A 72,089-nucleotide genomic window follows, 5' to 3' on the forward strand; every position below is an offset into this window, starting at 1 on the left:
TACAGATCATGTGATATCACTGGCGCTGCCTTCTCCTGTTCTCATGATGGGCCTGGTTTATTGTCACCCTGTACACTGTGAGGGGATTTTCTTGTGTATTTCTTATGTATGGGAGTAACTGATACTGCCATGCATTGGTTCTCTGGTTCAGCTGCAGCGCCCATCCTCGGGCTTGTAGTGGCTGCAGTCTCTGTTACTTGGTTACCAGATCCAGAGCCCTTCTCTTCCTCTTGAGGGTGCTGAACAGTGTTTAATAGCACTTGGTAAGCGTGGGCTATACCCCAGCATATTGCAGTGAGCTGTGCCTCTCTGGAATTACCCAGGTGACAACATACTTTTTCCAAATATTTTACTAGTTCTTCAGGATTCTGCACCTGTTCAGGAGTGAAGTTCCAATACACTGGAGGTGCCCACTGTTCTAGGTACCTGCCCAGTGTACTCCATACACCCAGCCACTCATAATTCTCCAACCCTGGGGTAGGTTTCCAAGTGAACTCTTAAATAGTTGCTTAACCCTGAACAAAACCTGAACCACATGCAGGAACACACTAGCTCCTAACAGCACAGCAACGATGTTAATGTCAACATTCCAAAGAGATTTGAAATTCCCAGATTTCTCAAACACAATTATAAATAGCCCCAGGGCCAATGACTGCACACTATCATAGACGACCATCACATAGTACAACAGAAACAAAATCTTAACCCAACTTTCATGGACTGTGAGCAACAGCTTGGGAAACACATATTGCAAATGCGGTGGTAAGATCTTAAGGATCCAAGCAATCAACATTTTTACCCACTTTGTTGTTTTCTCAAAAACCTCAGAGCCCCCAAAACTGTTGTGATTTGAACTCAGCTGGCAGCCAATCGCCACGTGGCCAGCCATTAACCTCATCCCTCCCTGGTGAAATAGGGAATGGACAAAAATAAGATAATTTATAGGTTGGAAAAAAAAATAAATTACTAAATATAACAAGTAACAACAGTAACAATAGTGAGTCCAAAAACGGGTAAAATGCAGCAGTGGCTTACCAAGTGTGGCAACAGGTACTCAGCCCAGCCCCCCAGCAGTGATCCACCCGCCCCAGAAAATGCTGCCATGCCAACCTGGAAAACCGAAAATGGTGCGTGCAAGAGCCTGCATCTGCCTATATACACTGACATGATGTCGCATGGTATGGAATACTCCATTGATCGATCCAGACCTGGACCTCCAGCTGTGTTACCTCTCAGCCCAAGGAAAGTTAACTCTATCCTGGCCAAAACCAGGACAGGTGTCTTGTGAAAATAGACTCCTTCACAGATTTTTATGCTTCTGGATTTTAAGAGGAAAGGGTCCAATGTGCCTGTTGCTCCTCTGTTGTTCAGTATGGATGATTAAGTAGAGGAAAAAAAAGTTTCACATATTCTTATGGTGGGAAACCTCTTCCCCCTCTCTCTGGAGATGTAATAATGCACCATCTTATTGGACATAAGAAACTCATGGTAGCTTGAATCTTTTCATTAATAAATCCTAACAAAAAATTTAGGATTTGGTTCTGTAAACCACAGCATGAGGGTCACTCTGATGGCAGCCATGCTGCCCTGACAGCTGAAGAATGTGCCTAATGATAAAGTTTGGTAAAGCTACTAGGGATTATGAAGCTTGGTCTTACTGACAGCACTGTAGAATGTCTTATGTATGGAGTAAAATTGTGATTCAGGGTAGTAGAAGTGTGAGCACTGGTAATAGCTTGAGTATGTTATTTGCAACATAGTAGTTTTATGTCACTGTTAACTTAGAATGGTATGGACCTGAATTCTTAGCAGTCTTATTTAACTTTGATATAATGTATACTAACGCTTTCTAATTCTCTTCATATAATTCGAGGTTGAGGAAACAAATTCCATGAGAGAACAAGAGGGTATTTAGCAGCCAGTCAGAAACATGACCAGAATATTATTTGAATTTAAATATTATAAAGCATACACAACTGGACTACAAGAGAATTCTTGAATTAGAGATTTAAACTCTGCAGGCTCTTAGGCTCATTTCTGCTAACCCTGAAATAAGGTGCCAGGAAACTTATCAATGGCCATAGTCTTCATTTGTCTTCAATTTTAACACTTGGAAGCACATGTTGGAACAATGTGTCATTTAGAGCTGGGTGAAATACTCTGTGCTCCCTCTCCCAGGAGCCAGACATGGAAACAGCAACCTGCTTTGTGCCCGATTTTGAACAGGGATTTCAAGAGAGACCTCCCACTTTCGATGAACTGAGATGAACTCCCAGCAGTCTTTGGGCTGGGTGAGGTGGGGCTCTTTCAATACTTTCTTAGGGGTCTGTGCCATTTGCACTGAAAGTAAAGAGTCATTAAACGACTCTAAAAAGTGACTCCCTGGGGTGTCTCTAAAATGCTGATTAGGACACTCGCCTCCAACTGCTGAGGTAATTCTTTATGCAAGGGCAAAAGTGTTGACTCAGACATCTTTCACCGGGCAGAGAACAGACAGGGACCTGAGGCTCACATAGCCTGGTGTGGCAGACAGAGGTTTACAGAGGGAATTATGGAGAGGAAACATACGTGTTTGACCCTCAAGGGATCTGTGTGCTTCAGTACAGTGTGCCGTGGCTGGAGGTAGCAGCAGCCTGTCCTGTTGCTGGGACTGCTGTGCAAGCACACCCTAGGACACCCAATTGAACATCGGGTGGGAGCGGAAGCATGAGCCGCTGCCTCTTACTTGAGTGACTCCTGCTTTTCCTCTCTGCTGCCCAGGGTGGAATGTTTCAGTCAGAGTCCGGCAGGATGTTTCAGGCTGAATGAAATGTTTCCTGCCTCTGTTTTCTTTCATTAAGACAAGAAAAACGAGAAAATTTAAACTCATCCTAGATCGACTTTTTTTTTTTTTTCTTTATTCTTTCTCTTCATCTGTTCAGCTGAGAAATCAATTATTTGCATAGCCTCAGTATCAGTAGAGAGATCTTCTATTACCATTTCCTATGCTGAAGAGTTTATTATGACTACATAGGGGTTATTGTATTCAAAAGCAAAGGGATTACAAATATCTCAATGTCTTCTATAGCCGCTAGTAATTATTTTTGCTTCCAGCTATGTTACAACCATTAAAGTTCATGCTTAGGTTACAAGATTCCTTGCATGAATGTTTGCTTTTAATTAATAGAAGGATATGCTGGGCTTGTCTTTCCACAGTGTAGACCCTAAACATACCAGAAATAGCTTACAGTAATGGAAGAGCTCTGAAAAGCTCTTTCCTGTGAGAAATGTGGCCAGAATTCCTTGACTTTCATACTACTAGCCAAAGATAAGAATGCTTGGGGTTTGTCGTCCTGCAGGCTGTATTAGGTAACTTTGTTTTACTCTGCATGAAATGGAGCCCCTGACTTTTGTCAGCTGTCTGTATTTTTTCCAAGCTGGCAAAGAAATAGCTGCTAACAAGCAAGCAGTGGCATAGTTAAAATTCAGTGTAGATGCTAGCTGGAAACATGCTGAGGGTAAAAGGGCTGCAGCCACTTCAGCTCCCTGTTCCATAACAAACTACAGATCTTCTAACAGGACCAAATGTCCTGTCTCTTCTCCCCCACTGTGGAAATGCTCTCCCCCTCCCCTTTTGTAAGGGTAAGAAAAACTCAGTACAATATAAGCATTTGTTGATATAATCTGTCAGAAATGATCCCTAAAAAAATATTAAGAGAGAGGGGAGAAGAGCAAACCTCAAACCAGTTTTCAGGCCACAAAGGCCAAAGGCATTTGTGTTTGTTTCAGGATAGTTGAGACCAGAGTGAAGGTCTGGCATTTTGCTGGTGACCACTGAAGAAGAGGGATTTGGCTGCTGGCAGAACATAAAGCAAATCTGACAACAAAGCTTTCCTTTCATGCTATCCAAATGAACACATTTCTAATCTGAAATTCAAATACTTGACAACAGAGAGCCTGTGAACTGGGCTTTGAATAGGAAATTGCTTCACGGTTTTAGCATAATGAATTAGGCAGTTAGAGTAAATCCATTTAGAAGGCATAGAATGCTTTCACATGCCTTGTAAAAGCTAAAAACCCCTACTAATTTCCTAAATTTCTCATGACTTGCAGAAATGTCTAAATGTTCTCTGCAAATGTGGTTGTACATATTACGTTTGGCTTATTGCAGCTATGTAGTTTGACTCTTCTATTTTGCAACACACTGATTATTTAGATAAGATGGTACCTTAATTAAATGCCATAAATAACAGCTAGGACATTCTCTGAAAACCGGCACTCTCACCAATAATGAGAGTACATTAATTAGTCCTGACACTCTGTTCTGGTCAATTACTATTACACATTCTGGAGATGCAGCATTAGGCTGAGAAAACAGCCGGGGTGGAGTCACACCAAGAAAATCAATAGAGGGATTCTCTCAACTGTTAGGTGTGGACTGAACACTGCAGCTTCAGTTTCATGTTTTGGATGCTACCAGACTCATTCTACATGGCAACCTTCATAACCTTCAAGGAGACCAGGCAGAAGCAGTGTCACAGGTAGCATAAGGAGAGATGCTATTACAGGACATAAGAGTGAGGAGCTGTTGTTTCTTTTGTGCATGTGCCTGACCTTGGAAATCGTTTGTCAGGCCTCCTGGGAATGCAATGTTCCTTTCTTCTGTGGTTTGCTTAAGCAAACAATTGCAAATAGTACAACTTTGAAAGCCAAGGTTAAATGCATTCCAATCATGTTTGTGAAAAGGAGTTGGAGGGGAGGGGGTGGGGGTGGTGTTTCTGTTTGTTTGTTTTGTGATAATCCTTAGCATTTTATTAATATTTTGGAGAAAATCTCCAAAGTTCTTTTTTTTTTTTTTTTTTTTAAATTCTGTTCTGCTGCAATGGTTAAGAACGAGAAGACACACTGAATGTATAGGCAACTGCATAATGGCTTTTCAACAAAGGCATACAAACAGATAATAAGGCATGACATTCTCGTACTGAGAAACTTACTAGGTATCACAGCAAACCACTTTTTTCCCATGAAAACAAACTGAGTTGAATAAATGGATATTATTTTAACACATCGTTTTTAACTTTGCCATCAGAGATACCACAGTACAATTAAATAGTTCTTTGGGTTGGCATAGTGATAAAAGAATTATGATGGATTCTTTTACAAAGAGTTTTTTAATCATTAATGAGTGTCAAGCACCTAATTAATGTTTACAGTTAGGAATGTAAAGGAAATCTGTCCTCACTTTCTCACAGCTGCTAAAATATGAATAGGTCTTTTTAGGTCCTTGGAGATGCATACTGAATATATGTATACAAGCATCTCAACGTATGCATGATGAATTAAACTGAGAAACACTGACATTTAAATGCATTAAAACTATACTGTGTTGGAATAATAATTATCACCAGGAGCACAATATAAATATTTAAAACTACTTGTATCTATGCAGTAGTCACAGGGGCACCAAGCTGAATTTATCAAAAATCAATTCTGCAAAATAATGGAATATGGAAAGAAGGCATCATCAAATCATTAATATGGAGAAAAATTTAAGCCTGCACTATAGGCTCGTTCTTAGGTGCCCACACAAACAATAGGTTTCCATATTGAGACTTTCCATACACAAGGATGGCATATCAACATTAAGCAATGCAGCTAAGATCTGCCCTGCTCCAAGATATTCTACTGCTTGAATTACTCCACTGTATCAGAGAGAGATACTCAGATTTTTCCATTTAAGAATTGGCTGAGAGGAAAACAGTGTATTTTTTATTTTTAACTTGTCCAAGAGCATGTTTTTTCACACAGTATTTTATACTATGTAGGAAACAAAAACAATATTCTGTGAAAGAATTAAAGACATATATATATATATATATATATACTCTTGAATTAGAGCTAGATGTCCAAACTAGTTATTGGTGAATTATAAAGATACTTATGTTGTGTCAGGGCAAAAAAAGTTTTTCACTGATTTTCACCAAGTGTCATTCTTTATGATTGTATGCTTATGCTAAAATATCTGAAATTTATGAAATTATTTAATGGGAAAGGACCATAGACTTTGGGATTGAGTCTGGACTCTTACACCTTGACGCAGTATAAAGTTCCCTTAGGAGTGAGGGAGTTATTTCAAGGGGAAATAAAAGGTGATAAAATACTAAAAACTTAGGTTGAAAGAATAGCATAATTTTGTTGGATGGCTGTATTCTGCTTAGAAATAACTCTCTGGGTGAGAACTGATGGCTAAATACTATTTCAGCATGAAATAACAAGACAAACCAACCATTATCAAAAAATAATGACTGATTTCGGACATATTAATTCTAGATTCTTGGTCATCTTTTAATTAGCTAACCATATCAAAACACTGTATGCTTTCCTTTGTTTCTTGCTTGCACAGTGTGAAAAGTGAAGGAAGGAAACAGATTACAGTCTTCCTCTTCTATCTGAAAGAATTCTCTCATTCACTCTAATTTATAAATGATTTGTATAAAAATTGCTGTGTAAAACAATGCCAGTAACACCACCTAAAGTGCATGACTACTCCTACGCTGCCTAAATCATAGTACCATATTTTGGAGATGCCTAAGAAGCACGAGATTTGTACATGGTATAATCCTGTAGTTCTATGTGGTATAACCCTGTAGCTCTTCTTACTGGAAGACCTGGGTTTGCACTGTCTAGAGCTACAGTGTAAAATTCAAAGTTCTGCAAAAGCTTTGAGCCAAATTTCTGTCACTTTGATCCTGCCCCCCTCTGAAGCACAAATTACATCCCTTCTTTCTTTGCGATGACATTGGATAACATTGGGAAGGGGAGAAGTTATTAAAATTATGACAGATAGTCAGATTAATTGAAGGTTATCAGTGATGAGCAGGAATGCACAGGATTTGGACTGCAGTCTAGAGTGAAATGTGGGTCCTGCCTCGAGTGTATTTTGCTTCTTGTGTTAAGGTTTATGAGGAACTGTGATGGTGCAACTCTTTCACACAGCACCTGCCCTGGGAGAAACTTCTCCCACCTGAATGTGGTTCCTTAGGCCCCTTTCACAATTATGTGGTCCATTTATGCAGGAATAGATAAGATGTTACCTTCCACGAATGTGAGCTTCAGGATTTTGTCTCAGGTCATTTCACAGGTAAGACAGAATTGCACCATAATCTTTCACAAATGTGAAACATGCAAAACTTTTCATTATCAAATTTTCACTGCTAAATTCTCTCTCTGAAGAAATGTCTCCAAATCAAAGAGGTGTGTTTTCCAGAAGTTGACTTTTAATGTTGCCATGTGGAGACTTTTGGCAGAAATATGTACTAGAATAAGTTGTGAATAACAGTTTAAAAATATCATAAAGTGATTTAACAAACACAATATATTAAAAACAAATTCTCAGAAACTGTGTCTCAAACAGGATATAAAAATCTGTCTTATCAAAGATTCAAAATAAAAGGTGAATTTATATTGCAGTGACCAGCTTTCATCTTTTCTTTTACCCTATATGTATTAGAAAACATTTTATCTCATTTCTTCTGCAGATCCCCACAAATGCAACCAGCTGTTAACCTTAAGTGTAAATTCTCTTACACTACATTTAGGTTTCAGAATTATTATTCAGGAAAGGAAGCTCCTTAAATGCAATCTATCCTGTGGGCGAAATATTAACAGAATTGAAATGCACTTTGATTACACTAAAGTACTGAAGCAGGTTGAAATGAGATTCAATAAAACAACTTTTTCAGCAAATTCAGTGCAATGATGAACCAGTGCTTTCCCAAACTGATTAATTTGTTGAAGGGAACACTCTTGTTGTCTGGTAATTGCCAGATATGTCTAATTGCTTGGAAATCAAATACTTTCTGTAGCAGAGAAAGATTTAGGAAATACTATTAGATAATTAAAAGCATAAAGGTTATGCACAAATGTCAAATCAATAAGGACAGTAAACATGGTTTATCAACCATGCCAAGTACATTTTTTCAATTGCAGAATGTAAATAGGTTTAGAATAGAGTGGTCTGGTGGAATGATGGATAGGATACCCGTAACAGTTTAATTAACTTCAGTTTCCTACATGTTAAAGGTTTCTTCAGTCCACTGGCTTATGTAACAAACCCTCTTAGGATTTCATTAGCTGTTGCTCAATATGAAGCATGGGATGCTGTCTTAAGGGGTTATAATTTGCTCTGCCCTTATGTTGAGCTAAAACTTATCAAAATACTATCTCTGTTTTCTCTGCAAATATCCAAGTATTTTAAAGTATCAGCTGAGGGTGTTAATTTGGTATTTTGTTTTAAATTATCAAAAAATAAATGGTGACAACCTCTAACAATGAAACATAAATACTTTAACTGCTCATAATCAAATTTATACTGAGAGACTACTGCTGGCCAAAGTTTCTTTGATGTAAGTTTTGTCCCTAAAATCTGGGCTTAAATTTAACTCAATTCTTCCAGTTTTCTTTGTTTTTTCAGGGATTTGGATGTTTTATGGTCCATAGCAGGAAGAAAAACTGCTTCTGTTTTTTTGACACAGAATATGTGATTAAAAGAGAATCCACACTTGGAGTTGCTATAAAATTAAACCTCTTTTTTAAATTTTTTTTTTCATAGCACATAGGTTTTTTCTTATACCTTTTAGTCTGTTAAAGAATACTCACATGTTCTATTTTAAATGAATAAATTATTCCATTCTGAAAGCAAGGATTCTGAAGCTGGGACAACCTTTTCTAGCAATGTCTACTAAGGATGCTTTATCCCTATAGAAATGAAAACATAAATCAGCTTGTATTCAATTTGGCTTTGGGCAATTAAATTTATCATTAGCAAATAAAAGGGTTCTTTAACCTTTAACCCTAACAGAATCGCTTTATTTTAAGTTTAGAACAGAGAAAAGCTTTTTATTTAAAACAAAATACAATCTAGTTTTTCATGCTGCCCCTTTAGAGCTATGACACAGGAAAACATCACATCCAACATCAGTTAATAAAGATCTATTTGCTTACAGAAGCAGGCTTTAATAATGCTCATTAACACAATTTTCTAATGTTCCTATGGGAAATGTTATCAAGCTCTCTGTTAAGGATTTATTTAATTTAAATAAACAACTGCTGACCTATCTTGTACATAGGATACTATGAGCAAGTGTTAATGACATTTTGGTTTAAGATTAATGTATGACAACTTATGTTGTGTATGCCTTGGAAATTACTTTCAAAAACATTCACTGTCAGTGCATTTTAAAATCACTATTTTAAGATGCTTCTTAGTGTCTCCAGACGGAGTCAGACATGCATGACTATCCTTATAAACAATGATTTAGAGAAAGAAATACAACACTTAAGATTTTCTGCTTCCATTTCTCAATAATTTTGTGCTTTCCTTGCCCTCTGCTGTGCTATCAGTCATCCATGTCCCAGGGGAAATACTACAGGCTTGAGGTTAAATTAAGGTTCTATCTCCAGTGATTGTCTTCAGCAAACCCTGTACATTCCCAAACAAACCTTATCTGCATTGAATGCAGCCTTAAATGCCAAGGGACAACAGGGACAGCTTTCTTCCATGTTGACATGAGTGCAAAGATTAATGTTGGAAGGGGAGGAAAAGTAACTGAGCTTAAAAATAAATTGTACATATATTAACCTATTAATCAGAACTGTGCTCTGAGGTAGAGATTAGTTCGGGAAAAACATTACCAGCCCTCGTCTGTTACCTAAGAGAAAAATAATGGTGGAAGTGTTGTTAGTACATCTCTCTTACTTAGTTTTGCTAATTAAAAAATAAAGCCTTTTTGTGTGCTACATGTGGAGCACTGACAATTATTTCTGGATATAAGTCAAGGAGGTCCCTGGCTCAAAAGATGGCATTATGTGAGCTTATCAAATAAAAGCAGCACAAAATAATAAAGTAATTAAATAGAAGACTTTTCCCAGCTTCTCTGAGGTAAGGTGATAGAAAATTAGGCTCTTAGCAATTGTATAGTTTTGTATGTGCTGAATGGCATGGGGTAAGTGTCAGGTCATTACTGGGGTGAAGAAGCTTTTAAAGAATGGACTTGCATCATGTTTTAATAGGAAATGTTTTTAAAGAGCTGTAGGTAAGTGTTAACCATAGACTAGTAGAAGTGCCCTTCAGAGTTGCTGCTCCACACGTCCATAAGGACGGGGTTGTGGTGGCAGGAATCCTCCCAGGGAGAAGCTGCAGCAGCAGTCTGACTTTTTCCTCTGTCTTGTGGAGGTGCTGCCACATTTGTTTCTTCTGGCTGGAAAATGGGCATGGGGCAGCCTCTGCCCAGCTATCACTCTGGGTTAAGGATGAACGTCAGGGATGAGCCCTGAGGGATAAATAGAATATATTTTAATAGAGGATTTACTTGTTTAGTTAAAATTAAGAACAAAATTACAAGGTTTCAGGTGCAAGAATTAAATCCAAAATCTACTGTTGCAGACCTACAAGATGAGTTTGAAACTGGGCTTGATACAATGCCACATTTTGACTTAGTGCAAATACCATTTAGTTTTAAAACAAAAATTTACCTCTTCCACAAACTAGAAGATATCACAGAATCACAGAATGATTGAGGTTGGAAGGGACCTGAGGAGGTCATCTGATCCAAACCCCAAGCTCAAGTGTCCATCAAAACCTTTTTCCCAAGATCATGTCCTAACAGCTTTTGAATTATCTTCAAGAACAGAGACTTCATCACCTTTCTGAACAGCCAGTGCCACTACTCGATCACCCTCACAGAGGAAGTGTGTTTCTTGATGTTCAGATGGAGCCTTCTGTGTTTCAGTCGATACTCGTTGCCTCTGGTCCTGTCACTGGGCACCACTGAAAAGAGCCTGGCTCCATCCTCCTTGCACCCTCCCTGCATGTACTTATATACATTGATAAGATCCCCCTGAGCCTTTTCTGCTCCAGGCTGAACAGTAACAGCTCTCAGCCTTTCTGCATAGGAAAGATATTCCTGTCCCTTCATAATCTTCATGTTCCTTTGCTGTAGTCTTTCCAGTATGTCTATGGGTCTCTTGTAGTGGGGAGCCCAAGCACTCCAGGTGTGGCCTCACCAGTACTGAGTAGAAGGGAAGGATCACCTCCCTTGACCTGCTGGTAACAATCCTACTAATGAAACTCAGGATGCCATTTGCCTTCTTTGCAATAAGGTCACATTGCTCGCTCACGTTCAACTTGGTGTCCACCAGAACATCCAGGTCCTTTTCTGCCAATCTGCTTTTCAGCTAGGTGGCCCCAAACATACACCTGTGCATTGGGTTTTTCCTCCCCAGGTGCAGGACTTTGCACTTCTAGTTGAACTCTGTGATGTTCCTGTCTTCCTAGTTCTCCAGGCTGTTGCCATTCCTCTGGTTGGCAGCATGACCCTCTGGCATATTGGGCATTCTGCCAAGTTTTGTGTCATCAAGAAACTTGTTGAGGGTGCACTCTGCCTAATCTTCCAGACTGTTAATGACAATGGTAAGTAGGATCAGACTCTGATTTGACACCTTGGGTACACTTTGAATTACTGACCTCCAACTAGACTTCATGCCACTGATCACCACCCTCTGGGCCCAGTTGTGCAGTCAGTTTTTCATCTACCTCACTGCTCATCCAGCCCATACTTCAGCAGCTTCTCTATGAGGACATTAAGGAGACGAAGGCCTCACTGTGATCTGGGTAAACAGTATCCACTGCTCTCCTTTTGTCTATCAATCCAGCCATTTCACTGTAGAAGTTCACTGAGTTGGTCAAGCATGACTTCCACTTGGTGAAGGCAAGCTACTACTGATGTTTTTCTTGTCCTTTATGTGCCTGGAAATGGTTTCCAGGGTTAGCTGCTCCACCAGCTTCTCAGGTATCTAGGTGAGGCTGGCCTGTAGTTCCTTGGCTCCTCCTTCTTGCCCTCCTTGAAGATAGAAGTGACATCTGCTTTCCTACAGTCTTTGGGTACTTGTTCCACATGCCACAATCGATCAAAGATTATGGAGAATAGCCTCACCATGACATCTGCCATCTCCCTCAGCACTTGTGGCTGTATCTCATCAAGGCCAATGGACTTCAGCAAACATGTCCAGTTTGCTGTAAGTATTCTCTGACCTGATCCTTTTCTACCAAGGGTACATCTTCCTTAGCTTGTAAACAGTAAATTTTGAAAATTTGGAATAAACAACTGTTTTGTTTTGTTTTGTTTTGTTTTAAATGGAAAGGAACTGTTATTCCCCTCAATGATTTTTTATTGCAATATTGCTGTGTTATGGCATCTAAATGTTAGATGTGTGATTATTTCAAAAATAGCATTAATTATTCATTTTTGTCCAGCTGAAAGCTTACTTTGAGAGCAAATTTTGAAGAATGGCTTGGGTTTCTTTCAGTCATCTTAATGACATAGTTTTTAGGGGTGGGAGAAAAAGGTGTGTGAGCATATGGATCTGAAAAAGAAGCTTCCAAAAAGTTACTGTATTTGTATTTGTTACTTTATGTCCTCATCTGTCCTGTACTTGTGTAGATTACAGGTGTCTTTATCAGTGCAAATGATATTACTTTCCCACTTACCACCTTTTTCTCACGCTTTAATTTTGGACATATAACTCATACTAGCAACCTTGTCTGTGAAGAATTTAGTGTGTAGAGAGAGCTACATTCACACCAGATCTGAGATTTTTTTTTTTCTTGTGGGTGGGAAGCCATAGCTTTTTTTTTTCTCCCAGCTAAATAATCAAAATGATCTGTGCTGCTGTATTTGCATACAGTCTCAGATCAATGCCCACGTTTAACAGGAAAAAAAAAAAAAGCAGCATATTTGAATAGAAATTACATATGAATACTTAACATATGTTATACACATTTTCTTTTTATGATCATACTGTCACCCTCCAGTAAATGATAGCAGAAGCTGGGGCATGGCAAGCTATGCTTTTGCTGGATAAATTAATGTTGCTGAGCCAGGATGCTATCTTCCTGGAATTAGCTTGTGTAGTGTGTGTGCTTGTCCTTTAGCAGAGGTGATCACAAATTTGACTGCCCAATTCCAACATAACACTTGGGGGAGAATAGGCTTAGCCAGGAGACTAAAATGCACAGGAAACTACCATGCTCTTCCCAAGAAATGTGAATTGAAAAAATAACAATGGCTTGATGTTTTTGTGTAAGCCAAAGACTGCTCACTTGTCTAGAAAACAAACTTGAAACACAATGTGTGACAGTGCCACCAGGTGCCCCTGCAATAGCAACATATTCAGACAGATGTATCTTAATTGAAGTAATCCATCTCAATCAACTGAGCTGAACAACTCAAAGATGTGTCATGAAATGATGTGGTGAAAATTCCTCAACTTTTTCCTCCTGTCTGCTTGCATTTTTTTCACTGCTATGCAAACTAGAATGTACTTTTTATTCTATCAGTAAAGAATTTGTCCATTCCTGGGACCAAAACAAAGGAGTTCTTGTCAGCATAATGGGTATTATTAGAAAAATTAGCACATTTTTCTCATGATAAATTTGTTCTGATATATGCAACTACCTAAACACATTAAACTACATTAAATGAATTCCTATTGTTCTTATCATCTCTGCCGTGTTTCAGATTGCTGTCTGTATTATAACAATAGGAGTAAACAGTGATAAAATACATTTAATACACAATAACAACTTGTTAATAAAACTAAACATTTTCTCACTCTGACTTTTGCCACATCCATGTGCAGCCACCTAGTTCTTTACAATTTTCTGAAGTTCTCACAGGTCTTCTGGCTGATCACATTATGCTGGAAGAAGGATGGTCTTTGCATGGTTTTCAGTTCTGTTGTTCTCCATGAACAGAAAAACCTTTGCCATCTCTCTGTCCAACTCCTCTGTTTAAAACACTTGTTGCTTTTGCAACTACAAAGGTTACTGACTTGCTCACAACAGTAAAACAAACCGCAGTGTGATCATCTGAGCCATGCTGTTTGTTAAGCTCTAAATGCCAGAGAGTGAATGCAGCCGTTCTGTTGCCTAATGTTCTGTGCATTATATTGCCTCACTTCTACTTGTTGTTGGAAATTTTATCTCAGTAGTGTTGATTTGAGGAAAAGATGAGGTTTAGCATAATAAGAATGATGTTTGTGTAGCCTCAGTATATGTCAGATCATAATTCAAAACACAGTAGTCAGATTTTGGTTAGGAATAATTTGTAATGGACAGGTGCATTGTGTTCTGTGCCTCCCTGTGGGGTTTGTTAACAGAGACAAAAACAGTGTGTAACAGGTCAGTTTTCCTCCATCATCTCAATGGGTTTTAAAATTAAATAATCCAACTATCCCTTTTAAGATTTTTGGAAGACTGGAAATGTGTTTTATGATCCAGTTCCAGAACTGAAAGTCTCCAGTAATTACTGGCTTTGGCTAGCAGAACTACTCTGAGATCTGAGCTGAGATTTTTCATGCAGGAACAATGCCTTTGGCTTGCTGGTTAAAAAAGCATATGCAACTATGACATGCCTCAATCTCCAATGTAATTCTCATCAAAGTTTTTTAATTTTTCTTTCAATTTACTAAGGAAATTATTTTTAAAAACCAAAATATTTTGTATAAGGCCTTCTATGTTTAACATCTGATGTGATTTTTTTCTGCTACTTGTTTTTACTGCAGTATACACTAAAATAATATTTTCAACACCAGACTCAGGTAGCTTCTCCCTACTTGCAAATATTTGAAAAATCAATGACAATTGAAGAAAAAAATTCTGGGTTTTGGTGATTTTACATTGTTTTCTGTAAAACTGTCATAAAATTTTGTATCCAAGACAGGTAGTATATCTATTTTACCTTAACTATTATGACTGATAGTGGACATATAGATATTATTATGCCTGGCAGAAAAGATTCCTGGGACTAGAAAATGTATTTCAAATAAGAATTTTTGTTAATTAGTGGCCTATTGAAGTTCATTTGTTGATGATCCTAAAATTTACCCTCATGAGAAGTAGAAATCTGTCTGATTTTTAGAAATGTGGGAGACCAGCATTGACCCACCAACTAGCTGTGATGCGTGTTGGGCATAATTGCAGTAATGTACAAAAATATTAACTGTCAAACTTGAATGAAGTTGTGACTGTGAAGTAATTTAAAAAGACACAGGGTTATTTCCAAGTCACCTCACACACTTAGAAAAGGAAAGGTTAACAAATCATAATAATTAGTGTCTTCTTTTTATCATATTTTCATTTTTCAGCTATGAATAGTTTTCTAATTCCACATAAGTTGCAACTTCAAAGCAATTGCTGCATGAATAATTTCTGTCCCCGAAGAAACTGAAACTAGGCTCTCTCTCAGGGATTTTAGTGACATGAAGTCACTTCTATATAATGTCAGGGCTACTATAACTGACTATCTCAAGCTGAAGGTCAATAGTTTAAGAATAATTTTACCAGATACATTCTAGCAAAAGTTATTAGCAAGTGCTATGCACATTGATTTTTAAGCCATGCTTTCCAAGTATTGATAGAAATGTATCCAAGAAGATACTGCATGACTCATGCAAAAGATGAAGAGGTTCCAAATATGTATTCTGCAAATAGATTATGCAGCTTTGTCAGTGAAATCAGTTTGAATTAGATCAATTTGTTTATTGTATGGTCTTAAGGTAGAAGGATAAAAGTATAACTGTGTTTCTCAAGAGACTTTCACTTTTTTTCTGTAAAAGCTTTGTATGCAGCCAAGGGGTTACCTTTTACAGTGTTTGCACAAAATACAGTTGTGTTTGTATACATGAACAGCATGTCCCCTTTTGCATATTCAGTTCGAAAGACTATGACTATGTTGTTTCTTCTAAGGCAGTGACCACTAAGTGATTGTTCTGTGCTCTGAAAGAAGCAATCTTTGTGTTTGGTAGGGTTATTTGTGCTTTTTGGTTGTTTAATATGAAAGACCACTTTTTTTTTTTTTTTTTTTCTTCCAGCTTCTTACTTTCGCAAGTATTTTTGTCATAATAAATTAACATTTAAACTACTCCTACCCTAGATTCTCCTGGTTTTCTGTCTGTATGAAAGGAAAAGTTTTAACAAAATAAGTGGCATAAGCTGTGGTCCAGAGCCATGTGAAGTGCAGCCAATTCTTTTGAAGATGGTAACAGAGAATTATTAGTGGTTTACTCTGAGACAGGTTTCTATGCTCTTTAGTGTCTCTGTGTATTGCATAACAACATTTAATATTCTGTTAACCAGAAATAATGTTATAATATTTATCTGCAATGAAGATTACCTAGGGAGCTCTGAATAGGACTGGAAAATGCTTTATGTAGCTTCTCCATATGTTGCCAGAAGGACTGTGAAGAGCAAAACACTAAGTGATACTGACATTCTTTACCCCACATATCAAAATTCACTGCAGCTCTTCAAAACTATGTTTCTTTCTGCATGTTGTTTTTCCTGTCCTCCCCACTTTCCACAATGTCACTTTTAACTAGTGAAGTCTTCCGTGTAAGCTTTTTATGTGTCTGATTAGGTTATGTCTGAGGACATAATACAAGTTAACCCAATCAAATGTTTGAGAAAACGTTGATTTTTATAGTTTTACTCAAGCAATTCTCATATGCCTGTTGCTACTTGCATGGCATCTTTGGTTTTGATGTGCTCTTTAAGTGCACTTTGCTGCACATAAGATTGATCTTACTGTGTTCCAACTTGTAGGGGATGGGAAGTAAGTTCAAGTAAGTCCGGACATGCAGGTTTTAAAAGCAAAACCCACTAATTTTGTGTGTTTATTTACTTACTAATTGGCTTGCATATTTTGTTAAGAGTTGACTAAATAATGACATATTAAAGCAGGACGAAGATTTTAATCAGGAATATAGTTGGTAGCATTAACACTAAGTTGTTAAAGCATATTTGTTGTGAAAACATTCCTCTCTGGTAATATTTCACTTAATTCTAAATTTAAAAGAACTATAAAACATATTAAATATGACAACAGAGAAAATAAGCATTTAATATAATTTTCCAGCTTTTTTGTCTCAGATTGGGTTTTGTGTTTTACATCAAAAATAAAATGTAATAAATGTTTCCTCTAACCACTTGATTTTTGTCTTTGAATAATATTACTAATAAATTTTATGATATGTTGTGGAAACATATATACATATATTTAGGTTTGTAATGACTTTTGCTAAAATGTGCACTTTGGGAGACTTGGTGCCTCAAGTACTTGGAAGTAGCCAACAAACATATTTCCATTACAGAATGTCTGGAAGTAATTTTGTACCAGTCCAGCTCTAAATTAACCACTGCTCACTTTCTTAGAACTGTGGATAGAGGTGGGATGCAGGTTGATATTGGAGAGACAAATAACTGCAGTAGTTGTGTGTTTAATGTCACTCTTTATCCATGGAGAAGAGGGTTAAAGCTATTAAGTGGGAAATGGGAAATGAATCTGTGAGAGTAAGTGACTTGAATTTAATAGCTGATGTCTTTGGGGTTATATCATGTATCATGTACAAATAGTTCTGTTCCTGTGAGTGACTATGGATTCCCAAAAGCAACCATGAAGTTTCGGAGACCTTTTATCACCAGACTGTGTGTTTTCAGCAGCAAATAATCAGAAACTTGTTGCTTTCCTGGTCAGTCAGCAGGATGAATTCTTTTTGTTCGAACACCTTGTATGCCTTAAGTAGCTGAGATGATGCATTTTAAAAGCCCATAAGAAAACTCAGTAATTTAAAGGAATATATTGATCTTATAAAAAACCCCTTATGGCTCTTTATTTGGATGGATTCTTTGAGAGAAATGAAAAATTCACTTTACCTTAAACTCATAATTGAAGTTTCTCCTAGAGCTTTCTTTTAATGACAATTCATTATGCTGGCCTTAAAATCCTTAATCTTCAGAGACAGATTTGAATTGTGCTGGATATGATTAGAAATCTTCTCATGAAATTGAATTCCCTTGGAAATTTCCATATTTCCATAAAATAAAAAAGTTTTATAATGTCTAGTCTGGAATGACAAGAAGAACAACTTCAACTGAGTTGCCAGCTGTTTTGGGGAGTTTACATTACCGTGTTCAAGCACAGTTCAGCATAAATCTTCTAGGATCAGGTACCTCTCATGAAACGCGTATTTCTGCCATTTGACTCCTCCCTTGAGGTCTGACAGGCCTCAAAGGATCGAGACTGAAAGCCTGCTGCTGAAGGGACAATGCAGTGACATCAGGCAGGACAAGACTCTCCAGGTGATTTGGCAAAGCTCCAGAATGGGACTCCTGGCAGCTGATCTACCAACATGAAATTAATTAGCTCATGCTCAGTTATAGTTGTGGGTGCTAAACTTTCAGTCCCTGGGAGCACAGAGCTCCTATGACCTAAGGAAAAACTTCACAGCTGTGTTTGTCTGCTGCAGCTCCTTGTGAGTTCTGCCCAGATGATCTCTGCTCATTTTTTCCCATGAGGAAAGCAAGTCTTTCCTGTGCTGAAACTCTGCTGTCAGTTATCTTGTTTCTGCATAAAGGGAAAATCTGTCCAGTGGTGCTATGGCAAATATGTGTGTGTTGTTCAGTTCATATTACAATAATTACAGTGTTAAGTAATGGGTCATTGATGTTGCATGAGAGTAGATGAGTAATGCTTTTGATGATGTTAATGGATACCAGGAAAATATTTCAAGTGCATTCATTTGACTTTGTTTTGCTCCCCAACTCACAGATTTCTTTAATTTAAAGTGAGCCTTCTACAGCACAGAAAAAAAATCAGTTGCAAACACCGAGGCATGAAATATTGGCTGGGAAGTTGAGGCAGTTAATTCAGAAAGTACAGAGCTGCTTGGATGTTATGATTAATAAGGAAAATATTTTAAGCCGGCATGACAAATCAGTGCAAAAGCCTTTCAATGAGATGTAGTTAAACTGATGCACTTACGAGCGAACAAACTAGATTGATGTAATGTCCCCGTGTAGACATGCCCCTGATCTGCTTGCCTCCCTGCCTTGATCTGAGATCAGGGAGCAAGATGAAAGCAAAGCAGAAGAGTGCTCCCTATTGTACCTCTGTAAGTGATCACATATATCTTCATGTGACGCAATGGCAGCTGAGGCCAGCTCAGGTGATGGAGCTGATTTCCCACAGTTATAAATGCAAAGGGACTGCGGGCAAGGAATTTCAATGAGGGGCACTTGATTTTGCAATTATTTCCAAGGCTATACAGCAGGCCCTGAGTCAGCTGACTCAACATTTTACTCTGCCTAGCCTTTTAACCATGCTTTTGGGAAGGGGTTGCATCAGTGAAGATGTAGGTCCCCTCTTCATTTCATGGCACTGGGCACATTGTTATTTAAGTGACTTATTTAAATGAAGAGTAGTTTCTTAAAATTAATGCAGATGTTCAGACATAAAAGAGGAAATGAGCAGAGTGTAATTAAATAAGGTAGTTATTCACAGAATCACAGAATCTAGGTTGGAAAAATCATCTAGTCCAACCATGAACCTAACACTGACCATTCTCAAATCATCATCACATTGCTATGATGTATGGGAAAATGAATACACATTGTTGATAGATCTATGTTTCCAAAGAAATTATTACTTGTTTTCTACTAGTAGTGAGGAACAAGAATCCTGTTCCTAAACATACTGTGTTAAGCATCATACAGAAAGACTGTCTTCATCTAAAAGAGCTTACAACACTGAATATACTTCTGTTGTCATTCTGCTTGGCAAAGCTTGCTGGGATGCAGTGTGATTTGTTTTCATTCAGGATTAATTTTTTTTTTTCTTCCCTGATGAATGCAGTGTGGAGGAAGTAGTAAAATCTTGTTTTTCTGAGTTTCCATGATCTGCAGGAAGCACTAATGTGTCAGCTTTTGCTGGAAAACAACACTGCTGGAGAACTAAATCACATCCTTTTGCAGAAAATGTTGAAATGAACTCAGTGTTTATAGATTCCATACAAAAAGCCTTTTTTGTTCTGCTGCCCACGAATCTTTTTTTTTTTTAAATACACTCGCAGAGAAGTGAGCTTCATTCTGCACTTGATAAGTTGTTGCTGTAATTTCTTCATTGCTTGTACAATAACAGGGTATTACTCTTTACAATCTTTAAAGGTAACCATCCTTCACAACAAGAATCTTTGTCTACTCCTGTAATGTAAATGGAAATAAGAGAGCATATATCATTTTTAAATTAGATCTTTTATAGCCCATAACTGAATAAAGGTCAAAAGCTTCAAGTATGTTATAAATTATTTGTTCCTGCAAGCACAATGGTATCACATTCAGTTACCTTGCTTGTAGATTCTCTGAGAATTATGGACTGAGATCTAGAGAGTTTATCTAATGTTTAGAAAAAGACTCCTTAATATTGCAAATTAGTTCCTTCAACTAAATGATTTGTTTTCCTCTTACCATCATTGATCAAACCTTTCCATGTCAAACCAGTAAGAATCGAATGAGAATTCCGTAATCTGAATCAGTCTATTCAGACTGTTCTTTCTATAGCAATGGTTGATGATAGTTACCTAAAATCCTCAAAATAACTGCAGGAATTCCCTGTTCTGTACTGAATTAAATGTTATTTTGAGTACTAGAGAATAAAGGAAGATCTTGAGCAGCCTCATTTTCCTATTTTCTATTTTATTGATTGTGGTGCACCCATAAGAAAAGATGAGCATTTTGAAGGACATCTGTTCAGTTTAACTCTGGCCATGGGCTTTTCCCACAAGACATAAATATTAGGTTTTGTCTTCTGGAGACCTAGTCCTGTGGCTGCAAGAGCTGTCAGTAGTTACTGCAGTTGTGAAAGCTGATTCTGAGTTTGCATGAGGATGAATAGCCTTCTACTCAGGCATTTCAGCATTTGTACTAATTTAGTGCTTTCCACTGAACAGACGTTCAGATTTTTGAAAGCAGGCAGCACTAGGGAAAAGGCAAGCCCCTCTTTATTCACTAGAAGATGGATGGAATGGAGGCAGCCAACAAAATTAGCTACCTCCCTGGAGGGTATGGAAAATAGTCTCCATTATAGTTCAGAGCTGGACTTTCATGTGCATAGACAGACAATTGCATGAAATTGGGTTGAAATATGGGTAGGTAGTTTAGTAAGATGGACTACTGCCCACTGGGGAGAATTTTTGAGTTGTGAAAAAATGATCTCTGATAATGATAATAGATGTAAAGCTAACAGTTTATCTTTGACTGAGATGACTTTCCAAGGTTTTGGTCTTGTTTCTCTTCCTGACCATCAGATTTATCTACATAGAAGAAAAGGAAAAATGCAAATAAAAATGGGAGGAGGTAATAAAAAAATTTACATATACTTGCACTTCTAAATAGCACAAACAATTCAATGTTATGTAATTCACCTATTTTTAATACCAATTATGTTATTCAAATTATTTAGAATTTGCAATGTTTATGCAGGTATCTGAGGTTAATAGCACAAGAAGTAATTCTAAATAATAGCCCAACATATAATTCAATTATTGCATACTGTAGTATAATCAGTTTTTACAAAAACACATTAAAAGAGACAATCTGTCTCATTAAAATTCCACAGACATTTAGCTCAGCTGGAACAAGACTTATTTCAGCCTCATTCACACTGAATTTTCAGATAGATTACAAATACATAGGCTTAAACAAAATGAAATACAAAATACTTTAAGAGCTACAACACCGAAAATATTTGAGTGACATGTTTTAATGTAAATTTTTATAACATACTGTATCGTCGCCTTTTCAAATCTGAGTAAATTACGGTTTTGTATACTATAATTATATTGGCTCAAGCTTGATGGTTACACTTCGTAATGTTGAGCCAATATTAATCAAGTTTCTCTAAATGTAGATATACTTTTTCCTCTCTCATGTTGGTATTTATGTGTTTTAAGTAATTATATTAATCTATAACTTTTATATGTGGTTGAGTGCCACTCCTATAAATCTATATATATTTGGGACCCCAACTTTCACACTATGGTTCTCATCACAACTCTCTCAACCGTGCAATATTTTTAACTCATCTATCACCTCAGAAACAGATCAGATTTTGTTTAGGGAAAGCATCTTCAGTTTAAAAGGTTATAGAAAGAGAGGGAAATTATTTGCCAAGGCTCCTACCTGCTGTGCCGCCTAAAGCTAAAGCAGTGAGATTATTATTTGTATTGAGAATAATAAACAAGAAAAAGACAATTTTACAACTTTAAGGGTGTATTTTTTGCAGGCCTCAACTAAGGCAGAGGACATCAGTCTCTGTGTTGAGAGAAGCTATGTTAGTAGTGTGAAACCTCTCTATAGGGAATGTCCGTCTGTGCCTGCATGGTGTATATATACCGTCTGCTCTGTGAGTTCTAGCCCATGGAAGCTGTGCCTTTTAATTTGAGTTTGAGCTATGAGATGAAGTACCAGCCTTTTGAACTCCTGTGCTGTGCCTGACTGGATTTCCTAATGACATTCTCCCCCTCTATCCTGCAAATTTTTGAACTTTGAACTAATTTCTTGCTAGCATCATGTGAGCAAAGGATCACATTTCTAATAAGCTTCTCTCATGAATAGTGCAGTGATTGGTGAAAATCCAGCTCTTTCTGGATCACAAATTTGTTCCCTACTTAACTTAGGGACTTCTTTCTGCATGTTTCCTCATTCTCCTCTGTTGCCCAGGTGATAATTTTTTCTGGTTTTTGGCTTGATAGTCTGAGTTGTCTTTGTTTTGTAGGCAAAAGAAGATGAGGAACTGAGCTTTCCGTGTGTTCTGTTACAGTCCAGATTGGATACAGAAGTAGTTTGATTTCCCATTTTTAAATTTCACCTAGTAGGACAGGTCGTTAAAATTTCCCTGTAGCATGCTGTCCGGCAAGTGAGAGCAGCCTGCATGTTTCCCCAGGAGCTGTTGGCTCTTATGTGTGTTTTGACAGTAATGAGTGCCTGTGATTGCATCCTTATACCTAGTACTTCTGTTTATGCAAGAAGACTTACTTCTTACAATGATCCTTGTAACTGTCTAAAATTTGTGAGCTGGCTGTTAGACTATGCTGCCTCTTTTTCTATTCTTTCCAAATGTAGACTTAATGATCATAATTGGGATGCAACTACTCCAGCCATATTCTGTTATGCCTAATAAATCAGGATCTTTGTCATTCATCATCCTGTCTGATTCTGTTTTCATGTTTATTCTGCTCCTTATGGGTATAAATATTTCTGTGAAATAATAATTTTCCTCTTTCATTGCTTTTAATTTCAGAGCTTTTCTATTTATTCTTTCTGGGTGTGTTGAAGGTAGATGGGATTTACATTAGGTGAGAAAGTTTTTTAAATTTTCTGTTTACTCTTCTCATTTCCTTTTAACTTATTTTCAAGGATGGGTGTGGGAATCTGGTCCAGGAGCCTGTGTGTGGAAAGTAATGAACAGAGAAAAGAATTACTTACTTTGAATATGATCTCCTGTCCCATATATCTGTGTGACCTTTTCCTCTACTCATTGTCAGCTGTGAGTGACCCTGAGGTGAAAAGTGGCCAAGTTTTGCATGTCACTTAGCTTAGAGAGTTAATTTAGTCCTGGAGGGACCAAGATCTTCTGTAACCTGTGGCTCCCAAGGAAGTGTATGCATGCTGATAACCACGAAGCAGCAAAATGCAAAGGGTTTCACACATTGGTCTGTCATCATTTGCCTGGCTTCCTCTCTTAGGAAATCACCCCTTCACTCTCTGGAATCCTGTTCAAAGAAGGACTGTGGACAGTATAGCCAGGTCTGGGGAGAGGAGTTTAGACCTAAGGCTGTTCTGTGAAGGAATAGTGAAACTGAAAGGAAATCCTTGTGTAGAAGAAGTAATACAGGCTAAACTTTATAACAACAGTGTCAGTTTTTTCCCTCCATAGAAAGAACAAATCACAGAGAGACCTGTGGTTTTAAAAATTATTATTATTATCCTTTTTATTTCTTATTCAGCCCCCAAAAGTTAACTTTAAATGATTTGCTATATACTCCTAAAACAGGAATCATTTAGTTGACTATTTAAGCCATTTTGCTGTGAAAGGAGATGTTTGTGGTTAATCGCTGTGCTCTTGAGAAAAGGTAAGATTATTGCCCTTATCTTATTGCTACACTACTTGAAGAGTGTTCCTACTGCTGGGCTCATTCTTACATTGACTCTTGAGTTGCTTTTTTCTTTTCCAATCCACTCCACCCTTGCTTCAAAGGGCTGGCGACCTAGACTTCAGCAGTTGCAGTAGTAGTTTTGTAACATCTGCCTTTCAAACAGATAAATATTTTTTTTAACACAAACCCAAGATATTGTAGTAGGACCAAGGCCTTGCAATCTCTCATTTGTTATGTACTGCATTTACTGGCATTAAATTCAGATAGATTATATATTCACTTAACAATTATATAATTTTTAAAAATGTGTGAAATGCTAGGTTTTATTTTAAAGACAATTTAGTGGAGATCTTTTGCCTACTCGCACATGTTAAAAAAAAGGAAAAAGTTAAAAACGCAAAAAGCATAACATCCCGCCTTTGATCTTTTTTTCATGTTTCAGTGATGACCATTTTTCTTAAGCCAAAAAGAGGTAAAACACATCTGACTTCTATGTCATTTGCCTTACCCACAGGAGCTGCTTTGTCGTGTTGTATAGATCATTTGTACCAGAGAGGAAAGAACCAAGAAACCAATGAATTGCAGCTGCTTTTAAAAAGGAGCTGAAAATCAATAATAAATGATTGTTTTCTATAGCAGTTTAGGTTCCTCATGCGTCCCCTCTGACATGTGGATGTAGCTATAAATTAATTTAGTTTGAGGCTGTAAAGAACCTAACTTTCTCTAGACTGACTAGCTGACATGCATTAGTGATACAAAAATAACACCTTGGCAGGATAGCTTTTGAGGAGTGCAGAACACTGCAAGTTATTTTTATAGTTTAATGAGATATAGGTCCATACTTCCAGAGGGAAACACAGTGAGCAGAGCACTCTATAATTTACTGCTGTAAAATGATCAGGATTCATGCTGTCTATAAAACATGAAAAACATTCTTCATTCCTTACCAATTAGATCATAGTTACAACTCTCGGCTCCTTTGAGCTTAAAAGAAAATTCTAACTGCTAGACATAAATGAATGCTGCGGTTAAATTAAACCCTTCAACAGCCCAAACAGGCTTGAAAGAAGTGCCTTCTGGATGTTATTAACATGCATATTTGAGTGCTATTTTTAAAATTTAACTGCAAGCCATAGAAAGCACAAATGTTTATAATAGCTATTTCAAAACTGAACCATTACTTTGAAAAGCATTTTCATTGCTGCTAATTTCTCCCCAATAATTTTATTTCAACTTTTGCTGTTGCTGATTTATTACTTTTTTTTTTTTTTTTTTTAGTGTGATGACAGAAAACTTGCACTGAAGGCCCAAGGTATCATATTTTTTCAGCCTTGAAATGATGCTCCCTTAAAATATGTCACATATCAATGCATGGCTCAATTCCTCAAAGATGTCTGATTTGCTAAGTGAGCAATCCTATTTATTTCAGTGAGACCTCAATGTAAGGAAGGTAGATGCACATGTTTGCAGAGTCAGTGCTTTGGTCTTGTGCTTCAGTTTACAGCACAGAATTACCTGTAGCTTGTCCTGCAGCATAGGGAACATAAATCAGTGTGGGGGAGCAGGAGGCAAGGAAAAGAATGGCTAGCAAAGGGTTTTGGTTTTCTGTCACAAGTTGCTGGTGTGGTTAATCTTCTTTGCTTCAGTACCCCACATTTTCAATTCTTTTGCAATTTAGTCACACTGACAAGCCACAAACACTTCTTGTTCCTTACAAGAAACATTGATTGCTAGACAGAAATGAATTCAGGGATGGCAGAGAGGTGACCTTGCAAGACTTTGAAATACCCAAATATGTCATTCTGATAGGCTTGATAAAAGTGTCATTTAAATATCCATGGAAACCGGCTTTTACATTCAGTTCAGGGGCTTTGGTCATAAACAAAATACTGGACTGTGCAGGGATTTCAAAGATATACCTGGTCCTTTTGATCCCTGCAGCTAATTCTTTCCCTCAACTCAGTGCTTAGGAAGGCAGCAGCTAAGCTAAATGCTTGGTGTGAGTGCTGTGATCTGTTTACTGCTTTGATGTTCTCTATAGACTACTGCTTCTCGTGAACAAGAAGTGAATGGCAAAACACAGGAGGATCCCCTTCTCTTTATTTAAAAATTAAAAATGCATTCATCTCTGCATATGTCTATATTTGCATGTGATGTGTGGGAAACAAACTAAACAGTCCTTTATTGCCAGCGAAGTATTCAAAATCAGATAACAAAATCAGTAAGAATTAGTGTTACATTCTTGCTGCAGGATTGGAAATGTGTTTGCGCTGTGCACTGTCATCAGGATCATCTCCAAAGTTTTGGTCATGTAAACAGTGTTTAAGTATAGGTGGTCATTTAACTAACATAATGAACTATGGATCTGTTGACACAATAAGTGAATTAAAGGAGATGAACAGTATATACTTTTTTTTTTTTTTTCTGATTTTGCACCAGCTGAGACAGATACTTTTCCAGCATGCAGACAAAGATTATAATATCATTTAATATAGCCTTTTAAAATCATCACTGTAGAAATGAGAGTTATCCTCTTATTACTTTATTATCTTGTTTAACAACAGAATATTTGTAAAACTACAGTTGGTTTCTCTCATTTTTAATATAAAGCATGTTTTTCTGCCTTTTAAAATTTCACCAGAAGTCTTTGGGAAATGGATTGTTGTATCTAGGTGTGCAATGCTATGAGAAAACAAAAAAACCCACAAAACCAAACCCAGTGTTTTTAAAGTACTTGAAACCTTTTGTTGATTAAATCTTAATCAGGACTTTCATGTTCTCTAGAGGATTGGTTCAATAATATGTTCCAAAATTTTTGGACTTTTTTCAGTATTTCATTGATTTTTTTTTTTTAACTTTATACCATGTATATTGTACAGACCTTCAGCAATTTTCTTGAGAATGTTAAAATGACAGGATCCATTCACAAGCTGCTCTTCGTTATAAAAGACAAGCCTAAGAATGTCATTAAGTTGGAAAAACTGATTCATAATAAGTAGTGAAAAACACTGATACTTTTATGTGAGAGTTTCAAAGCATTTTTATGTGCAAGTTAATTGATCCTACTCACACTCTTTGGGATGAAGAGTTAATAGTATCCCCCTTCATCACTGGCCCCAGCTGTGAACTGCCCTGGGCCTCTCCTGGACAGTAAAACCAAGCAATAAACAGCTGTATGTTTTGTGACTAGAAGAGACTGATGCTTCCATTGAAGATGTGATTCTGCTAACCTTATTAAAAAAAAATGCAATGCAAGGAGCAGGTGATAAAGTCCCAGAAGACAGTTTAAGATAGCCAGCTATACAAAATTTCTGTTCACAATTGGTCTCCTCTAATGCTCTGGTGAATTTTCTTGTGGGTATCAAAGTCATCCCTTTCTGTCACATCAGCCTTGGCTGTGTGACAGGGCTTGTCACTACAGGAACAGTAGTGAGAAGAGCAGGACCACATGCTCCTGCTGCAGGTGCTCAGTCCCAGGTTATAGCCTCATCTTTGAGGACAGCATGTTTTTGCCAATGTGTTGATCTAAGAACAGGAATGGTCATAGCATCAAATTCCTTTTTCCATTAAATGACCTCCGCTGTAAAGACAAAACCATCCATTTTCCGAGACTTTCCATTGCTTGTCTTTCTCCTGTGTACAAACTTCAGACATATGGAAGGAGGAAAGAGAACTGTCCAACAGGTAGCAGCAGAAATAAGGTAAATTAAATTTCTACCTCTGCCAAGACTGATACAAGAGAGAATAGGAAAGTTTTAGCTAAGGCAAGAATCTAGTCATGATCTGAAGTAACGAAACATAAAAAGCCTATCGTCTTTCACTTAGCTTGTTTATTTCAATTCTGTTAAGGTATAGAAGCTAGAGTGCAGTAATCTATGAAGAAGTACCATAACATGGCCTGAATTACACAGCAGCTTTGTGCAACATTAGGTTGACTTCACTCTGTGTAAAGGGAAAATATCATGCCCCAACTCTTGGACCAGAGGTGGGGAAGAAGACCAATGACTGGTAAATGCCAGAGGAAGTTTGTGACACTAGGGTTGATGGAAACTATAAATAAGAAACAAATTGACTAGAAGTCTTCTGATGATTTGATATGCAGGAATGGTGGTTGAATATGAAGGGGTTTTGCCCATGCTCTTGTCTTCTGGAGAGCAATCATACTTCAGGGAAAGGTCTAGAGTAAAAGAAGTTTTTGCTCACTTTGTCTGTGGGTATAGTTTCTTTGATCTCCCACTTACTCAAGCAACTTCTTACTGCTCTACTTCAAAGCAGAGTTTTGGAACTCCAGGGTATTTTAATAAAGTGTCCTCAAAAAATCTGTTACAGCTGGCTGGGGAGGGGGGAGAGGGTTCACAAATCATCAGATGATTCAATGTCACAGCTACCAAGAGGTTATGCAATAGTGGAAATGGAGCAATCTCATGAGTAACTCTTGTAAATGCATGTTGTCAGTTGTATATACATTATTGAAGCTTGCTTTACACTTTCTCCTTGGGGAAGGGAAAACAAATTAAAGTTGCCTGAAACAGTGCTAATTGGGGGGGATGGGGGGTGGGGGACATGACGACACACAGAGAGGTGGGGATAGGAGTGTTTTTGATGTCCTAATCTAAAATAAAAGGCATGGTCAGACAAGGCAAAAAATAATGGTGATGACATAACACAAACGCTGGACAAAGCAGCTCTAAACTAATTGGTCTACTTTTAAAGGATACTGTGGTTATACAGTAACAAAGTACAGGAAGAATTTTGAAAGCAACCTAAAGAAAGGTCTTTAATGTTTCAGAACTCAGCAAGCTCAAAATAAAGATGATACTCTTTTCCACTGACTGAGACTGTAACTGAGCTGCACAGTTAGATCACAGAGCTTGAGGTATGAGGACTTTTGCATGCCACATAAATAGGGCTTCTTCTGTTTTGAGAAGACCCTGTGGATTTTGAGTGAGCCCAGTCTGTCTCTTCAGCTAACAGTCAAATCCCATCTGTGGATGAAAGAGCACTGAACCTCCTACATTTGTATCTACAAGAAGGGAATTGTCAGTCTTTGCTTCCTGAAGTGGTCTGCCAGGATCTCTGATGTGGTCTCGAAAGGAAAGTCTGCTGTATATGTGGTGTGTAAGTGATGTCCAGTGTGTAAGTGATGCCCATTATGTAAGTGAATATGTGGCTTCTCTTGTCGGAAGTTTACGTATTCTAAAGTACAGCATCCTTTGTTGCAATGTAGTCTGTCATAAAGTCTGCATAGCTGTTAAAGCTGGAAAACTGCTGCCCTGGGGCTCCCTGAACATTGTGGAGAATTTGGTTCCTCTTTTTTTTCCCCATTCATAGGTGACTGTGCAGTGTGGGGCCCTAGATACTGGTCAGAAAATGACTGGAATAAATGATCTACCATAAAGTTTCCAAGAGGCTATCCCTTCTCTTTCACCTCCCTTTGAGTTGGATTTTACTCCTCCATGTTTGTTCTGCTGCTCATCTCACTCTTTCCTTCCCTGTACTTTTCTGCTTGACCCCTTTTCCTCATTTTTTATTATTCTTCTACTTCTGATGTTCTCTTTCCCTGCAGCCCTTTCTATGTCTTTCCTTTATCTTTCATACACAGATGTCTTATTTAATCTACTCTCCTATTTTTTTCATCCACATATCCTACCCTTTGAACTTTGCTTCCTATTTCTATTTAGTAATGAGTGTTATTTCTTTATATGAGGGGATTAGAGATGTATAGTTAAAGGACGTACTCTGTTCCTCTCCTTTGCACACTCTCTCCTTATCTATTCACTCAGCAACTTTTTCCCAGTCTTCTCTTCCTACTCCTATGTTGCACACCCTGAAGTTCAGTCCTTTGCCAGTGTTCTCCAGGAGGTTGTGGAGTTCATTGTTTACCATCTCGTGAGAGATTTTTTCTTTCTTCACTTGGCTTTCCTAGTTTCTCTTCCCTTCTTCTCTTCTTTCTCTCATCCTTGTTTACCTCTTATGCCTCAATTTTATTTCAGATGAAGTCTGCTTCACAAAAACGGAAAGAATTGCAGAAGTCGGATAACATGAACAGCCCTACCCACCCTTTACACACATTTAAACTAACTGCAGAAACCCACAGAGAGCATACTGAGGTGAAAAACAGCAGGGATCTAGATTTCCCCTGGCTGTCTAGAAGTTCTTTGTTTCCCAGAACTCTGACTTCTGGTGAACAGGAGTTTATTTGCAATTCATGAATTTCTTTGTGAGATGGACAACTGATATATTTGAAGGATGCTTCACAATGGGGTTGGGATACTGTAGCTGAAGTTCAGTGTGGCTTTTGGACCACTCCTGAACTATGAGTCTCCTTTGTCCAAAGGCTGATTTTTGTTCTGCAATTCTATTGCATTCCTGTGCTGCATCTTCTGTGTTGTCTGTGAAGCCAGGTGGTGAGGGCCTTGATGATTTTAATGGAAAAGTGAAGGAGCTGGAGGGACAGCAGTAGGCAAGAATTTTTAAAAATTTATAACTTGGAATGTATTTTATAAGTCTCTCTACTATTGGTTTTTATTAGGGTTGGTTTTTTTGTTTGGTTTGGGTTGGGTTGGGGTTTTTTTGCTTATTTTCCTGATCCTTGAAAATGGACAACAAGAAGTATTCTGAGAATGTCGAGATGGAATCTGCAGTGGTATGGCATGCATAGTAACTTACTGTAAATTACAAAAATTTTATCATAACTGAGTTGGAAACTTCTACTAGTTGGAAAATTGTCCCTCTGTGGAATCACCATAAATCAAATTCTTCTTGTGTATAAAGTGAAGCAACATGTAAAAGAGGAGGAAACCAGAAGCAGCAAAAACATAAAAGATGAACTGGAAGTCTCTGCTGTTGAAACATTGGCGTCAGTACAGACCTAATCTTCATTTGCTAACATAGTATGTGAATAAGGGCCTATATATGATACTGGTTTGTAAAACCCGTCATTTTTTTATAAGTGAATCTTTTGTTTAAGCTACATCTCCAAGGCAAATAGTAACCTACTATGTCATACTTTTAATCCATTTCCCTCCTTACTGCTTGGTGGGAGGAACAAACTGTCAATAGACAGTGCATACTTTCTTTCTTCCTTGGGCTTAGCTAGAGGCAGGTGAAGAATGAAGGGTCTTGGTGCTGTATCTTTGCAACTAAATGAACATGGGTGATAGGACTCATTCCCTCCTCATGCAATACAGAGGCTGGGAAGGAACCATTACCTTCTGGGCCAGACTCTTGACTATGAACAGAGAAAGAACTTCATCCTTCCTGTGCAGGTTAAGTGTCAGGTAAATTGTTCATTGACTTCTCTCATGACTTCAAACACATCAAGTTGCTGCATATCAGCTGAACTGCAGCATCTGGCTGTGTGCTTGATTCTAGCTGTTGGCAAAGTAAAGTAAAGACCTTTACTTAAATAAAAGAGATTTAAATTACCTCACATTTGCAGTGGGCTAAGAGCCAACACACAGCTTATTACACTAGCACAGCTGACAGGGAATTCATCATGCTATTGCAACTCAATCATGTAACTGACCCCTTCCATAATGTCTTACAGTGATAAGACAGCTCATAATGGGCTTTGATGTAAGCATTATCCAGCATACCCTCATAAAAACACTTAAAAACTGAAGGTGGTTCATGGTACAAAGGACACTTCATTAATAATTATCCTTCACAGGTAAGGAAGGAAAATAATCTGTATAACAGGAGAATAAAGTAGGCTTCATTACCAGAGACAAATTCTGCTTTAGCTTCACTAGCAAAGTCTCAAGCCAGCATTGTTTGGTGTCATGAGAGCTCTTCAGTCTATACAGTCCTGGTTACAAGTCTGTATAAGTATCTTTACACCTCCCCTAAAAAAAAGGTGGTGCTGTAGCTCACTAGTTTCAAGTAGCAAGTTTCTGAGGACTTTCAAAATTATATTTATGTCATTATGGCATTCGGTCTAAACTGAATAAACAGTTTTTAGCATGAAGAAATAACCCAATTTCAAAACAACAAAGTTTGTAGACATAAATGTATTGCCTCAAGCTTGTGAAGTTACCAGCAATCATTGAAATTTGGCTGCTTTCCCTTCAGCTTGGCTGTCCTTCTCCTCCTGTTGGTGGGGGTTAGGACGGATGCTGCACTGGGATTCTCATTGACATCCACTATAATCAATGTCTCTAATCAGCGTTGCTCTGCTTGCATCACATGTGGAACAGAGCAGAGTACCCAGTCAGCACAACACGGAGACTGGAGGAAAATGAAGAAGGGAGGGGGAGAGAGGCAGTGAAGAGGCTGGAAACAAATTAAAGAGTCAAGCTTGAAAAAGCAATCTTCAGGTATTTGTTACAATTCAACAGGAATGTGGCTAGCTGTGAACTTAACTTCATGCTTTCTGTCTCTGTGAGCTCTTCATCATTCTTGTTTTATTGGCACCAGTGTCTGCAGCAACATGTGCTTGAATTTGATGCTCTCAGCTATTCACTGGAAGTATAGTCTGAAGCAAACTATTGATCCAGATGGTAATTAGCAAAGATGGCCACTCACAGAAAACCACTTGAAATTTGACAGTCTACTGTATTTGTGACCACTATGCAATTTTCAGACTATCCTATAACAGTGAAAATAATCATAAGTTTCCAATAACAAAAATAACTGAAAATAATATATTTTACGGAATAAAATTGTACTGGAAAAAATTTAGTTCAGTAACCAGACTAATCATAGGGGATTACATTGAGGGAGAGAGCAAGTGAGCAAAAAAGCAAGAAAAAATCTATATATAAATGACGAAACTGGAAGTAGAAAATGCAGATGATAAACATTTGTCTTAAATTTATGTAACAAAGCAATGCTTCAGGTACATTCAGGTACCATTTATAAGACTGGAACAATACTGATGGCTAAATGTTTACTCTGCATGGACTGTTGGAGAGTTTGTGGTGTGTTGTTAAATATACTGTTCTACCAGTCTTAGCAGGCCACGTTTAATGAGCAAAAATTCTTCCTTTCTTATATACAGCTCAGTTTCTCAAATTTGCGCCTCAGATCTTCTGTTGGTCATCTGCTAGTCAATGAAAATAAACATAAAGAAAGTCGATTTGATGCAAAGCTTCATGTAAATTACATTTTTTATTAGTCCTTCCCATATCACAAATGGCATATTGATATCCTGTTCTTATTGTTAGTCACAACATTTTTGAGTTTGGCCACGTTAGTGTTTCTTGTTTAAATTCCATATTTGTATTTTTTCTTTTCAAAAAGTGAAGCTCAATAATTTTTATTTTAGTAATCAGTGATTGATTTTGTGAACTAAAGTCGGTTCTCTGCAATTACTTTATCTCAGCAGCAAATGAGAAAAAGAGCCTCTGTATTGATGCTATGTGTCAAGTAGATTGTGCTTCTTTAAAAAGATATTGTCTTGTTCTTCTGTGTGTAAAGATGATTCAAAATTATTTCATTATATATCAAAGGCTTTTCTCTGTCGTTAGATCTTTATCAGATACTTTTGTGAGACACTTTTAGAATGTTCTGACTTAGAAGGGAAGGTAATAAGACGGTTTCCTTTGAAGAAAATCTAAACCTACAAATGAAAGAGTATGTGTTTTTGAAAGGCCGTAAAAAGAGTTTTTATACTGATACAGAGGACTGTTCATGAAGAACATGAACTGCTTAGAAGCAATTATCATTTAGGAGTTTAAACAACAGCACTTACGGAAGAACACATTTTAAAAATAGCTATCTATTTTGCAGTTACAAGGCTATAAAATTCTTTGACATGTCAGGAGTCTCACTTCTCAGAGTTAGAGACCACGCCAGTAGTAGTTGGTTCACTGAACTAAAGGTATTTCACTTAGGAAAACTAAGTTTATCAGAACATGCATTTTCCTTAGGGGCACAATAATTCATAAAGAACCAACCCATTATTTTTCAGCTGTTGGACAGGAGATCAAAAGAAATGTCAGAGATAGCAGTAAGAGCTAGAATATTTTCTTCCCACGAGTTCCAGGTTAGCTTGTAAATAGTTTAGACTTGTGTTCCTCAGCTAACTATGTGCAAGTGTTAAAGTGACTGAAGAAGATGCATGGTCCAGTAGTTTGTGAATGAATGAATGAATGAACTTGTTCTTTCTTGCAACCTCACTAGACTCATTGATATCTATTTGCCATTTGCATTTTATGAACATGTTTCAATTAATTTTTTTTTACATAGTTTTTCTTTTTTAATGGATCCTTAATTCTTGTTTAGGGGGTGTGTGCATTATCAATGTTTTGGAGCAGTGGCATGATTTTTAAATAATTTCTCTAATTTTGCTCTGTTTGCCTCATTTTTGGGGGGTCTTTTAGTGGTTCTGACAGCACAAATTTTATCCCTGTCAGGAGAAACTGACATATTTTCACATGCACTGGGGACAGAGTGTCTCCAATCCATGTGTGGGACACTAAAGTCTTCTAGAGGTGTCTGACACATGCTTATCACTAGAAGACTCTCAAACCCTCCAGCTTTTGTCAACAGTGAGTGGTTCAGGTACTACACGGAGGATATGTGCTGTGAATGCTTTCCCATTTGCTCTTGATTGCCAGCCTTCTGTTGACTGTCCACCAACACATATACCTCTCTGCAGCCCTCTCAGCTGTCTTTATATTTTCAGATATAAAGTTGTTTCCCTGCTTTTTGCGTCCTATCTTTTCTCCATCCCTCCCTGCTGCACCTTATTTCTTTTCTTCCATTTTATTCCTGCCTAATTTCTTCTTAAAATGGATTGTGCCATTTTGATAGATATACAGAATAAAATGTAAAGAGAATAACTTTAATGGGAGACTTTCATTGCTGTCTTCAACAACCTCACTGTAATCTACAGATAAGACAGACCCAGGCTGTTCTCAGAGATGTACAGTGATATGATGGGAGGCAACAGTTATATGTTACAGCAAGGAAAATTCCAGCGAGATATCAGGAAAAAATGCCATAAAGATATTAAACATTGAAGGATATTGCCCAGAGATGTGGAGTTTCCACCCTTGGAGTGATTCAAAGCTTGACTGGTCTCAATCCTGAGCAACTTAATGTTTGTGGGCTCTGCCTTTGTTGAGGAGTTGGACAAGTTGTCCTGCATAGGTCTCTTCCAACCTGTATAACTTTCTGAAGACAAGTTCCCATCACTCTTGAGTTGGGTATGCTTTTGGCTCTCCTTGAACCACACTTCAGTGAGCACATGCTCTAATTGTTGCAGTCTGTGGCCTAACTAATGATCACAGAGTAGCTAATCTGCTCTTAGTCCACCTTAAGCAGTGGTAGTATGCCTTAAAATAAGACTGGTTTTATGTATTTAGTGTGCAGTTGGAGGTATGTAAAAATAAACAAACAAACCAACCCCCCAAACCCACTGAAAACTAAAAAACTAAAATGAAGCCCAACTAACCCTTCACTCTAAAACAAGACAAAACAAAGAATCCCAAGCCCCCATCCTGCTACTTGAGAGAAGTGCAAGATACGTGTGGACAGTACAAAGATATATTTACCCCCAGATTTCTTTAAACTTATTAGTTTTCTTGGCCTTTAATTTTCTGTGGATTTTTTGAGGACTTAAGTTCAAGGAATGTATCTTCAATGATTTGCAGGTTACATGAGTTACATGTTTTAGATATGAAAATACAAAGTACATATTGTCACTCTTAGCAGGAATGTGACTCAAAGACAGCTTCCTCAGACACACTGTGGGAAGACAGTTTGTTTGTATCAGTTTTCATACTGTTTAGGCCAGCATTTTGCATTAGCTTAAACTATACTGAAGTAGAGCATTCTTGAGAGAAATTTGTCTATATAGAGATTTTCAGAAGTTTAGATAGATTCATTTAAAAATCCCATGTAGTGTAGACTTTGGTAGCTCTACAAGAGCCTTGGATTGGGGATACGACCATCAGATGAAAAGGATAACTCAGATAGAGACAAAGAACAGCATAAAAACACCAGTATGTGATACAGAGTAATAAAATACATCAGCACCTGAAAAGTTTACCTGCCTCAAAAGATGACTGCCAAGTGGGAAGAACAAAGTTTCTTGCTTTTGAAGTAAAATGGAAAGTTTTTGCTAGTGTCATTGACATTGAGATCTACCTCAAAAGGTTTGTCCCAGCAAAGCTGTAAGCATTTATTTCACTTCAGATCAGTGAATAATTACATTCCCTTTATGGAACAGGGCCAAAATATAATCATGTTGAATTAATTATAAATATAACAGATATTATGGCATAATTCCCACAATTGCACGTACTGAAAATGATGAACTAGTTTTTCCTTCCTCTGCTGATTTTTCTTCCTGAAATGCTGCTGTGTGTTTGCTTTCATCCCACCTCCATTTTATATGGTGTTAGTTTTTTTGCTGCTTATCTTCTGACAAGTATGTTTTAAGATTAGGTACCACACAATTACTTTTAGTATTTTGTTTGAACTGATGTTGATATCTGTCTGAAAGCTTTACTCTGAAATGTGACATAAATGTACTTTGAGTCCAGCATATTTGTATCTCAAACCACTAGTACCTGATGTTTAATTTTTGCCCGCTGATATTAGAAAAAAACAGATTGGAAAATAAAACCTCTCAAATCCTAAAGGAATAAAAATATTTTTAGGGCTCTTCCCACAAGTATATATAAATGATATTTTTATAGATATTAACAAATATTTCACTTCCAAATAAAAATAATTGTAAAAATTTCAGCTTTATGAGTAGTTCTCAAATATAATGTTTTATGAAATGCCATTTTTTATAGATGATATACTTTAATCAGTTTGGAGACCTTACCATCTGTACTATGGGAAAAATACTATAATTTCTCTTTAATTATTCCTGTGATTCATGAGTTATGACCTTTCTCAGGGACAAAAATAAATGCCAGTTCTTTCAAAAACAGAATATGCGCAGTGGAAATACAGTCTGCACAGTGATATTAAAGCACCCAATGTCCTGAAATGAGTAGATCAGCAGAGGCAGCAGGGAGCAACTATACTGCATTCAGTTTGACAGTTGCAGCCGTTTGATTATATACTGTAGTGGATAAATATCCCAGTAATTAAGCAGGAATACCATGAACAATTTAGACGGAAATAACAGCAAAGTTGTTGTTGTGCTCTGGTATACCACAGGAAAAGGAAAAAGTCACCAGAAATATACTGCATGGTTTTTTTTGGGTAGCACACTGGGGACTATCTGGCAGGGGCTTGCAGAGAATGGTGCCCTTCTTTAGGAGCATCTGCCTCATGGCAGAATGAAGTCAGCAACAGAGGCAGAGCAGAGTCTCTCTGTTAATCATCTTTTATTTAGGAGAGAGAGCCATGAACACTGGAAGAATTGCCCAAGGCACACGGCAGGTCAAAGCAGGAGAGTCTGAATGGATGTTGGTTCCTGCAGTAAAACATGTATTGCTTTCTTTCTAATAGAAGAAGCAGAGCATTATGTGTGGTAAATGCATTTGAATCTCTTCATCAGTTTTTTCATTTAGGTGAAATGGGTTCCCCTAACAGCAGGTTTCTAATACTGAAACAGAAGGGCAGGGTTGCAGGTCTGGTCCCGCAGCAGCCTAGGCACAATTCCCTCCAAACTAACATGAAAACAAGGCAGTGATGTAGGGGGATTTAGGACATCTCTTCCTTTCCTAACATAGGTGTACCCTCCAATTTACTTGTACTGAAGCAAGTCTGAAAACGTTCCTCCCATCCTTAGGGCATTGCTGGAGATCTGGGAAAAATGAGCTTTGCACCCCACAGCACTCTGCCAGCAGCCAGGAATAACTCCGCTGTAGCACCAGCAAGGGGAGCAAGGGCTGAGCAGAGCTGAGGCCAAGTTTATGCCCTTCCAGGGTCTGGTCTTTGGGGAGAGTCTTGTGCCAGTCTTTAGGGAACATTGCTTTCTGGTGTCTGTCACAGTAGCTGTTATTCAGATTTCCTTTTCTTACTCTATATTCTCTTTTCCAAACTAACACCTCTTGTGTTCCATGGTACTTCCTTTCTGATCCTTTCCAGCTTTTGTTTAGATGCTTCTGCTTTCCATCATATGGACCCCTGAGTGGGAGATGGGAAGGTCATCAGGGATGTGGAGAATCAGGAGGGTCTTAATCAGGGCTGGAGCTGTCCTTTAGCAGAGAAGCTGCACACATGTAACTGCATCAAGATGGTGTCATCCACCCTAGAATCCAGCCACCAGGAAAATCTGTTCCTGTGGTCAGCAAGTCTGAAAACCTCAGACCTTGGATTCATGGGATCTGGCTCTTGAAGTAATTTTTCAATTCTCTTAGAAATGTGTTTCTGGCTTCCCTATGCAGACAAAAGCCTGGAAAGATCAATTTTGAAGGATCCAGTACCAGAAGTTGAATAAACAAATTTTGTAATTTTTAGAGATATCATGATGTGTAAAAAACACATGACACTTCTCATGGCTCAGTTTAAGATTCTCTGAATATTTGACAATATTGTTCTTTGCAAATAACCCCATTCTTGTTTGTTTGTACTCATTGTCTAACACTGAGGAGACCTATCTATCTTACCTATGGTGAGAGACTTAAGTTTGATGTGGCTCATTCATTATATTTTTCTTCCTTCTCTAATTCTGTTCACAGTGTTATATTGTTCCTTTCTCTGTTGTTACACTACTTAATGGTCTATTTTTGAGGCACTTTTCAAATGCCTTAAGAATATCTAAGTTAATTCTATCCATCCAGTTAATGCTAGCAGCTCCTTTAAAGCACAAACTGATCTCACAAGGGCTCTGATGTGATTTCACTTTTAAACTCTGCTCATTTGACCTTGCCGAATTAGTCTTCTCCTGGTCTTGTACTGTTTTGTCCTTAATTAGGCTCTCAGTCCATTTTCTTCAGAACATAGAGATTTAGTTTATAAACCTTTAGTATTTACAACACCATTTTTTCCCATCTCAAAAAGTCTCTGATTACTCATTTTCCAATTTCTGTGAATATTCGCTGTTTCTGTGGATGCAGCACACACTGTATCCTTGTCAGTGTTGCCCTTGCTTAATGCTGTTCTTTTCTAGAAATGTCATATGACTTCAGTTTCACAAATTTCTCAGTAATTTTCCTCCGTGTAACTTAGATGTTTTTCAGGTAAGATTCCCTAGTTTGTCCGGTGTTTTGTGGTTAGGGATTTCCTTATCTTTCATGGTAAAATGGGGGTTATGGGCAGGAACAACTTTATTTCTAATTCTAATTTCTGCTCTACTGAATGCTTCTACCTGTCATTGTTAGCAGCTTTTAAACCTTCTGCTTTCAAATACAATTCTAAATAATTTTGCTTTGATATGAGCTCCTTTCTACTTCATTTCCACTTTTTCATTTCTTTATCATAATTTTCCAGGTCTAGTTTGTAATTCTAATGTTATCTGTAGTGAAAAGAGACAATGTTTACTGGGGTCTAAGTTCACAGAACCACATTTAAACAAAAGTTTCAGGCCAACTCAGACAAAAGACTTCCCCCCACACCCAAACTGATAACTCCACATTATCAAGTCTGGTTTGGAGATTTGCTGTATGTTTTGTCCCAGTTATACATCTTTGATTGTTTATCGAGTTTCCTTATCACCTTCCCTAAAGGGAAGATTTGATAAAGTGCTGAAATGTCCGTTTACATGTTCAGGCCCCAGAACTTAAGATTGCATCCTAAATAATTCAATATTTAATTCAAATGTATTAGAGCTCTGGTAGATGTACATTCATTTGAGGCTTTCCTTTGAAAGTAAGACATTAGCCTGGCATTCTTATCATTCTTCTACAGCACCTTTTTCTAATTATTGATATCTAATTTTAACTCTGTCACCTGCTGTCCTTTAACCCTCCATACTTTTTCTTAAGAAGCCTTTTTCCTTCATCACTGTGATCTCAAAATAAAAAACCTCAAAAGATTATTTTAGTTTTGACTTAGAAAACAGCCTCTATTTTGAGGGAAAAAAAAATGCATAAAAGTTATTGTTAATGTTTGTGTCACTTTAGGAAATCAAGACATGAAATTCATTTTGATCATTTTCCTGTATAACAACAGTTACAAACCAAGACTATACAATGTAGTCTAAATCAAGGATTCATTTTAAATATACAGTACAAAAATATGCTTGTTGCCAGAAATATTTGAATGACTCTGAGGACCAAAACTCCCTTAGGCTTAAGGACCTGGAGCGTGTATAGTTAGAACAAACTACATAATTTGGTTATGATATTAAGTATATTTTCAGACTTGTGTTAGAGTTGCAAGTATCTGGGAACACTTCTGAAAGAAAATTCTGTTGGACAATATAGTATCAAAATATTTAATGCCTGAAATGAGGTTGGGTTAAAAAATCAAACCAGATTAAAATATTTAGATCTTTTGCAACAATTGCCATGCTTTACTACAGCATGCTTAAGCTAGCCTGAGTAGTGGCTGTTGCAGCAATTCATGGGCACACAGGAAATTCAATGAGCAAGCTGATTTTGAGTGGGAGCAGCACAGAGTGCTTTTCACAGGAGGCTTTCAAAATGATGAAAGAAGCTCCCCTCATTCCTTCTCTCCTCTGCAAGTTGATGGGGAAGAAAGACAAACTATACCTTTCCCTTTGCTGCTGCCTTTGAAAGGAAAAATGCATGCTTCTGTACATGGAGACATCACAAGGAGGTTCTGATGAGAATATTGTTCAGTGTAAACACAAGTAAAAAACAGCTTCTGATTGTCAGCAAGTCTTGATTTTCTAACAATCCCTGTGCTAAAGCTTATTATTAGTATTGTTATTGTTACTTTCATTGTTACTATTAATTTTAAAGCACATAAAGATGGTGTCAATCCTGCTAAATTTGGTGGATGAAACAAACGTCAGGTAAAAGAAAGAGGTCTGATGTGGGCTAGGAAAACTCAAGTGATAAATCTGTCCAGATTCTGTTCAGAGAGAAGTTTGTGTTTTAAGAATAAGCCGTGAAAAACTTGAAACAAGTGCCACGACTGTGGTCATTCTATGAAACATCTCTGAACCTTTGTTATATATGTACCGCCCACTTATTACCTGGCATGGTGTATAATTAGAAAGCTGGGCCTCTTGCAGACTGTAATTTTAGAAATATCCATTTCCAATCTGATTTCATTTACTGGTACCCACTTTGTTCCAACTATCTGGTCTGGAGATGAATTGCCCGTTGGTCCCATTGTCAGAACGACAGCATGAAAAGGGAAGCATGCAGTTGTAATAATAATGTGGTACATGTGTAGAAGGTCAGAGAAGCAACAGATTAACATTCCAGCAGATGATTTCCCTAGGGACAACTCCTGAATGTATCAAAGGTCAAAGATCATGACACTGATAATGTGTCTAATGTTGTTGGCAAAATAGTTGCTTGAGTTTGTCAGTTGTGGGAGTAATGCTGTTTCTGTTTTTTCAATTAGGTAGTGAAACCTGCTGCAAACACTGATAAATTAGTTCCATAAATATTAGTGTAGTTATATAGGTAGTAATGGTGTTTAAATCAACCAATTGTCCAGTCTACATTATGTCACGTATTAAAATGAAGGAAAGTAAAACTGTGTAAGTTTTCTTTGTGACCCATAATTTTGGCATGGAAAAGTTCAGAAAATGTGTGAAACCTTTTTCATTTCAGAAAGTGCACAATGGATGCTATGCTTCATTTCCATCACAGGAAGTGTAAAACATGAGGCCTGTGTGGATGAACAAAGAGCTGCTAGCCAAACTCAAACACAAAAAAGAAGCATAAAAAGAGTGGAAGCAAGGATGAGTAACCTGGGAGGAATAAAAAAATATTGTCTGAGCATCCTGGGATGAAGTTAGGAAAGCTAAAGACTAAATGCATTAAATCTGGCCAAGGACATCAAAGGCAACAAGTGCTTCTGTAAGTACTTAAGTGACAACAGAAAGACTAGGCAATATGTGAGCTCGTTGCTCAATGAGACAGTGGACCTGGTGACACAGGACATGGAAAAGGCTGCAGTACTGAATGAGTTCTCCTCTGTCTTTACTAGCAAGACTGGCCTTCAGGAATCCCAGGTCCCAGAGACCAGGTAGAAAAGCCGGAGCAAGGAAGGTGTGCCCTTGGTGGAAAAGGATCAGATCAGAGAATACTTCAGCAAACTGGACATATGTAAGTCTATGAGCCCTAATGGGATGTGCTCATGAGTGCTGAGGGAGCTGGCAGGTGTCATTGTGAGGCCACTCTCAATAATCTTCGATCAATTCTAGCAAATGGGAGAAGTATCCAAAGACTGGAGGAAAGCAAATATCATCCCCATCTACAAGAAGGGCAAGAAGGAAGAGCCAGGGAACTACAGGCCAGTCAGCCTCACCTTGATCCCTGGGATGGTGGTAGAACAGCTAATGCTGGAAACCATTTTCAGGCACATGAAGGACAAAAAAATCATCAGGAGTAGTCAGCATGCCTTCACCAATGGGAAGAGCCACAAAGATGATGGACTGGAGCATCTCTCACATATGAGGAAAGGCTGTGAGAGATAGGACTGTTCAGCTGGGAGAAAAGAAAACTTAGGAGGATCTCATCAATATATACATGGGTATGAAAGGAGGGTGCAAAAAGAATGGAGTCAAGCTCTTTTCAGTGGTGCCGTATGACAGGACAAGAGGCAATGGGCACAAATTGAGACAACAGGAGGCTCCCTCTGAACATCAGGAAAGACTTTTTCACTGTGAGGGTGACTGAGAACTGGCAGAGGTTGCCCGGGGAGGTTGTGGTATCCCCATCCTCATAGATATTCAAAAGCCGTATGGACATGGTTTTGTGCAATCAGCTATATGGGGCCCTGCTTGAGCAGGGGCTTTGGACCAGATGATCTCCAGAGGTCCCTGTCAACCTCAACCATTCTGTGATTCTGTGAAATTATAGTATTTAAGTAAACAGGCATTTTATAAGGACTCTAGTGTCAGAAGTCACTGGAAAAAACAGCTTTCTGGGCTCCAAAGCATGTGGACTTTCTTGGTAAGTAAAAAGATATTTCCTATATCTGCCAGACTTGCCAAACCCAAGCAGAGGTCTGAAATTCAAGATGAATGCTTTAGTAGTTAAAAAGGTGTTTGAAAATGATTAAGACTAGAAACTGCTAATGGACTGTTTTAATTAGCTTAAGGTACCAAGATGAAAGAGTCAGCCCTTTTCACACTCCCAGCTGTTTTCACTGTGTGTGGTATTTCCTCCTGCCATGGATAGGACGTAGGTGTGCTTAACCAATACTTCATTATACAGTAACAGAAAAACTGATTCTTGATTCATTTCAATATATGACATATGGGCTGGAGTGAGCAGCACTCATGTGCTCAGCTAGCCTGAAGCAAGTAGTTTAATAGATTCCATGACTACTTGATGAGTCTGAACACAAAAGAGGCACCAGAGGGACTCTGGCAAGAAGTAACAGAAGGAAAATGAAGCAGAGACATACAATGAACCAAAGATTTTCTCCTGTTTCTTAAAATATTGGTATGTCTGCTCTGCTGAATGTACAGTTTCTTTTAAAAGCTTCTGGAAATACTCTTACAAAAATTCAAAACACATTCACAAGTCATTTAGAGGAGACAAAAAACAATAAGTAGTGTCAGGACGGGGGAATATATTTTACTTGGCTGTGCCAGAAGAAATTATGGTGGGCTGTGATGAGTGGAATATAAAGTAACGTAAGTTGCCTGTTGACAACATGGTTTGAAATTATAAAATGCAAAACCAATATATTTCCTCACAGTGTCAAACAGCTGGGATTTTTTTATACCTAGTAGCAGAGTACCATGTCATTTTTCCGAGCCCCATGATTCTGTAAACATGTTTAGATATATGCTGTTATTTATTTTGTTTGTTTACTTGGTTCAAAGTATTGCATAGATTGTGATGAACTGAGATGCAAATACAATAGTGGTCAGCATTTTGTTGAAAACTGTTATCACAGGTGATTTTTCAGTCTTAACTTTGGTTTTGGTCATTAAGGGGATTGCATTTGATATACTAAGATAGCTAGCAATAGTACCACCCTGATATGAATCATTGCTGAGCTAAAAAACCCTGCAGGAATCTTATTTTTTCATTATATTTAAAATCTAATTATAAAAATAAGTCTTTATGAGGAACCGACAGCAGCCAAGTTCAAATAAGAGCTTTTCAAGTGACAGATGGTAATAAACAAGTCAGACAGTTAGATGATGGTTTATGTGCTAGACATTGTAAGTGTTGTAACTATTGACCCATGTTAATGCGGTTACTCTGGCAAATAAAATGCAGGGAACAAAGCTACCTTGAAGACTCTTATCCTGGCTGCTGCTTAGTAGAATATCTGTCAATCAGCAGGAGGATCTGGTCAGCTGCCAGATCTTAAACTTTTACCACCTTGTCTTTTCCCTCTCAGTCCCTCTTTTACACACTTTGCCATTCCTTTTGCTGTTCTCTCAATATGCCTGTTTATTACCACTTTGATGTTTTTGGTAGGGAACCTGATTCTGACAAGTACAGCTATTAGGGTCAAGAGGAAACCGAGGTGGTAAGGAAGGTATTTATCTCCTCTTTCAAGAAGTGAATGAGTCTTTTGTCTACAAGGCACTCTAAAGGCCTTGTACAGAATGAAGACAAAAGAAAATGAGGTGTAGTGATGGGAAAGGCAGCAGGGATAGTTGTGGGGTTTGTCACCCATATGAGTTGAACCCATCACCCATAATTTTAGCACTGTGGGACAGCTAAATCTGTAATCTGGAAACCTGTGATTCAAGTGAAGAAAAGATATATGGGAATGGCAAATGCATTTGAAAAAAAAACCCAAACAAAACCAAACCACAAAACCCAACAACCAAACAAGATTTGTTTGTGAAATATTTAGCTTCACAAATATTTCAAAAAGAACAAAACTTTCCACCTTTTGTAGTGGTTGCACTGGGATATGCAGTTAAAATGCAGTTGTTACTGAGGTTCTACACACTATTGCTTTCTGCCATGTTGTTTTGTGTTGAATAAAGCTGGCGTGGCTTTGGGGTCATTGCCAGCTATGGGAAGTATGCCTTCACTGGAGGTATGGGCTGTTAGTAAGTGAACCAGCAGGATTACAGCATTTCCTTGGTAATTATGATGGGGTGATTATGATACTCTCTGGCTACATCTCTCTTAGTTAATCTACACTATTTGTGAAACCAGACTGTAGGAATGTCAATTCCCATCTTTCCAGGAGAGAAAGTGAATTCTGTCTCTCAAAGTTGTGATTTATAAACTGGCTGCCTGTGTAGGGTCAGGAAGTTGTAGGGGGTATGATGATGTGCTGAAGACGTGAATGGCATTGCAAGGCAATGTTCTAGATAGCTATCTCAAAAAGCATTGAGCAGATTCAAAACTTGTGCTGCCTGAGGGGTGCCTGAACTATTAATGGGAGAGTGCCCATTGTCAACACAGGCTCAAGGTGGTCATAATGCAGGAGGTACTGCCTGGGTCCTGTAGCATAATTTATGACATTATTTAACATGTCCAGGTATGAGTTTGGATTTCATTTTTCAGTCCTTTGACTTTCTTCAAAATCAGAATAGAATTTTTTTCCTCTGTATTATTGTAATGATACATCCCCCTCACTATTTTTCCCTAGTGTTGATTTCCCTTGCTGCACATGACTTATGTTTTACTTTCTAAAATTATTCCGGTGTTAAATAAAGACGAAGAAACTGAGTCAGTTGCAATCACACAAGATTCAGTGTGAGTTTACACAATCTGCATTTTGGTGATTGAGATCAAACTGGTGATGTGTGTGGTTCTTCCAGTGACATTAGTGGTGCTTATAATTGTTGCTACTGCTTTTTTTGTGAAGTAAAATTAAATTAAATTTAAAAAGTGAACTCTTTAATACATATTGAACTAACAGCATTGGGGTTTGCTGTAACCTAGTCTGTGACAAACTGTTGTATAGAGCATGGTCCTTAGTCACCTTTTTGTCAAACAAGTTTCTTGCATAGATGGGGGAAATCAAACATATAGGTATAATCCACAAAGAAATCCACCTATTTCAAAGTAGCCACCAGCACAGTTACTAGAACCCTCATCTAGCACACTGTGATTGAATACTTAGTTGGGAGGGGATAGCACTTCACATCTGTAGTGGGGATAATGAAATGTAACAAGGATTTGTTGTTAACGTATGGGGAAGCATATTTAGAAGGCTATTTTAGCAAAATATATTTCCTTTCGTAACAGTTTGAGTAAATGTCTGGCTGGGAAAGAACTTGATTTTGTGATCAACCTGTGGGAAGGAAAAAAGTTTTCATCCCACTGCATGTTTAAGTCAGTGTCCGGATACTTTATGTGTCTGTGGTATACTCAGACTGGGGACAAAGTAATGGCAAGATTGCCTGGCTCTCAAATGAGGACCCTCATCACTGTGCTAGTGGTTGCTTTGGACTAAATGAGATCTTTGTGGACATGAAGTATAATTTCAATTTTCCCTGAAAAAAGTACAATTATTTCATCATATATTGATATTATATATAATATATATTAAAATATATTTTAATATATATAAATAATATATATATGTTTCTGAAAGATACTGATGTGTCCCAAGGGATGGAAAGCAACTTCATGCTTAGAGACAAGCTTATTTCTCTGTTATTTTCCTTTGTTTGCCTCCTATATTCAGGTAGCTTTGGGCAGAATGAGTGAGCAAGGGGATGCTCACACTGAGGTCAGCACTTTCACTCCACCTGAGAAAACTGTAGCCAAAAAGAGAGGAGGAAGATGCATTACCGGATGTCAAATCTAGTGAAATACTGAGGAAATTAGTAGGTTAGAGGAACAAGGACACACGGTGTCCTGCATCTGTTAAGAAGGAAAGAGGACAGGTAGGTGAGTAGAAAATAAGGGCGATTGCTTCTAATGGAAGGTTGTATACAACACTGTTAAGTCTGGCAGAGCTGTTAAGTGTCTGCTGCCCAGTCTCCATTGCAGCAAAACACACAACTCGCTCGCACACACAGCAATAAAAGGTGTGTATCTGGCACACTGATTCTCTCAGCTTTCCGTTCTTCCTCTTCTTTCCATGTTGATATTGTTAGTCTTGTGTATGCATTAACTATGTTAAAGTCCCAGATTTTGCCCATCCAGCTGTTTATCCATTCTGCTGAGCCTCATGGATAGAGCACATGTTCTTCTCAGACCAAACCACTCAAAGACAAAGCTGGTTTATGGTTTCCTGTAGTGTCACATAAGGTTACATGGAAGACCAAGTACAAAGGATGTACTTGAAAGAACAGGTTTGTCTTCATTCACTACATCAAATCTGCTGTTATACTTACCCGGGCTTTGTACATATGACTTAGTTACCTCTGAACCAGACAACCTGGATGTACTTTAGTCTTTCCTAAACTCATTCACCTATAGCAAGGTTCCTTGTGCTTCGTGCCCTCAGTTTCTTATTTACCATTAGACCTGTTTATACCCTGCTGCTAGCTCAAGTACCAGATTTCCTAATATTCTTTATTGCTAAGTTCAGCTAGGACTGGCTTTATTTGCCTCCCTACAATATTGCCAGTGATCATGTGTCAGCTGGCAATTAGAATTTAGAAGCTGACAGGATAAGGATTGATGCAGGCAGAGGCTAATTGGTCTTTATGGGAAACATGGTACTTTCTGGGACCTGTGACTTCACTGGGTCCTGCAGACAAAAGGAAGTACCATTTTTACCACTGAGAGTCTGCAGCAGGCAGACTTGTCAGACCATCTAAATAGTGACTGGAGGATTATAGTGGAAGGCCTGTTTGTGCCATGTGAGCTATTATGCCAACAACAGTTGCCTTTATTGGTATAGTGCCAGGGAAGATTGGCAGTGTGGAGGACTTTTTGCTGAAAACAAGCCTGAACTATTAAGCCAATGTTTTATTGCTCACATTTTCAAAGAGTTGCAGAGTGCTTGGAGTCTAGCCAAAGAAATATGTTCATTAAATCAATCAATGGACAATATTTTAGTATTATAATATGCTACATTTCCCTGGCAAACTGCAAAAAATATAGGACTCACAACTCTTCTGAAAACACGCTCTTAAAAAGGGCTTTCTTTTCTTGGCTACAGAGTGCAGAGAAACCAGAAGAGAGCTAGTCAAAGGGAGAGACAAGACCTGAGGATCTGCACTCTTATTTTGCATTTGTCCCTGGTGAATAAACCCAGTAGATGTGGCTACAAACAGGAGGTAAGTTAGTTTTTCTCTTCTCCAGCTAGGACAGCTGGAGGAAAGATCTTAAGGAACTTTATTGGGTTCAGAAGGAATCACATATACCCTTCAGATATGTACCTGCCTAAGCAACTAATCACCAGCCTAAAATATGGTGAGATTTCCATTTGTATGGTGCAGTTTTGCTTCCTGTGTGGGACTATACTTGCTTCTTGCCATTTGAAAATCATCATCCTAGTATTTAAAAGCTTGGGTGTAGATTTAGACATCAACATATAAGTATTCATTGTTGAAATATTTAGTTGTGATTTGGTGCTTGGAAATCAATCAAAACTGTTGGAGATAATGAAACAAATGCAAGCAAAGTGCTCTGGATTGATTTGGCTCAGTTCAGTTTCAGCTGACCAGCTTTTTTGCTAATCTTCTATTTCATTTAGGTGACATGCGCCTATTATACAAAATTGGCTTAGACTTGTTCAGAATCAGGGAAAGGAGGTGAAAGTTATTGGAAGTTTACATGGAACTGGCAAGCAGAGTGAAAGAGGAACAGAATTTAACTACCAGGTAGTAAATGGTGTTAGACAGAAAAAATTGCATTGAAATGAAGCAGCTTCCCTTGAGACAAAAGATAGTGAGCTAGCCTGAAAACAAATTCAGTACCTCAAGCTGTGGTATCTTTATTTTCCTTTTGCCTTAGGAAACTGGTAAGGATAAGCACTGCTTGCCAAATAGCAGTTTGTTACCTGTCAGCAGCACCTGGATGTTACAAAACCAAAATCCAGTTTTTGCATATTCTCAGTACTGGCCAGATATAAGAGAGGAAACATCAGATGTTGCTTATCAAACAAAGACATAGTTTTCATGCTCAGCACCTCAAAGAAAATTTAGGTTTCCAGTTCTTAGGACTGAGAAAAGGACTTTTGTTCCTTTGAAGTAATAGCAGGCGATGTGAAATGAATTTTAATCAGGACCTGCCAATATCTATCAGTGCACAGCATTTCATATCACAGATAGTAGGAGTATGGAGAAAATCACAGAGTGGAGAAAGTAAAATCTGGAGGCAAAGCACAGAGTTTTCAGTATCCAGGTCAGATAAGGGCACTGAATGTCTTTTGAATATCAGCAGTGCCTTCCAGCAAAGGATAAAAAGCACAGGACAATTCCTTTTATACCTATCCCTAATATGATCCTGGTTTCTGAAGGATTTTAAAAAAATTTGTCATTAAAACTCAAATGGAATGAATATGTTTACAAAAGAAATACAAATTTTAGCAAAACAGATAGAACCATGGTCTGTAATATAGCTGCAAATATTCAGTGTTTCCTGGTAAAACTACTTGATGCAATAATGGAAAATATGATGGAGTATTTAAACTAGAAATACAGAAACCAGTTGCACGAATCAATAGCTGCCAATGTTGAAGCAGTTAAAATCAGGCTAAATAATAGGAGAGATGAATTTCTCTTGTTTTGCTCACATTCTGGGAGGTGTTTTGCCTTAGTGTTCATTTTCTGTAACACAAAGCTCTGATGAATCTGGTAGAAAGACATGATTATTTTTAAAGGCAAATAGATGAAATAAGAATGACTTTAAGATTACACCCATAGCTCTTCTGCATGTGGCACAAAACTGGGGCATGAATCTCAGTTACAGATATCAAGACTCTTAATATGCTTCTAACACAATTTTGGGGAAAATAAATAATCAATACTCGATAAAAAGGGAGGATGACAGACAAGATAAATCAGTTAAAATGGGACAGAGATTTTATTATTTAATCTCCAGTCCACTGGGATCAAAATCTCTTACTTCATCTTTCCTGAAGTTAGGCCAGGCTCTCTGTTTATTTAACTCCAGGCTTCAAGATATAAACCAGTCTTCCTAAGATATTATGGGGATATCTTGTCTAAGTGTTTTTCACTATCATTTCTCTGAAGCATCTCTCCTGGTCACCAGATTAGCTGTAACTTCAGTCTCACCCAGTGGACTTCTGTGTTCCCAAATTCTTCCAGGGGTCCCAGGGATATTTCTGTTTAGCAGTCACTGGTAAAAACAGTCGTTGCAGGCTTCATAGTGCTGACCACCATAGTGAGGAAAATAATAGTGAAAACAAAGGAAGCAGAATTAGGTGGATGGGTGGAAGGAAAACACTTTAAATAACGTCTAATGGGAAGAAACACAAGGTATTATGTGCCAAAGAGAAGGATTTTGCTCTTTTCGGATGCCAATGCACACTCTCACTGAAACAGAGAAAATGTGCGTTGCCCACAGAACAACGAATACTTACAGACGTGTATTTCTACATATGTAAAGTCATGGGGAGTGTGGACCCACGTGTCACAGCACCGAGGCACGGCTGGAGCTGGAGTGAGATGGCAAATGCTCTTGTCACTTCCAGTCGTTGAATTTTTGTTTTGACATCACCCTCAGATTAGGCTTTCTTTACTGCCTTTTGCTCTTTTATCCCTCTTTTGTGTCATCTCTCTTGTCACTCTCACTACAGAAAAAAAAGGTAAAAGCTAGATCAGTGGCTATAGCTCTTCTTAATGTGCTGCAGGGACAGAGATGTGTCTAGATCAAGAGTCTCATGCTTGCAGCTAAATGCACAGAGAGCTAAAATGAGTGTACACAACACCCGCAATCATGCACTTAGAGAAACTAGTAGAAAAAGACTCAGAGCTGAAAACAAACATCACTAAGGGCTGAACACAATTTACCCCAGGCTTGTGTTCCTATCTGGGGAAAAAAGTACTAGAAAAAGGGCCATTGTCCTTGAACCTTCACACAACACATCAGGATTTTCTATGTCCTGTAAAGATCTGTTTGTTTGTTGGTGGTGTGTATTGGTTTGGGTTTTTTTTTTTCTTTTTCTGAAAGAACACAGAGATATTTTACAGGTTTCTTATCAGGCAGTGTTAAATGCAAAATGGGTGTTTACCATCCAATTTGAAATGAAACAAGACACTCACAGGACATCATATCCTTATCATATGCTTCAAAGCCCCTTATGGTAAAAGACAAAGGAAAATTTATCCTTCAGAAATGAAACAATACTCGAATTGGCTTGGAAAATGACAATTTCTTACCTGCCTACAGACTCCTTCTCAAATACTGTAATAACCATCACATTCCCCAGAAGTTCCCATTGCAACTCTTGCTGAATACAGCAAATCTAAGATGCAGGCATGGCTAGGGTACTGTAATGTGTTTGAAGGAAAGCTGAAAAATAGCCTATATTACTGTACATAGTTTATAAGCACCAAGGCTATCTCTTGAATCAGCCAAGGAAAAGGCATGCTTTCGCAAAAGAAGTAAGGAACTGGGCAGATATACTCCTAGCTGATGGATGCACATCATACTGACTATAAAAATCTTGTGAAATTTATCATGCTTGTGTTCAAATGAACTGTGCAACTTTAACATCCTAAATTACTCTTCTCACAGTGCCAATCCTATCCTGCTTTCTGGACCAGTAACCAACCAGAAAAACTACTGAAACAAAACATAGCAGAAATCCCTCTTTAAACATCTGTTTAGCTGTCCATGTATCTAATCTTGGTATTTTTACAGTGATCATCTCCTTATATCTTCTGAGGGCTAGAGACTAAGAGGATTTGAGGCAGTGTCAGATGATGATATCAGGAGTGAATAGCAGATATTCCTGCTTCCTAAAGTGCTACAAAAGCATTCTGGAATTTCTTACTATGGTTGTTCTGCTTTCTCCCCACACTATAACTGTAAAAGCCTACATTGCAAACCACATCCAGTTTGTTCAAGTGCAGAGGAGAGCATAGCTGACAGATTGTGATGAGATCTCTGATTTCACAGAGGTGGTGATTATGACCATACTTTGTTGATTTATTATTACATCATAATAAAGTAATACAACACATTACATCCTAGGACAACCTCTTGATGCATTCTGACTGGGAGGGATTTCCGAACTTTTTTTTTGTGTTTTGTAGACAAAGAGGGCCTTAGATCAAATTAAGGATGAGGGGTAAAAAGAAACATTCTGATTTTATTTATATAAACTTGCCAAACTTAACGACAGAGTTCAAGTCTGAATAAGGTAAAAACATGAAAAAAGAACCCTTTATATCTTTGCAGCTGGTTCTAATATTTTTCAAGTATTTTTCTGCTGTGTTCCAGTCTTTCTTCCTTGTCTGAAAGGTGATGGTGAATCAAAATGTGTTTTGCTTCACTGATATTTCTCACTAGTTTTCCATTAGAAAGGCTAGTGCATGTGTTAGTGATTTTATTATCGACTGAAATTAAATTGTGTTTGATTTTAATATAAGTACAGAATTAAGAGATATTTTAGTAAAAATAATTTATTTTACATTTATTGTATTTTGAATCTAGCAACCGACGGCTACTCTGAAATCCCCTGTACAGCCCTGTACCAAGGCTGAAGGGATTGGTCGTAATTATTTAGTAGGAATGGTTAGAACCTAGGTAACAAAACACAAGACCGTTTATAAACTGATTTATAATACATACATAGGACTAGAAGAATGCAAGTAGTTGTTGAGGTCCAGGATTAATGGGAACTGAGGGAATTAACCATAACAGCTTGCAAGTACCTGCCAAGAAAGCTGTGTCCTTAAGCAAAAGGTAATTCCGGCAGGGGGAGATCGCGACCACCGACTCATGGACCACCTACTCACATTACACCCCAGACCCGTTTCTAGACATTTCTAACCTTTACTGCACAGAATCGGAAATAGGAGGGGAATATGTTAATGATTTCTTGGAAGTTGTATGTTTATGTATGATTACTTAATGAATATGTATGAGTAAATTCTATATAAGGTGTGTGATTCTGGTGCCTGGCACGTGTTGTTGGTGAGAGCACTCCCCTACACGTCCGGCCATCCATAAAGAAGTGTCTGCTTATCTGCATCAAATTGGTGTCAATAAGTTATTTTTATCCCGGATTTCGGTGACACATGTAGAGGCTAACTGATGCCTTCAGGATCAATACAATCAAAGCTCTGGCTTTGTGTTTCTGGGAGACAAGCTTGTCTAATGGCACAGCTCTGTTGCACTGGTGTTGCCATTGCTTTCCAGGAGCAAGACTTTTTGTGTAGTCTCCTCCAAAGACAGGTGAGATGGGCCATTTCCTCACTGAAAAGATGGAAATAGATGGGAAAATTATTCTGTTTACCAGGGAAAGAGGATTGCATCTATGTTTCTCATTCAACTAGGAAGCTCACTAGAAGTCTGGGTTTCCACTGCTGAGGTCCATGCTGCAATAACATGGATAAAACCTGCCCCAAAATCTGAACTTTGCTTGAAAATTTGACATAACATTTATAGTTTTAGACATACAAAAAAATCATTATCTTCCTCCTATTCCTAGGCCATTAATTCTCCATTTCAACATTTCAGCATTTCTCAGCACATGAAGAAATCTTTGATGTTTTCTTCAGTATTGCTTCACCCAAATCTAATATAAGAATGCAACCTCTTCACGCATCCCCAGCCCACAGACTTTTCTGTGTCTGAACAGCTTTTTCACAGACTTCCCTTCTGAGCTGCCCTCTCACTGTCACAAATCCACCCAGCACCCCTGACTACTTATTAAGCTCTGAGAATGTGTTCACCAACATAAAGGTATCAACTGAAGGCAGAGGCTGCTCTAGAGAACTTAATTGAAAATGTGTGAGAGAAGGATGTAGCACTGTGAAACTGAGGGAAAAGATTAGCTTTCATACACCCGTGCAAATATGTGTGCATATAGCATGATTTTACTTCCTGCCTGTACGTTTTCCTCTATATTTTCATAGTGTCTTCAGTGGCAGCCATAGGTGTAAGGCACACAGTTGTCTACATCAGTGCATGTAGAACTCAGGTTCTTATTTTTAAAAGTACAAAAATCTATATTTTTGTCATGACTGGATTTGACAGATGGGAGGTTTGTTCCCATATGAACACAAAGGAGATTTCTTTTTTATGGAGAAAACAAGAAAGTTCTTTTAAAAAAATTTCTTACCGCCCATCCCCAAAATATGCTTGTTTTCAGTAGATATTTATGTTAACCACCGTTTTTCAGCAGTGTGGTGACTGACAATTTGCTTTTCAACCCAATGGATAATTTGTTTTTTAATTAAAAAAACCCAGCAAAAATCTGCTTGCTGAGTTCCCGGCAGTGTGGCTTCATCCTTAGTATTTAAATGAGTGTATTAAGAAAGTGTGCATACTCTATTAGCCAGCCTTCCATTTCCAGGTCCTCCCGTCACTGTAAGTCCTCATTTGAGTCCTCAGGCATTCTTTTGTCCATGAGCTCTCTTTCTGCATTTATGCAAGAAAAATGTAAAATGTATAATGAAATAAATTGGAAGCTGTTTGTGGAATTCATAAGCCTCTGGTAATACCGTTAAGGACATGCCTGTACAGTGTACATACATACTTGAACAGCCAGTGACAAAGATAAAATAAGAAAAGATATTATGAAGATATGCATTCTGAAAGCGCATGGGTACAATAGCAATATAGGGGCATTTCTTTATATTGAGCTTCAGGGGATGCTCAATGGGTAGAATCAGACTCATCATGTAGTAACAATTGATAAGGAGCCAGCAGAGCCTGGGTAATGAAATATTCTCTTTTAAGATGAGCAGTGGACTCTCCCGAGGCTTTTTATTCTTTGCTGAGTTAAGTTTTCAAGACAGTGTTTGCTAAATGTGGCTGGACCTGCTCACTCTCTGTCATCAGAGTGTAGGTGAGAGCTCAAGGATCTCCACTTCCACAGTTACAAAGCTGCACATAAAAAAGTATTCTATGCCCTAGTACCAATTCTGACATAAGGCAACATTATTCTCACCTTCTAAATAACCTAACGGTGACTGGGACAGCTGAATAATGTTGACTGGAGACAGACAGGGAAGTCCAGTGTGACAGCTGTTTCCAGGACCTCAGATTCTGTTTCTGGTATTGATGGGTTTGGATAGACACAGGACCTTACAGGCACTCTTACTTCACTTTTGGGTGCGGGGAGGGCTGGATGGGGTAGATTTCATCCTGAAAGCCTGCAGCTTCAGAAAGTGTACTCCACAAATTGGGCTATTTAACCAAACAAGATGTCTAATAAAGGTTATATAACTCTCAGAAACTTGGAGGGCTTCCTTGGATGAGGCAAGGGCCCCTTGCTAGGAGGGAGAGATCAGGGAAGGTGACACATCACTGCTATTTGCTTCCTACCTCATGTGCCAAAACAAATCTGACCCCAAAACACTTGCATTTCTTTGCACATTCATTCCCTTATGATCACCTGGAGAGTGAGCTGAAAGTAAAGTTGTAACGAGAGTAGACAAGCATCAACACTTGTGAATTTCTGATTCTTCATAAGGTGAATGCACATTTGTGTAGCAAATTATATCGACTGTGCTTACTTTCCTGTATAATTGAGTATTAGTGGTGACTTTAATGCTTAAGGTCTGACTTGTGATTTCATGGTTTCCACAAACCTATAATTTCTAACAGTATACAAGCTGAACATATTATTGCAAATGATGTATTCATTGTCTGTAGTTCATCTTCTTGCTTTCATGCTGTTAACAGCATGCAGATGGATTGAAGCACATTTTTTAATCTGTTATTTAAAATTGTTCAAGACCTTTGTTCATTTAAGGAGAAAATACAACAGAATTATTAAAAAGATTGTCAGAAAATATTTTTGATATGTATGATGTGTGATTGGTTACCTTTCTTATACAATGCTGTTTCTGTTTCATGGTTTTATGACTGTAACTTTTCTAAGCAAGAGGATAGAAGTCAGAAATTTCAATATGGCCATGGGAATATTTTTTAATAAAAGACCTCACATTAACACTTGCACTGTGACAGAGTAATGAAGGAAATGGTTTTCATATTTTACCAAAGTATGACTGATACCTGTGTACTGCAACAAATTATCTCTTTCTCTAGAATTATATTCTTCTACAGACTTTGTTCTTTAAAACTTGGTGGTGCAAAGCCTTTCACATAGATGTGCAACATTGTTCCGTTAATGAGCTCGTTTGTGTATGTGTGTATTCCTTTACGTAAAGGAGATGGGGTTTTTGTTGGGTTTTTTTCTGACTTTATGTAAAAAACAAATTGTTTGGTGCAATGGTTTACATGTGCCTTGAGGATATCACAGTTATACATCTTTTCATAGAGGCAGAAGAATAAAAATATTCATTAGACTGGGTGTAGTTGTAATTTCCCACTAAAAAAAACCCCCAAACAAACCACATCTCATCACCTTTTATACAGTCATTATAAGTTACAATCACTCTCGCATTCTTATTGTTTGCTGTAAATTCTGTTTTGGTAGTGACTTGAATACATCATAAATATCTGTATGCATTTTTTACACACCTGTTAATAGTCACAGAAAAAACTTCAGATTCTTTACAAAATGCATGTATTGATCCATGCTTGCATAGATAAAAAGACTGATACTGAGAAGCCCCTAGGCAGAGGTGAACATCAAGAACAAATGAAATGACCCAGTAAAACATCAGCATGAAAAGTATGCTACATAGTAGAAACTTTGAACTGAATGTATTCAGAAACAGCATTATAATCCTGATTCTGGATTCTTCGGGTTCTGCATGTGTCAGAGAAGAAAAGTAACATAACTTTTAATATGTCCCATTTGTCACGTTTACCTCTGAGGTGCATTGCAAAAATACACAGCATCCTAACTGCACCATAAAAAAAAGGAATTATTTACGAAAGGGAAAGCTAGACCCTATGGACTATGAACCATTCACATACTAACTATAAACTAAATCAAATTAATCTGACAATTCCAAAGGGAGCTATATAGTTTAACCAAAGTAGGGGAAGAAAAGAAGCCCACAACAGTCTGATAGAAAATACGCAGCACCAAGTTAAGCAAATGGTTTGCTACTGAGTTAAGTTTCTAATTTCTGTGGCATTGAGTGTAGTAATTAGACATAAAATTTATTATTTATATTTTGCCAGTCTGAGTATAAATTGGTATCTTGATGTGTTTCACTGTTTTTGACAGCTCACTCAAAACATTCTTAACTGACTTTATTCTATTCTAAAATAAGATAGAACTGGCACCAGATTTTTACTAGAATCAAAATAATCAGATAGCCCTGTATCCAAAGAGGTAAGGGCTTTTTTGCTTTTGCTTTGATATGAAATTACTTTCCCTTCCCCAATTATTTCTACTGGGAGAATATTCTTTACTTGTCTACTGTGATTTATAGCCATGTAATTTTACCAGCCTCTGAGGAGTTGTGCCTGACTCACACCAGTGACAGAGGGCAACTAACAGCTCTGTTTTCATTTTGATTCTTTGTTACCTTCAGCATTAAACATGGGGGAAGCAAGGGCCATTTATCCCAGCTAAACTTTTTTGCTTTCACTATCATTTACGGACTGTAGCCTAATGACTCTGGCACATCCCCAGGCCAGTGAGACAGGAGGCATGGTGCACCTATGTCACTCATGTATAGAGGGGCAGTGGTGGCAGGCAGCAGATTTCTGCCAGTTTCTGCTCAGCTGCTCTCCTGTGAATGGCATAAAACTCCTCCAGCAAAGGAGAAAGGAACCAGAGCAGAAGGGGTTGGTGTGGGGTACTTTAGAGGAGGGAGAAGCAGCATTTGCTCTTCCATGTCCCGCAGAACAAGCCACGACTGGCAGAGAGTTATGTATCCCTCCAGAAACTAGAGTCTGAATAACTGTCCAACCTTGGTCATAATTGCTGGCTGTTGAGTCTGAGTTCTAAAATTTTTTCTCATTTATATTATAATTTAAATACAAACCTTCTCCGGCAATATGTTGTATCAGGACTGTATTCTAGGTTTCATATTTTGCCAGTAGTAGCTTTAGCCAAAATTTGCAGAAAATTACCATCCTTCACCTGGGATCAGATAAATATCTGCTGTACTTACTGTTGTAGCTTCACAGAAATCACAGCCTGGCTGAGGTCAGAAGGGACCTCTGGAGGTCAGCTGGCCCAATCCCCCTGCTCAAGCAGATATTGAACCTCAAACAGGGTCCCATGCCATAGAAACCAAAATCCTGTTGCTGACACCAGCTCCACAACCAACCACTGACACGCATTATCAGTGACCTTTTTTTATGCTAGCAGGGCTGAAGAGAACATCACCTGGGTCCCTATGCCCCTGGCTGTCACTCCCAGAGCTCTGTAGTCTCCTTTGATACTCTCCAGGTTGCCCCAGCAGTATCACCGATGCCCACATGTAAGGACAGCAGGGGGGTATAGTCAGAGGGTCAGACAAGCCTTGGCAGTCTCCCAACAACATCCCATACCTGGGCCCCCAGCAAGCAGCAAACTTCTTTAGACAACAGGTCAGGTCAGCAGGTGGGTGCCTCTGTCCCCTGCCACAGGGAGTCGTGCGCTACTGTCACTCGCTGCTTCCTCATGGTGGTCTTGCATGGTTCAGGGCCAGTTGGCCCAGATGGTTCTCTTGAAAGCACGACCAGTTTCCTAAGCCTTGAGGGCAATGAACCTATGTTGTATCTTCTGTCCTCCAACACCTGCTGGGCAATATGCCCTGTGGCACGTCACCACCATACCCAAGAACATTTAGGCTGGTCTGAACTCAGAGGAGGACCCCTTCTTTGCACTCTTCTGCCCAAACTGCTGCCCTTGGATCTGTGCTCTGGGGGTGCCTCTTATTAAGGCTTCTCCATAGCACCATCTAAAAGGGTGCTTGACACTCCCTCATTGTGGACAGCCTGCAACAAAGGCTCCCAGCACCCTCAGTCAAGGGCAGCTGGCCAAGGTTTAAGGCTCCATTCCCTGTATCTGCTGGCCCAGACAGAGAACTGTCTCGTTAAGTGGGCATTCTTATTTGTTTGGGGCTTTTAAATCTCATTAAGGGTAAAAGTTCTTCAAATTGTAATAATGTTAGAGATGAAATCTCTGTGTTACTGATCAATCTCCTTCCTGAAACCCTTAGGAGACTAATTGTTGTTCATTGCTCTGTATATGTTCTTCCATGTGTTCACCTCAGATGGGCAATTGATCTAATTTGATGTCCAAGGCAGACATAACTTCTTGTGGCCTGGCAGATATTAATGTTTTGCAGTAGCATGATTACAGATCCTTCCTTTATGCATTGCATTTCAGCTCCAGGGGAAGGCAGACAGATCCTGCTGCCCAGCTCAAGGCAAAGAGTGATCTGTGCAACCACTGACATCCGGCGCTTTGTCTGCAGGAAGGAGGAAACTGTGCCGCTTTTCATTGCTGCTACTCTTTCGTTTTGAGAAAAAAGGGTTTGGACCTTTTCATAAACATTGTATTTAAAAAACTGGTACTTTTGATGAAGCCTTGGTTTTGACTGTACAAGGTTTACATCAGCTTTTAAGCTTCCAAGGGCTATTTATGATGAATCCCAGTCAAGGACTTATGTTAAGGAATTCTGGTGCTTGATTTTTCTAAAGACTGCTCAGATTAGGTAAAATATTTAAATAAAACTTCACAGATGTTGCTTTCCAAAAATGAAAACTAGTCCTCTATTTGTAGAAGCATCAATTATAACTAATTTTGTATATTAACCACTGTGTAAAAACATTTGCTTCTTTTGCTTCAAAGTATTTCTCTTCCACAGACCAAATTTCCCCCACAATGCTGCTACAGGTAATGTTCATATCTTTTTTGTTTAATCACTGCTTTAAGCATGGCAACTGCATTGGACAGAAACCAAATGTTCTTTGAAACTGATTAAAGTTTAATTGTAGAGGGAAGAATAGAATTAATAAATGCCCAGCTGTGTTTCTTGATCTCTTTTCTGGTTTGTAGTTAGTAGAAGATAAAAAGAGGCAATCACTCTTTAACCATGTAATTAATTTAAATATTGGAATAACTTAGCATTCATGAATACAAGTCCGTTTTATCTCTTCATTTTGTATCTTTGTTTATCTTACCATAGAACGTGCAAAGTCTGTTGATTTCATCTATGTGCAGGCCTGTGCTTGCAAAGGAAAGGAAATAATTTTAGTTTTGCTGTTAGTAAAATAAATATACTGAAATTTGTATGCTTGCCTTTGCTTTTGTGGACAAAGACATTTTGATTTTTAAGGAAAATGTCAGTGGTTAATGATAACCAACTGGTTTGATTTACACTAGTGATGATGTCTTCATTAGTCAGAACAAATGATTAATCTCTCCTTGCCACAGCAGTTGTTGTGCTTTCTCAACCAGCCATTTTAATTTTCAGGTTGACAAGCAGTCAGAAAGAATCCATTATGGATGATCAAAGCTCATGTCTCTAAAACGATAAGTGAAACTGTCTGAAGTCTGTGGAAAGTTATTTGTGCTGTAATCTGTTTTGGTTTTGGTGCCGCCTGCTTTGCACTCTGCATGCTGACACCTGTCTCATTCTTTCCTGAGCTGGCGAATTTTACCTCTTTACCCACTTTGTTAAGGTAAAGTGGAGAGCCAGGTGGAAGCCCATCCTATAAAACTAGAGTGGGTGAGAGGAAGGTTCATCAGGTCCCCTTCCTGAGCAGGTGCTGCACTGCATGGTTTTGGTCCATGCCAGGAAAAAACCCACAAATCCTAAAGAGGGTTCAGGAATTACTGTGGGCCAAACCCCATCCCCAGTAAGGAGTTTGAAAGTGCCATGGCAGGGTTCATGGTATGCTTTTATTTATTAGCATAGACACAGCCTCTGCTGTTTCAGCCTGGTGGGCCTGGCAGGATACACAGCATCCAAACCCTTTGGCAGGCTAAACTTGAATCTGTCCCAGACCTGAAGCTAGTAGAGATTTTCAGAGAGTAGCTTTTCACTGAAACTTTTCAGATCCAGCTGGAACTGTAGCACCATAGTATTTTGGAAGTTGACAGCATTTCTGCATGGTGTGATTAGGGGTCACAACAATTTTACCAAGCCAGGAGTTAGAGCAGGAGCTGTGGTAGGGAGGTGAATACTCCACAGCCACTCCATGAATTAAACATGCTGATGCATGGGTCCAGCCTGGGGTTTTAACTAGATTGGGGCTTTCCACACACAAGTCTGTATGTAGGTGGTCAATCTATCTCATCTTGGAGAAAGGTAAGAATTTTGTTACCTTTAGTCGAGGTTTTAAAGACAAAATCTTAAAACTCCCCTTCAGGATGAAACTCATATATATGTGCATACACATACATACATACATGTATGCACACATACATACACATATATGGATACATATATATATACACACACACATATGCACATACATATATATATGTAAGTATTTCTCTTAGAAAAAAAGACATCCTCTTGGTGACCTGTTGGTTAGGTCACGCGTTCAGACAATTTCAAGTCTCTGCCCTGAACCAGACAGAGTGTCCACAGGGTAACGATTTCACATTCCCACAAATTCACAGTTTTCCTCACAACGTAAGAACTAGAGCAGGTCATTCAGGAAGCCTTGGAGACTTCTCCTGCGCACAGCATGCATGCAGAGTAAACACTGCTCTTCTCTCAATGCTTCAATATCAACCTTGTTTGTTCTGCCTTCCTACATGGAAAGAAAAAATACTGGGTTTTTTCAATTATACAGTCACATTTTAAGACTTTAGAGTACCTCACAGTATCCTTATTAAAGGATATCGTTATTGGTTTTTCATAAAACAAGTTTACTTCCCTATTGTTTGTAAGATAATGCTACATATTTTTTTCTAACAAGGCCAGTGTAATTCCTGAGCAAAAAGAGAACTTGAAACTTTTTGATAGTAGGCTGGATGCAGTATAAGATTTTTTATCATGGCAGAAATTTTAAACTTTTTTCTGTTACATCTATTTTATGTTATTTTTCTCTGTGGGAAATTATTTGAAAAATTACTTTTATAGTTTCTACACTTCAGTTAATTCTGATGGGAAGAAACACAGAAAATTCTATTTAGTTCCTCACGGTAATTCCCCGATCTCAAAAGGTGATGTTAACCTCCCCCTCAAAAAAAGCCCCAAAACAACTCCAAAAGTGGAAAGTATTCTCACTTTATCATATCAGTTTTATGTTTTCTCAAAGTCTAATGTTTTCTGATGCCAGTGGGGAAAAAAAAAAAAAAAAAAAAGCATTAAGGAAAAAATACCATTTGGCTTTAGTACAACTTAGATCTGTTACTCCAGTGAAAAAAATCCTTCCTCTCTGACATAGTCAAACCTGCAAAGCCTTATCACAGAGTACTCTGTATACAGAAAGTTTCATAAATGGAGCAGGGTGGCAAGACATTTATCTTCTGAAGAGCTAACATACTCCATAGCAAATTTTTGTTTGAGTAATTGTAATGGCTTAATGCAGCAATTCCAATTAGCTGCTCTGGTGGTTTCAGCAAGCCCTAGCTTTTGCAATCTACAGTATAGAGTTTTGCAGTCTCTAGGTGTTAAAGGCTTCCTCAGTCAGAAAAGATCCCTGGAAATGGCTGTGCATTAACTCCACATATTCTACCCCAGTGTTAGACATATGCAAGTGAAGGTGGTATGGCTGGTGAAGGCTGTTCAAAAAGCTTGTCTTTTTCTCCAAATAATTTAGCAAAGCTAAAGGAGAAAAAGATGTTTGACAAAAATTGGCCTTTGCTGAGAAACTGAGACTCACTTTCCTGATGGTTTTGGTCTTTCTTCAAATGGAAGCACTTTCCTGTACCACTGACTGCTCTTGTGATGGACAGATGGACAAAAATATATACCTGGGCAGGAGGCACCACAAGATAAATATATGCTCTGGATGTGAGTCTTCTCCTGTAACAAGCAGTAGGGCCATAAACTAAATGAACAATTATTTGTACAGCAGTCCTGTGTAAGAATCAGAAACTTTTTGGGGTGCTGAAATTCTCAGTCAACATACTGAAGAAATATATTGTGAACCAACTACATGGAGGAAGAGTGGACAGAGGGAGCATTCAGCCAAGATTTGTGACAAGGTTGTGCTGTGTTCTCAAAGGAGCTGTGAGTTGTTCTTGTGCCAGGCCTTGGTGGAAAATAGAATAGAATTTAAGTGGGCAATCTAACTTGTTTTCTCTACTACAAAACTGTATAATTTCAGGTTGCCGTTATCTGAAAATTGAAACACTCCTGCATCTAAATGCTGCAGGAGAAGGTCTTGTAGAGCCTTTCAACTATAAGTAATAAGAGGAACTTTATTTTACTTATTTGTGCTCAAAGTTGGTCAGTAGAACAGTGAAAAATGCGCTAACATGTTCATTTTTATGAAAAAATAGAATTTCCTTGCATCACCAAACTGAAAGGAGTAGAGCCAGTCAACATACACAATTTTAAAGGAGGGGGAGTGTTGCTTTGAAAGAAAAGAAAAATTGCGGAGTTTGTTTGTTGCAAACACATTGCTAGCTTTATGAAAAGAGTAAACATTCCAACTAATGATCTTACAGTAAAAGCAAATCTGGAGGGTTTGCAGCCCTTTTTTTGTTCACATTCACAGGAGGGTATTTCCAGTAAGTACTTTCAAAAATAATTACCCTGGAAAACTTACAAAGAAAATCAAGACAGATTTTCTTCAAGGGTCCTCAGAGCTTGATTGTGCTGATATGACCAACCAGCTATAAATCCATGTATTGTTAAGGATTTTACTAGTTTTATTTTTAATTTCTGTTGTGCCATTTTGCATATAATTCTGTTTTCTCTCTGTGTCTGGGCTCTCTTTCTAAACTGATAAATCCAAAATCTCTTTTCTGGACAAGACATGACAGGGAGGTTTTGGGCAGTCTTAATATCTTTACATGATATTTGTTTCTTACATTTGCATTGCATTTGACTAACTCACACCTGCTTGAACAGTTTACGTGACTCCGAGTTGATGTAAAATACCAGGAAAACATACTTACACATGTTTTTGTGCCCTCCTGGTGATGACTGAGCTTCTTAATATTTACTGTTGAATCCCCTAAAATATGAGTAGTGTTACTGCTGACACAGTAAGATCCAATGAAACACAGATTGGCTGGACAAACTTCTACAGTTACAGGCTTGTGGATGTTTTGTTTGCTGTGACTACTTATTGTGGAATGCTATACCCCAGGAAAAAGTGCATTTCAGTTGTATGTGTGTATATAGACTACTGAAAGAGTATGGTATCTGACATTATTGTGTTACTGTAGCACTGAAAAAGCTGATGGACGATTTGAACCCCACTGTGGCATGTTGCAACTTCAGAAGTACTGATTCTTATCAAAGTTACATTCTAGCAGGGCTTCCCAGTTAGGCATAAGACATTAATATGAATAACATTACCTAACTAGCACTAACACTGTCATTTTCCACAACTCAGAAACTTCAACGAAGTTTTCACTATGGCTCAGCATTCTGAGAGTTTCCTTTTCTGGAAGTCACATCAGTCCTTTGAAGGTATCATTTTAAAAATCTTTGCTTTGAATGTTGAATAAAAAACCTGAAATATTTGCCCTTTTCATTAAAGATCTCATTGTTTAGGATTATGGAGGTAAATAAGAACAGAATACCTGAACTGAGACTATAGCACTTCACAAAAAAAGTGAGGAGCAAAGTGTTTTGCTTTGTCAACAAAATTTCTTCTAAAGACTGTGAAAGTGCCATTGTGTATGTTAAATAACTGCTTAATTAAGGCCTGATTTTTGCTTTTGCACTAAAAACCTGTCTAGAAAATTCTGTTCTAGAAGTGGTTGCAAAAACTGGATTGTAATGAATATTTTTGGTCATTTTTGACAATGTGCTAAGAGAGTTTTGGTAATAATAAATCTCTTAGTTTTATTGACTTTCTCAACACATACTAGTGATAGATGCAACAGGTACTAGTGATAGATGTAACAGGTACTAGTGATAGATGTAACAGGTAATTTTGTTCCCTGTTGTAGAGAATGGGAAGTATTTAGAGCTTCTTGTCCTGTGCACTGTGCACTGCCAAGTACTCTCTATGCCCATATCCATGCTCAAAAATAACTAAATGCCACTTTTAAACATGCTTTTGATACTTACATAAAACTTCAGCAACTGTAATAACTTGTCTTGCTAAAAAGTTTTTTAGTGGAAGACTATTCAATCCAAAATGCTGGTTTGGTCTAATTTCACAGAATCATTCAGGTTGGAAAAGACGCTTGGGATCATCGAGTCCAACCATCAGCCCTACTCTACAAAGTTCTCCCCTGCACCATATCCCCCAATATCTCATCTAAACGACCCTTAAACACATCCAGGGATGGTGACTCCACCACCTCCCTGGGCAGCCTATTCCACTGACTGACCACTCTTGCTGTGAAAATTTTTTTCCTAATGTCCAGTGTGAACCTCTCCTGTTGCAGTTTAAAGCCATTCCCCCTTGTTCTGTCACTAATCACCTGTGTGAAGAGACCAGCACCAACCTCTCTATAATGTCCTTCGAGGTAGCTGTAGAGAGTGATGAGGTCTCCCCTCAGCATTCTCCTCCTCACATTAAAGAGTCCCAGCTCCTTCAATCTCTCCTCATAGGATTTATTCTCCAGGCCCTTCACCAGCTTTGTTGCCCTCCTCTGCACTCGCTCCAGCACCTCGATATCTCTCTCGTATTGAGGTGCCCAAAACTGGACACAATACTCCAGGTGTGGCCTCACCAGTGCAGGGTACAGGGGCACTATCACCTCCCTACTTCTGCTGGCCACGCTATTGCTGACACAAGCCAGGATGCCGTTGGCTTTCTTGGCCACCCGGGCACACTGCTGGATCATGTTCAGCTGCTTGTCAGTTCGAACCCCCAGATCCTTCTCTCCCAGACAGCTCTCCAGCCACACCTGCCCAAGCCTGTAGCCATGCAGGGGGTGGTTGTGGCCCAAGTGCAGGACCTGGCACTTGGCCTTGTTGAAGCTCATCCCATTAACGTTGGCCCACGGATCCAATCTATCCAAGTCTCTCTGTAGAGCCTCCCTGTCCTCATGCAGATCGACACGCCCGCTTACCTTGGTGTCATCTGCGAACTTACTGATGATACACTCTGTGTCCTTATCAAGATCATCAATAAAGATGTTGAACAGAAATGGTCCCAACACTGAGCCCTGAGGAACACCACTTGTGACCAGCCCCCAGCTGGATTTAGCTCCATTGACCACCACTCTCTGGGACCATCCATCCAGCCAGTGCTTGACCCAGCACACCATTCATTCATCCAGGTCATGAAAATCCTATGGGGAACTGCATTGAATGCTTTTTGAAAATCCAGGTAGATAATATCCACAGCTTTTCTCTTGTCCAATAGTTGGGTCACCTTGTCATAGAAGAAGATCAAGGTTTGTTAGGCAGGACCTGCCTTTCATAAACCCATGCTGACTGGGCCTGATCCCCTAGTTGTCCATTATATGACTTTTAATGGCACCCGAGATGACCTGCTCCATGACCTTCCCTGGCACCGAGGTCAGACTGACAGGTCTATAGTTGCCTGAATCCTCCTTTCTGACACCCTCCAGTCTAATGGGACCTCCCCATTCAGCCATGACTTCAGGCTTGGCGAGCACATCTGCCAACTCCCTCAGCACCCTTGGGTGTATCCGGTCCCACAGACTTGTGTGCATCCAAGTGGTGCAGCAGGTCTCTGATCACCTCCTCTTCAACTGTGCTGACCTCATTCTGCTTCCCCTCCCCATCTCCAGCTCATGAGGCTGGGTGTGCAGGGAACAGCCAGTTCCACTGCTAAAGACTGAGGCAAAGTAGGCGTTGAGCACCTCAGCCTTTTCCTCATCCTTAGTTACCATGTTTCCCTCTGCATCCAGTAAAGGAGGGAGATTTTCCCTAATGCTTCTTTTGTTAATTAATTTATAGAAACATTTTTTATTATCTTTAAGAGCTGTAGCCAGGTGGAGCTCCAGCTGTGCTTTGGCTCTCCTAATGTTCTCCCTGCATATTTCACTACATCTTTATAGTCTCCATGAGAGACCTGCTCCCTCTTCCAAAGGCAATAGATTCTCCTTTTGTTCCTGAGATCCAGCCAAAGGTCCCTGTTTAGCCAGGCCGGGCTCCTTCCCTGCCTGCTTATTTTCCGGCACCCAGGAACAGCCTGCTTCTGTGCCTTTAAGACTTCTCTCTTGAAGTATGTCCAGCCTTCCTGGACTCCCATTTCCTTCAGGGCAGCCTCCCAAGGGATTCTGTCAATCAGTGTTTTGAACAGGTCAAAGTTTGCCCTCTGGAAGTCTAAGGTGGCAGTTTTACTAATTCCTCTCTTTGTTTCTCCAAGGATTGCAAACTCAATCACCTCATGATCACTGCACCCTAGACAGCCTCCAACCTTTACCTCCCCCACAAGCTCTTCCCTGTTCACCAGAAGCAGCTCCAGGAGGCACCTTCCCTGGTCGGCTCACTCACCCGCTGTGTGAGGCAGTTATCCTCCACACACTCCAGGAACCTCCTGGACTGTTCCCTCTCTGCTGTACTGTGTTCCCAGCAGATACCCGGGAGGTTCAAGTCCCCCACAAGAACAACGGCAAGTGTCTGCGAGATTTCTCTCAACTGTTTACGGAAAGCTTCCTCCACCTCACCGCTTTGGTTGGGGGGTCTACAGCAGACTCCCACAGCAAGATCTGCTTTATTGGCCCTTAACCTAACCCAAACACTCTCAACCCCGTCATCACTGTAGTTGATTTCTGAGCTGTCATAGCATTCTCTAACATACAGGGCCATGCCACCACCTCTCCTTCCCTGTCTGTCCCTCCTGAAGAGCTTGTAGCCATCGATTGCAGCACTCCAGTCATGTGAGGCATCCCACCACATTTCTGTGATAGCTACTACATCATAGTTCTTGTGTTGTATCATGACTTCAAACTCCCCCTGGTTGTTGCTCGTACGGTGTGCATTAGTATAAATGCACTTGAGATGAGCTCATGAATCCAACACCTTTTTGTGAGTGTGGGCCCCATTTCCTTACAGACCCTTCTCAGGTGCTCCCACAATTTCTAAACATCTTTCCCTTCTCTCAAATGAAGTGACAGAGGGAGAGCCTTCACTAGTCCACCATCCTTCAAGTTTTGGCACACTTCCCTTGAGCTTGTTCCTAACATGCCCAGTTACCTCCCCGTCCCCCTCATATCTAGTTTAAAGCCCTGTCAATAAACCCTGCTAACTCCTGCCCCAGAATTCTTTACCCCCTCTGGGACAGCTGCATCCCACCTGTCCCGCTTGTCGCCAACAGATCAGGTACCATATAAACTTCACCGTGATCAAGAACCCAAAATTCAGACGGTAGCACCAGTCTCTGAGCCACATGTTAATCAGATGTGTTTTCTATCCTCTATCACTGGTTTTCTCTTCGCCTTGAGGGATTGATGAAAATACCACCTGATCTCTCAAGCCTTCAACTAGCCACCCCAGTGCCTTGAAGTCCTTTTGAGTGACTTCAGACTTCTCTCTACCACCTCATCATTACCTGCCTGGATAACCAATAAGGGGTAGTAATCAGAGGGCTGCACCAGAGCAGTGACTTCCTTCTATTATCTCTGACCCGAGCCTCAGGAAGGCAGCAGATCTCCCTACGGTATGGGTCTGGTCGACATATGGGCCCCTCCGTACTCCTCAGAACAGAGTCACCCACTACAATTATCCTCCTTTCCTTCTTACTTGAAGAAGTTGCAAGTGATGGGGCTGAGGGACAAGCAGTGGGTGACTCACCGGATGGATCCTCGTTTCCATCTTCATTCAGCTGGCCGTCTAGTTCCAAAGCCTCATACCTGTTGTACAATGACAATTGGGAAGGTGAGGGGGCCCAAGAAGGTTTTCACTTGCCTTTCTGAGAAAGGGCCTGACTCCATTCCCCCCTGTCCCCCACATGCCCTCCTTCTCCCTGGTGAGAGGAGGGGAGGGGTCTTGCATTTCTCACAGAGCCTCTACCTGCTGCCTTTGCCTCAGAGTTTCGCTCCACCACTCAATCTCTCTTTCACACTCTCTGATCGTTCTCAACCTTTCTACCTCCTCTCTCAGTTCAACCACCTGCCTGAGCAGATTGTTTACTTGACCACACCGCGCACAAACGGTGTCTCTGACTCCCTCCAGTTCAAGTGCCAGGCTCAGGCACTCTTGGCAGGCAGAGACCTGCACAGCCGCCTGTTTGTGCAGGACCTCTGTCTGGGTTCCCATATTCTTCATCACTCTGCCTTTGGCTGTGTTGTGACCATGACCTTCTCTCCGGCCGGGAGGAACCAATCCCTGTGTGCTGTTTCTCACATGCTGTGCTCTCACATCCCTGCAGTGCTGCTCCTTCCCTCCCCCCTGTCCGGCACTGGTCGATTGCTTGCAGGGATCCAATGTACCTTGTGCAGTGGCAGAGACTCAGCCCTGCCCTACAAGCTGTCCCGGGGCACTCACAGTCAAGTACTCTCTGATCACCCCGGGCTCTGATTTCATTTACAAAGTTTGTGGAAAATATTCCAGTGAGTTTAAAGTATTTTCTATTGATTTCATTATTTTTTATTTTATTACTATGTATTATATTATGAGATGTTGAAGTCTGTATATTTCAACTTTAATTTGCAGCACCAGGGTTTTGCCTTTCTGCAATGCAAATGTGTTACTATGGCTAGGAAACTATGGCTTGAGCACACATAGGGGGCAAATTTGTTGAAGAGGGACTATAGATGTCCCAGATCAGGGCCCTGTACCCGTCTGGATAATAAGTCAGTACAGCCCTGTGTTTAAAGAAATACATTTCCAGCAAAGCTTATTAGTGTGTATTTCTCAGCAAAGCATATTGGCCTGGCCAGTGATGTTCTTAGGCAAAACCCCAGTTTCTGGTCTGGTTTATGCCAGCCAGTTTGGAGGGGATGTGTAGGTAAAGATTTTAGGTTTGTCTCCACCTACTTTTGTGTTATATAAGTAACAGTGCTTAGTATAAGAGTTTAAACAGGTAAAATAACTCATGTTACACAAAACTGAGTGAAATACAAACCCCTATGATTTACAGAAGTTCAGTATATTTCCCTAACCTGATTAACTCTGAACACTATAAATATAAAACACATTCATGTTCCAGACATGAATCCAGATTTTAAATCTTTGGAATTCTCTTTCCTTTAGCCCAGCCATACCCATGATTTCTCTAATCAGAAATATAATGTTTGTGAGCAGTCTATTTTCTATACAGATTTGCAGAAAAACTTTCTGTATTGCAGGAAAAATGTTTTTTATTTTCAGGAAAAATAATTGCTTCTAAACTAAAATATTTCCCTCAAAAATGGACTTTTGAGTTTTTCTACTAGAAACTAGCTTTTCTTATGGAAAACTAAATGAACATTTTTCTGTTTTTTCCTCTTTTTTTTAAAAAAAAAAAAAAAACAAACACCTGCTCTAGAGAAGATTGAGTAGAATTATACACTTGTTGAATTTTGTTAGTCAGGCTGCTATAGCTTGAGTTGATCAGATGAGATACCAATTAAGTTTTTACAAGTAATATATTTTTATAAGGTTTTTTGGCAATTTCTTGTCTTCAGTTCTTTTTATTTCTTCCTCTTTAAATTCCCCTCTGTAAACCAGAAACCTTGAGACAAAAGAACTTGTATTTAATTGATCATCATTTTTCCATAAACTAGCCATACACTTTCAACCTGAAGTCTACTGTGCAGAAGAAGGACATGCTGTTTTCTTATCTCCAGGGCCATAATGAGTGTATATTCATTATATCTTCCAAAACTCAGTCTGCCATAGTCGGAGGCATGCAAATGTTGAAAATGAAGGAGGGTAAAAGAGAGAGTAAGTGTTGCCACAATCTATGTATGGGATTACTTGTAGAGATAATGAGGTCTATTGATTCCTGATTAAATACCTTTAGGCAGCAAAGTGCCTCCCTGGTTTCTATAAAAGGTGCTCTTAGTGGTAACCACTTTCAGAAGTTCAGCTCAAAGTACAAATGTACCAGATTGTTATAGAGTATTACCCCCGGCAAACTGATGGCACTTTCTTCTGCTCTACAAGGATTATGTAAATCTGCAATATTTAAAATACAAATAAAACTCAACCAACTTTTAAGTACAGGTAATTATTATACCATAATTGCTCATATAGTACCTTGCCAAAAAATACTTTTTTGTATTAAATTTTAATTACAATTTGTATTAAATTAATATGTATTAATGTATTAATAATGTATTAAATTAAATACAAATTACAATTTGTATTAAATACAAAAAATACTTTTGTGTATTAAAAGTAAAAAATATTTTACTTTCCCTTCAATCTTTTGATCGTTGCCTTGTGGTAACATGTACAAACCTCAGTTATCAGTCATGCATCCTGAAGCTACTTATTCTGAAAGCGCAAAACATTAAGATGGTCATTACTTTAAAATTGTTACAGTTCAAGTGGAGATCAATGACAGTTGATAGATTTTATGACATGACAGGTAACCATAATTTAATACAACATTGTATTTAGGAGAATAAACAAAGTTATCAAAGTTATTCAGCATTTTGATAACTGTGTTGCATAAAGCTCAGTCTGTCATTTTTTTATGTATTCAGCAGTAAATCTTTATATCTTGGCGATCTTTGATTGTAGTGATCAGTTTAAAGACTTTTGTGGTTTTCATTAGTAAGGAGAGGGTACAGTGTAAATGATGCTTCATACCATCTGACTGAATACAACAGAACAACAACAGAATGCAAATTCTAGGTTAACTCCATGTGTATTAAGAAGATGAATATTACAATTCATGTGGGTATAGATCACATGATATAAAAAGCAAAGAGAAAATTAAGTATTACTTTATATCTAAGAAGAAAGACTGAATGAAATGTCAGAGCATGTTGCTTTCCAAAGTTTTTCAAAGTTTCAGGCACTCAAACTTCATCCAAATCTTCAGTACCAAGGTATATGCTTTTGATATGTCATCTAGCAAGTTTTCTCTTCCAAGTTTATCAGCTGCTATTAGCTTCACAGTTGAAATATTGATGTAAACTATGAAATATTTAATTTAAGAGTTTAAGATTTAGATGAA

The 72,089-nt window shown here is 38.6% G+C and overlaps 1 long non-coding RNA gene across 1 annotated transcript; it reads left to right on the top strand.

Annotated features, from left to right (window-relative positions):
* Positions 1 to 4,386: 4,386 nt before the first annotated feature.
* Positions 4,387 to 60,104, top strand: LOC141973820 (uncharacterized). Its single transcript, XR_012635601.1, has 3 exons — positions 4,387 to 4,520; positions 48,076 to 48,193; positions 59,302 to 60,104. It is a non-coding gene; the product is annotated as an uncharacterized LOC141973820 (long non-coding RNA).
* Positions 60,105 to 72,089: the final 11,985 nt, after the last annotated feature.

Source organism: Athene noctua, chromosome Z (genome assembly GCF_965140245.1).
Source record: "Athene noctua chromosome Z, bAthNoc1.hap1.1, whole genome shotgun sequence".
Classification (NCBI taxonomy): domain Eukaryota; kingdom Metazoa; phylum Chordata; class Aves; order Strigiformes; family Strigidae; genus Athene; species Athene noctua.